Source organism: Strix uralensis, chromosome 5 (assembly GCF_047716275.1).
Source record: "Strix uralensis isolate ZFMK-TIS-50842 chromosome 5, bStrUra1, whole genome shotgun sequence".
Classification (NCBI taxonomy): Eukaryota; Metazoa; Chordata; class Aves; order Strigiformes; family Strigidae; genus Strix; species Strix uralensis.
Genome location: NC_133976.1, coordinates 58,169,749 through 58,230,696, shown reverse-complemented (window position 1 = coordinate 58,230,696; position 60,948 = coordinate 58,169,749). Strand labels below are relative to the sequence as shown.

Sequence of the window (60,948 nt, the reverse complement as noted above, 5' to 3'; positions counted from 1 at the left end):
GCACCTGGCTCCACATCTGTGTTCAGAGAGGGAAGCTGGGGCAGGTTTTCTGTCTCGCACAGTAGCAGCATCTGGTTGCTCCTTCCTGGCCATGAGCTTTGAAAACATGTACAAAACCTGAGTAAATAAATAAGTACAATAGGTCACAGTGTACCCAGTGGGACTAGCCATGGAAAAGGGAAAATACATATCATGGGGAAAAACGGCAAATCCTGTTCAGCTGCTCCTTTCTGTTTCATTTAATGCATTTGAACACGGCTGTGCTGGGAAAATGCTTCATTCAGTTACTGGACTGTTCACACCTGCCTCAGTGGAGCCAGGAGAGTCCCGTCCCAGCCAAACCTGAATTGCAAAGAGCACCCATTTCAGTCCTTTTACAACCAGCTGACAAAGCTGGTGTGATGCTTTGATGAGTAGAGCATCCCCCATCCCTCTCCAGGGACAAACCTGCACCACTGGCCATCTGCCTCGCTGCAGCAGGAGCCAGTCCTGCCCTTTGCAGACAGAGTGCCTCATGTGGATTTGTGCAGCCTTCTGGGAGGGAGCTGCCCCTCGCCCAGCCTGGGATGCTCCAAAGTGGGGTCTCCTGCCAGTGAGAGTTGTCCTCCCTCTTTGCTCAGCTGGCCAGTGTTGCCTCAAATTTTCCAGGGCAAGGCTATGCTGCGATTGTGGTGTTTTGTCCATGGCCACCAGGTTTATGGGACACCAGGGAGACCCCCCTTTTCCTCCCCTCCCCCTCCCAGTGTGTTTTGTTTTTCTTCTTGATTAGCGGAAAAAATTCCTGAACATGTCAGAGGGAAGGAAGGTCTTTTCTCTCTCTCTTTCTCTCTCCTCCGTCAGTTAGTGAAATACGAACAATTTCCATCATCATGGTGAAACACTTTTTCCACCTAAATAACACCTCTGCAGGCTTTAAAGGCACAGGCTTCTTTGCACAGCACCCCCCCGCCACAAGAGATGGTCTCCTCGTGGCTGTTCCCCATCCTGCTTTACCTGGACACCTGCAGCCAGTCCAGAGCTTGGGCAATTACAGGCACCTCGCAGAAACACAGGCACCTCCCGGGGCTTTTCCTTGCAGACTTCAAGCCAGCATGTGCAGGGTCATGGCAAACCTCCCTGCCCTCTAACACCCTGGCATGCTCTAATGTCAGCTCTCCTGAGTGTTCCGCCAACCCGCTGACAACCATGGAGTCTGCTGACATCCCCAGCCACGGCCTGGGGAGTGGTGAAATCCCCTCCACGGAGGTGGCCATCTTCAGCACCTCCTCCGCACCCAGCTGTGCATGCCTGGCTAAGCTCCGCTCCCCCTGTGCAGCCCAGCCTGCGATGGGAGGCCTGGCCCCTGCCCGCTGGAGCGGAGAGCGAGCATCCCTCCTGCCACATGCGCCTCAGCTTGCCTCCTTCCAGCCACCTGCCTATTTTGGGCAGCCAAAGCACTCGGGGCAGGGTGCGTGGTATGGTTCACATGTGACCCCATGCATGCACACCGGGCTGTCCCTTTGCTGGACCCTCATGGGGCGACATCTGACATCACTGGGGAAGAAGATCATCTATGGGGCCTCCAGAGCCCTCTGGCCAGCCGCCTGCTGGGTGCGCTGGGCTGCCACTGGGCATGCATGTCTGAATAAGGGCTTCTTTCTGGGATCACACCTTGATTCATTAATCACCACTTTTCCTGTGATGACCTCATTTACTTTTGTCTCTGATGTCATCGTTCACAGCCAGCTCTGTGCTGCAGGGACCAGCAGTAGCTATCACTGTCTCCTCTGCTCTTCCCTGAGTCTGTGCTGAGATCCGTACTGAAAAATAGTTTCTCTTCATGCAGAAGACACCCGAGCAGGACCTGGGTTTGGGGAGCAGAACTTACCTTCACTGACTGCATTGGCCAGTGGTGGCCAGGGCTAAAGGTCAGGGCATTTGGGAACTTGGGAGTTTCCAAAGCTGCTGGGGCAAGACCTGCAGCAGAGATGCTTGCCCAGCATCTCTGCATGGTCGATCCTTTGTTTTTGCAGTGCATGCAAAAATAAAATCACAGCAAACATTTCAAAACACACATTGACTGTCAAGCCACAAACCTCCCTGCTGCTTGGGTCCCTGCCGTGTTTGGGTTGCTGTTTAATCGCCTGCAAACAGCTCCTTTATTGAGTTATTAATTACAAGGGAGTTATTTCCCTTGAGGCTGCTTTCCTCCCAGCATTGCTATGGCCTTTGCTGTGAAACCAAGGCATCGAACCAGAGAGTCACATTTGGTATCTGCCTGGCTGGGGGAGGAAAAATGATAGGTGAGCCCTGTCATAATTTTATATTTTGGTCTCTTCAGCATTCTGGCTCCTCTGCTGATAGCCCCACGGACCCGCTGCTGTGACTGTGGCTCTTGTGTTAACCCAGTGCCTGCACTAACTGCAGGGAGGCCCTGGCATTTGGGGTTCCCTCTAGTTCCGACCCTCTTCCTACCAATTTTTTGTGAGGTCTGCTGTTACTTTAACTCTGAGATGAAAGCCGAAAACAGCCGAGACTGCCTGGCTTCCTCATAACATCTTTTAAGATGGGAAATTCCCAAGCCTGCAACAAGTTGACTTGGTCACGGGCAGATCACGGCCTGGGGAGGGGCCGGCACCATTTGGTCATGGGCTGCATGAAGGCGAGTGGGGAACAGCTGCATGCTCAGGCAAGGAGTTTTTGTTGGATTTTTTTTTCCTAAATAGCTTTTAATTCTTCATATTTTCCTTCATCTTTGTACCCTGCTTTTCCCTTGGCACAGCCGGCTTCTCCACCCCCAGGACCCACCAGACGCTGTTGCATGGACAGTGAGGGGGGACCACCCTCCAACACATCCCCGTGCCACCCCAGGATCCGGTGGGACAGCAATGACTCCCACCAAGCCCTCTCCAGCCGCGTCCAGAGCGTGGGCAGGTGAGGCAGCAGGACAGGGTGGCCGTCATGGGGGGCATGGCTCATGCCAGGGAGGCGCGAGCTGAGTGCAGGGAGCAGAATGCCTGTGTGGGCTTCATGCCACATGGCTGGGCTGAAGAAGGCTTCTTCCTTCAAGCCATGGCCAGGCGTGGGGGTGAGCTTAAGCTGTTTGTATTCCTGAGTGCCAATAAAATAAGCAGAGAAGGGTTTTCCTGGGCCAAGTGAGGAAATTCTTGCAAACTGATTTTTCACTTCATTTAGCCATGCAACATCTTTAGCATTGCAAACCCTCAATGCTAAAAAGCCCAAAGCCTGGCTGTAAACCATGGGGGTTTGTTTTTTGCACCTGGATAGCCCATGAGCTCGCTCTCCCTTCTGCCTGCCACTTTCAGGAGCCATGTTCTTGCAGGGGAACCCATCACCAAAGCCTCTCTCCGCTGCCTGGAAGGCTGGATGCATTTCCTCCATCAAAAGATGAACCTCCTGTTGAATGACATATCCTGAGACTGGGCCTTTAGGTAAAGCAGCAGCTGAGCAATTAAACCAGGGAGAGTTGCCAAGGCTCCCCGGCTCCTCTGAGATCACCTGTAGCACCGGGCGAGCCAAGCTGGCATCCCTGCACAGAGGAGATGCTTTCCGGCGGCTTGCTGCAGCCCTCCCGGGGCTTATTTCAGGATTTAATTCCCAAGCTCGGCTTTGTGGGGTGGATGTAAACCACCTGCTCCAGCCTTGAGAAGCGACGTGGGCGCCCGCCTTCCTGCGCCCCACGCTGACCTGTGCTGAACGCGCGCCAAGGCGCTGCGAGCAAACGGCGTTCGAGCGAGCACCCGAGCAGCTGCTGCAAGCGGACGCCAGGCGCTGCGGAGGTGTCAGCTCCAGGCGCCCGGGCCCGCGGCTTCTTTCAGCACCTATTCATTTCGAGCTGTTAAAAGCAGACGCATGCTTGTGGATGGGGCTGCGTGCCTCCCCCGGGACCGCCGTGGCCAGGCAGTGTGCTGGTCCCCTGGGGTGCCAAGCCATTCCTCCCACCCCTGGTCCGGGCTGATGCACCCATGCTTCCTGAGCCTTGTACCCATCTTTGCACCTGTTGCTCCCCAAATTCCCTGCTGACAGGCCTTCTAGCCTACAGAAGTTTCACGTCAAAAATCTTTCTTCTCACCAGATTATCCTAAGGAAATCAGAGCAGGGATGTGATTATTATCCTTGCTGTGATTTTGCCCGTGCTTTCCATTCTCAGGAGTGGGTAGAGCTCATCCCTGCTCCAACTCCCTTTGGAGGATTGGGAAAAATGTGTCTTCACCCCAAAATGAACAATGCCAGCACGAGGCACACACCCGGGAGTGCCAGCCTTGTCCTTCGAGGACAGCCTGGAGCACACCAAGCTCCCCGGGTTCACCATTGCAGCACAAGTCCCCACTTGGGTCTATGCTGCTCAGAGCTGAGCCATAGACTGGGGGTGCTCTGCATGTGCCGGGGGGACCCTAAAATTGAGGCACAAGGCAGCAGCTGCCGTCGCTCCCCGTGGCCTCGTGCCCAAGTGCCAGATGTGTGATACCTCCCTTGCTGGGAGGAAAGGGAAGTGAAATGGCCCTTCCGACCAGGGAAGGACCACTGTTGTCTAGACGATGTGACTAAGGAGGGAAGGGGCCGACTGTTTGTACAGCTTTGGGGAATGTAAACAGTGCCGACTGTCCCGAGCCCTTCAAAGCAGAGGAATCTCGAGATCGGATGAGAGCGCAGGGAAATTCTGGCCAGGTGTCCAAACAGAGGGGACCTCTTCGAGACAAAATCCCCAGCACCTGAGTCATTTCAAACCAGCCTGAGCGCTGGGTGACAAGCGGGAAGGAGGAGTGCAGAACTGCCGACCGTGGGCAGGGCTGTGAGTGGGCTCCCAGGACTTTCCCAGCTTTGGTCGCTTCTCTCTGCAATCTCAGAATAAGTGTCCTGAAAACGAAACTGGAGCCCCTTGGGAATCCCACTCTGCCCCATGGTGAGCTAGTTTGGCCTCTGAATTTCATTCAGCTTACAAAAGAAAGAGAAAATGTTGTTTGAGAGGAAGTTTCCTTTTTTCTTTTTTTTTTTTACAACTTTAAATACAGTACTGAGTATAAATTAATCTTACATTTAAAAAAAAAAAGAAAAAAAATTAAAATAAAATAAAACCTCACCATCTTTACAAACCAAAGGAAACAGATTTTGGAACAGGAAAACAAAGTGTCTTAAGACTTGAGGGCTTGGGGATGGAGGGAGGGAGCAACATGCCGCCTTGGCAGTGGTATGAGAAGTGCTCTGGGCTTCCAGGAGGTGAGGGCTGGGTCCCTCCACAACTTGTAACAGCTCCCAGGTTGAGGCTTCGCCTCCTTCCCCCGGTCTCCCTCTGGGGCTTTGTCCCGCAATAGGGGTGCATGTGTGTGAGAGGGGAGAAGCGAGGGTGCGGCCGCGTCAGCTCTGGGCAGGCATTTTCTTCATGTGTAACTGCAGCGCCAGCATGGCACAATCCAAGACTGGGACTCAAAGGTGGCAGTGGAAATTCCCATCATGCGTAACATTTCTGCTAATGGTGACCGAGTGTTAGGTCTGCAGAAATAGCCCTTACCCGCAGAGTCCTCCTCCCTCCTCTGGAGCTGGCAGTGGCCTGGGCTGGATTCTACGACTGACCCCCCAGTTTTGCTCCAAGTCCTCCTCACTTAGAAGAGCTCGTTTGTGTCTCAGACGGCTGCTGCCAACTGCAAAGACCATTCTCATTTCTTTCTCTATACCTACACAGACCTGCCCACATCTTGGACCAACTTCCAAGCTAGGTGGGCTGGGAACACCCATGGGCAAAAATCCAGAAGGAATTTGAGAGGGAAAATGTGAGGAAAATGATGGGAGATGCAGGGACATTAGCTGGAAGAAAGCAGTGGAGGCAAGGTGTGCAGGACACCTGCGAAGGGGTTAAAAACCTCAGACGAATGACATGATTCTGCTTTCAGGACTACGGAGCAGGCAAGGACAGCTCGCTGAGATTAAGTCATGCTTCTAAGTTTGGCTGTTGTTGGTCTTGTTGTGGTGCCACTTCGCCTCCTGCAAGGAAGTTGTGCTGGGGGGTTGATGGAGAGTGAGAGAAAAGGGCAGCAAGAAAGAGAGAGATCAGATGATGTCTCTGCCTGTCCCACCACGGACCGCGCGGGCACGTTGCAGTAACAGTGTGCTTTCCTGCCAGCCCAGCGAAGCCAATGCATGCGCGTGCCTCTGAGCTTCCTGCCACTGGGGAACAAAATCCACTGAAGAACATATATATATATATTTATATATGTATGTATAAATACACATACACACACACACGCACGCACACGTATATATATATATACACACACACATATACACGCGCACACATACAGAGCGAATTTAAAAAATAATTTGAGTCCGAGCCTGGAAAGTTGAATTCTCCACCAGCATGTGCAAAGATGGCTCCCCTTGGCAGGGGCCGGGGGTGTGGAGACGATTCTGCCGCCGTCTGCTCCTTCTGCTCCTTCCCCATGATCCAAACACCTTCCAGTCAGCACCAGGAGCAGGAGAGGAAAGGGAGGGGGGAATTCATTTGGTTTCTTTGTTTTGTTTTGTTGTTTTGTTCTGTTCCCCGAGATGTTGTATATCTTAGTGGTTTTGGTTTTTCTTTTTTAAAATAAAATATACACACGCACGTTAAAAATATAAATCTGTCCAGGTAGGGCGATAAAAGTCCTTAGTGCATTTTCCATCATTGGTCGCCGCTCGCAATCTGAGATACGCCTGTTTTCACAACGTAGGTCCAGTGCAAGTGTTGATCTCAGCTGGGCTCCCCAGCCTTACCAGAAACATGAGGGAAAGGGAGGATATTCCCCTTCTGCCCTCTGTCCATTTGTTTTTCTCCTTCCCTCAGAAGAAATTGGACCCACTTTCCTTTTCACATTTTCCATCCTGTTCTCTGGAGCAGGGAAGGCATTGTCCTGTTCTTGTCGCATGTTTGCGGCTGTCAGGGTTCATGGTTTTATTTGTTCTTTGTTCTTTTCTCATATATATATATATATATATAGGTCATGTTTGTCCTTTTTTTTTGTGTGTGTGTAAAACTTTAAAAGTATGCTAATAAATGAAAGAAGGGAGAGGCTTTGGTGGGAGAAGGTCCACTGATGGAAAGGGAAGCACCAATTGCCGTCTGAATCAGACGTCGAGGCAGACGGACAAAGAGGAAAAATTATCACTCCAAGGACCCCATGGGGGCAATACAGCAAATATATTAAATAAACCTGGAAGTGAAACAAAACCAGACATGGCATTAGAATATGTAACCCTCTCCCCCTGCAACTCCCCTCCTCTCTCATTTTATACTCTGGAAATGTTTGTGTCGAAGTGCCAGATTAGAAGCCCAGGAGGGATTTTGACCTTCTCTATTTTTTCCCCTGGACAGCTTGAGCCAGAGCTGAGATTTGCATGAGTTTGCATCATTTCTACCCTGGGAACTTTGGGCTGGCCAGGAGGATCCTGGGATAATCAGAGCCCTCACAGTGCTAAGCGTGGGAATACCAATCCCAAGACACCGCCTGGCGCCCCTCATCCCCAGCTCCTGAAATGCCACACGTGGAAGCCTGTCATCCCCTCTCCTGAGGCGAGGGGAAGTGAATGTGAAGCAAGTGGCCTGGACTCATTCAAGGGGCCACGGCAGAGCTGGAACTGCTGAGTCCACGGGCCAGGACTTTGCCTGCTAGGCTGTGCCGCCTCTCTAAATTCTCCCCCTCCAGGTCTGCACCCTGGTTACTCTTTCTCTCTTTTCTGCACCTTTCCCTCTCTCATGGGGAACCAGGGCTTATTCTCCTTTCCCTTGTACCAGTGAAATTCTTCTGATGACGAGGGAGTTACTCCTGTTTACACAAGTCAGGGAGAGAAGAATCAGACCCTGGACTGACAAAGTCCAGATCTCCTGCCAGAGATTCCAGTTCTCCTTTCCCCTGGTATGACCTTTCTTATGCACACAGGCTTCCCGCTAGGAGAGAGATGAACCAAAAGTGTTGCTGCTTTTCAGTCTTTCTGCCAACTCAACTAATGAAACAAAAGCAGAAGGGATCCCCAGAGCAACATTAATTCTCTGCTTTCAACAGAATCAATAGAGAAAGGAGAACAGGAGTTGCTCCACAGAAGAGATGAATTACACAGACCCCAAGGGGATTTAGGTGTAGAGAGAAGTCAGTCTTGCTCTCTGCCTGTAAGGGAGGCAGAGAAAGGTGAGGGCAGGGCCCGAGAGCAAGTATGGTTGTAGCATGATCCTTCCACCTTTGCGAAGAGCCATAAAGCCATAAATAGGATGCACATTTTGGGTTCCAGCCTAGTACTTCCCCCTCCTTCAATCTGCGTTTTATTATGCCCAGGCCCTGCAGTAGCCCCGCACTGAATGAGTGGCCAGTGCTGTGGGAAGGGTCCGAGAGGCCTGGGCAGAACCGTGTCCTGGGAGAACATCTCTCCTGACTGGAAAAGCAGCTTTCTCTTACCTGCCTTGTGCTCTCTCTCTCCTGCCAGCACTTCTATGCTATGAGGATTTCTTTCAGCACTTTCTTATCGTTGACATGCTTGTACTTCTTATGTTTCCTCTTCTGTGCCGGCGGCCGGCGTACTCGCTGCCTCTGTGAGACAGCGGCTGTGGTGAACGACGGTGACAAGCCTGCCAAAACAGAGGGGAGAGTGTCTGTACAGCGAGGGGCAGCCGGCTCATGTTGAAATATCTTTCTCCACATACTATCATCAAAGAGCTCTGCGACAGGAGGGCCACAAGGCCTCCTTCTGTTCTTCTGTCCCTTGTCCTCTGTTCTCCAGTCTCTGCCCTCTCCCTTTTCCCACGATGCCCTTCCCCTCACCTCTCACCTTCCCCTCCTTCATTTCCCTGGGTTTCAGCCCCTTGATGGCAGGCAGACATCCTGGGAAAGGTCTCTCGTCTGGTATAAACCAGTGAAGGCCCATGGGATTCACTGGAGCTAAGCAGACTGAAACCAGTGGAGGGCTCTTTCCTCTCTCCCCAGCCTTTCTTCTCACGCCTCCCTCCACTCGACTAATGCCAAGATCCTTACGTCTCTGTTCACGTGGCCCTGGCCGGCTATTCCTGGGGGGCTGACGGGACACCGCTTCACACCGACACTGCACATGGTCCTCCAAGGGTACAACAACTTTTTTGAATTTTGGCTTCCTCTGGACAAATTCTATCTTGTTCACCTATTTGGAAGAGAAAGACAAGGAAAAGATTAATACAGCTGCAGCTCCCTCTCTGTAAAAATATTGTGTCAGTACGCTTCTGTACTGGCTTTCTTCCTAAAGGGTCAGAAGGCAGTTTATAAAGCACGGTTCAAATTCAGGGGTGGTGTGTATGGGAGCTAATTCTGTACACACCAGCAGAGCAGACCTAGACCAGGCAATCTAGGATGTGAGTGGTTGTTTCCCCCATTCCTAACTATTGCCCCTGCTTAAGCAGGATAACTGGCTGATCACAGACAGAAACATGGGACGTGCAGAACACCCCAGCCTGTTTCTGACAGATGTGGTGGCAGAGACCTGGGGGCAACCAGAATTCATTCCCACAGGATCCTACAGGAAGGGCAAAAGGAGAAAGACTCAGGCTCGATGCAAGCAAATGCAGCTTCACCAGCTCTGCTGAGGCCTGTCTGAATTTGTCTCAAGCTCTTTAATAACTTGCAGGGCTGAAGCCCTCAGCTCTGTGTTTCGCGGGAAAGGCGGTGCTCTGGAAATTCCCTCAGACTCTCCACCAGTGCTGACTCAGAGGGAAGACTCACTGCTCCACATCCCACCACAGGGCACAAGTTTTCTAAGGGGTCCTCCCACTCCAGCAGCAGCCGGGCCTGACCCCACTCAGCTTATCTAACAAGACCGCGGTCCCTGAAGTGCTCCGCAAGCTATAAATACTTGCTCTGCCGCGCGTCTGGGATTGAATTCCTCTAAACCCACTGCCCCCAGCAGCATCCCTCAGGCAGCGCCGAAGCAGCCAGGCTGTTTATCTTTCCTTGAAAGCCCACTCCACACGCTTCAGACCACACGCTGCTCATTAGACAAACACTTCCAGCCAAACAATAGAGAGACCTCTGTCCTCAAAGAAACCATTTCCAGGTCACTTTTTCAGGCTGGCTTTTGACCTCTCACTTGTTTTTTCCACAAAAACAACTCCTGCTCCCCCCATTTTTCCCTCATTCAGCCTGGCTTTTCTGAGAAAGGAATTTCCTGATGAAAAGGGCTGTGTGAATACAACCTCTCCCGGCCAACCTCTGCCGCCTGCCTGGGGGAGTCTCTTACGGCTCAGGCAGAGGATTAGTACGGGATGAGTATTATTTTTAAACAAGCTGTCTGGAAGGAAGCTGTGAGGAGATCACTGGTAGCTGTGAGGAGAGCAGGACCAGAGCAAGAGGTTAGCCATTAGGTGTCTGCTTGCTGCTGGAGTGGGTCAGGAGGTAACTGTGAGGCTGAGAAAGAGGAGAAGCTGCTCCAGTATGTGTCTTGGGAAGAAACTGCATCAGCAGCAGGGGGATGGAACACCAACACTGCAAGCCCTCCTCTTTTTGCATCAAAATCAGTTCCCACAATGAAAGTGTCCTATTTCTTCTGCTCTAATACAGAAGACAAGGCCACCTCCAGCCACAGAAATAGCCGTGGCGTGGAACTGCAGCTGGGGATGGGGCCCTGTAGCTCTGATATGGTGACAGTCCCCAGCCGCTGGACAGCACCAGCCCTACGAGTAGCTGGCAGGGACGTCACCCCACGCCAGAGGCTGCAGCGCTGTGTGGCTAATGCAAAAGATGTGACTGCAGAGGGGGTGGGAGGGAACAAACAGCTGTGTGAGCCTTGCACCTGAAACCTGCTGTGGTTTTGGTTTTGGCAGGGTAGGGATGGAGGTGGGCTGTGGGACGAGGGTGCAGTGGGAGGCGTCTCCCTTACCTGGACGTGCCGGACACGAATCTGTGTGGGGCGACACTGCACATTGCGGTTGTTGCAACACCCGGAGCAGCGCTGCACCTCCACACAGGGCGGCCACACCACAAAGTTGGCATTGGTGCTGTCTACCATGTTGCGGGAGATTTCAAAGACCACCGCCCGTGTCTTGCACTCTGCGAGGACAGCTGGCTCTGCTGCTGCCAGAGCATCTATGGAGGGCCAAGAGAGGAAAGGGGGATGAAAGGGGCTTTGCAGCTGTTACCAACCCGCTGCAGCCACCTCTATGGGAAGAGAAAGACCCCACATGGCTCTCACACACACACACACATTCTTTCTCCTTCTCCCACCCCTCCAACTCCCTCCCTGGACAGAGCTGCACCCTGTGGAGGAGGTCCCAGTAAAAAGATGCTTCTCACTGCAGCACCAGTCCTAGGCAGGAGGTGACACCTTCTTTAGACCAAATCAGCACCGGTGGGGATTTAGAGCAGAGCAGCTTGCAGAGCTTCAGACTCCCTCTCTTGCCTTCCCCAGATCCTACATGAGGCCCAGACCCTCTTTCTCATCTGTCTATGCATCCAGGCACACCCCCCGAATGTACCCCCAGACGTGGATTTCAGACATGCATTTACACCCAGCCACAGCCGCTCACATGAGTGCCCCAACAATCACAAGGTGCAACACCCCCGACTCACCTAGGCTTCGTCGCTTTCGAGACAGGGCCACCGGGTTTTGACCAGGCTGAGTTGCATTCAGGTCCAGGCTTGAGCTATCCTCCTCTGCAAAGGGAAAGACATGACCTAATAGCACTGGGTAGAGGCAGGAGAAGATGGCAGGCACTTGTGCTATGCTCACCAGGCAAAGTTCAAAGACATGGGATAAGCCATGGCCCCAGTATGTGTAAATCCTCCAGCCAGGTCACAGCTGTGCTGGGCATGGAGACACCAGGTTTTGCTCTTTGCTCAGACTAGGCAATTCAAAGCAACAAGCCTATTGTGAAAAGGTCTGGGAGAGGAAAATGCCAGCTCAAGAATGACAAATCCTACAGTAGGGTTGTCTGATGTCAGAGAGGAGTAGCAGAGGGATTCAGAGGCCAGGATATGGCAAGGAGGATCAAAGACCAGATGGACAAGCAGAAAGTTTGGTATATAACACTGAGGTGCCTTGCTGGGATGGCTTAGGACTGGGAGAATTGGGGTGCAAGAGGGCAGGTGAAGGGGAACAATGGGTGGAAGGTGGGCTGCTTGCCTTCTCTCTCCCAAACCATGGCAGCTGCTCTAGGTTAGAGTCAGTTTTATGACAGAAGAACAGAAAAACAAAGTTGAAATGGCTTTGTCCCTATCCTACTCTAAGGTAAGCTGCAGAATCTGGAGGTATTTCAGTCAGCGATGGGAGAGGAAGGCAGACAGCATTCAGGCCAGCCCTGAGCAGTTCCCTCCCACCCCACTGCTTTTTCCCATAGGAAGTGCTGAATAGAGAAATGCCCATAATCCCCATGGAGCACTCCAACACGCAGCCCCTCCTGAGCTCTGGACAATGGCCGTGCTCGGAGATAACTCCCACCCAGCCACAGCTCTTTCCTTCTCTGACCTGCTTTAGCAGCTGAAGGAAGCTGAATGGACGTCAGCATCAAGGGAGCAATTTTCTTACAGGGAATTTGGGGCCAGTAGAAGATCTCTGTTTATCAGATGTGCGGTAGAGCAGACTTCCCATACCTATCATGTCCCATCCCTCTTCCTCTGTCCTGCCCTAGTGCAGGTCTCTTATAACGGGGAGCAGGGACTTTGCTTCCGCTCAGCTCTGAAGCCACTGCTGAAGGATCTGGGATGCGTGCACAGAGGCTATATTCACAGGGCAGGAATCATGTGCCTGTGCAGTCAACATCTACGTGTGAGGTGGGCAGGCAGACATCCTTTAAAGCAGCTGGAGCGGTGTGATCAATTCTAGGATACCATTCATCTCACCCTGCGGCAGGCACCCAAAATGAGATCTGGTGGATCATGCTCTGGAAGGGAATAGCTCTGCAAGGGCTACAGAGGGTGTCTGGATGACTGGCTTAGATGGTCATGCCTGCTTTGCAGGCAGCCACAGTTAAAGGAGATGACCCCCACTCTCCACACACCTCTGTTGTTAGGAATACAGTATCTCAAGAGGGCAGTATCTCAGCTCATCTGCCTCCTGGAGCTGCCTAATCCTGGCTCCCTGTGCAGTCAGTGGAGGGCAGCAGCTGTGGCACATACGTGGCACATGGACACAACAGGGAATAGCCCCAGACGCTTTGGGATTATTTTGCTAATACACTTATTCACTAATAAACTAATTCCACATAGGGCAAGCAAATGGTGATGCCTCTCGGTCACTACCTGGGAGTGGAAGAGTGTAACAAAGAGACAGCTTCACAGCACCATTTTCTGTTTCCCTGACCAGTCTTTCCTATCTGGGACCTGAAGTGAAGCCAGTGACTCAAAGCTCTGCAGCCTTCTCCCATACCCCTGGGCTTTTCAAGCCAACAAGAGAAGTCCATTTTATTTCTTAATCGTGAGGGTGGTTAGTAACCGCGATAGAGATGTATCTGTTCCTTAGACACTGGGACATGACAGACTGCATGCATCTTCTCAGCCTCTCCTTCTCCACCCCTCCATCCTGCGCCACCTGGCATTTTATCAAACAAGGGTTGGGGCTGCCTTTTGTGCAGAGGTTGAGATGATGAGAGGAGAGAGAAATAGCAACAACTGTTGACTCAAAACAAATCTCCTATTGAAAACCGGGTCCCTCCCTCTCCCAGGTTGTCCTTCTACACCCCGGGTCAGCACTGAAGACGGTTGGGGTGGGGGGACCAGCCTGGGACAATCCAGTACAGCTAATTTTGGAAGTTGCCCCATTGTGTGGCTTGTGGACAAGGAGGAGGGAACTGGTGAGGGCAGGGAGCGGCCTTGGCGGTGGTGGGAAGCCTCGTCGCCTCTTTCTAAGGCAAACAATAGCTGAACGCAGCTGGTGCCCTCCCCCTCGCTTTCCCCCCCCTGCCCCTCCAGGGCCGTTTTGAAAGGCAGTGGGAATGCTTTTGAGACTGCGCCAGTGGTTGGACTGGCATAGGAAACAAAAGCAGGAAATTCTGTTCCCCCGTAGATAGTGTCTCGGCAAGGATTACAAAGCTCCAAACAGACAAAACACGAGAAAGAAGGCGAGCTGGGGGGGGCAGGGGACGACGGGCGGGAGCAGGGTTAGAATAGAAAGGAATTTGCTCTGAAGAGACCGTTTATAAATAAATTCCTGGGCCAGCCCAGCCGCCGTGGCGCGTGCTTCGATTCCCACACGTGCCGACCCCTCCATGCTTCACTGCTCCTGTCGCTTGCTGTGCTCAGCCCTGGCCAAGTGACCCTGAGGCACGGCAGCCCCCGGAGCTCTTATCTACGGGCAGGAGGTGAAGTGACGCTACCCTGACTTAGCCCCTGTTCCGTATCTCAACCACGGACACGTGCTCTGCTGCTCCCGTCCTAAGAGCCTCTGGGAGCCTGGGGCCTTTGGGGGTGCTGAACCTGAGAACTCACTCAGCCTTTTCCTCCTCTATCACCCTATTTCTACCTCCCTTTTCTCCACCTGCTAAACTGATCCTTGGCCAATTCAAGCCCTGCTGCCTGTGCATCTGCCAAGGTGAAAAGTGCTGACCCCAGTTCCTTGCACTCACCTTGCCCATCTTCTATCATTTTTGGACACCAGTGTTCCTTCATAAACCAGGCAGTTAGGAGGATATCTAAAAAGGCATCTAGTTGCCTATCATCCACAGGTTTCAGGGTGGCTAGGTGTGTAAATAGTCAGGTCATGGCTCCCAAAAGGTTCCTATATTTATAGTGAGGTCTGTTGATATTGTGCCTGCTAGAAAACAGAATATTCCCTCCCTCCCCTGCAAAGAGTTAATAAAAAAATAGAGGAGTGTTTGGTGAAGAGGAGATTTACCTACGGAGTCTATCTGCAGGGCACGCTGGAGGTCACTGATGGAGCGCACTGAGCTGCCACCCAAAATCTCATAAATGTCTTCAGGTATGGGGTCCCCCTGCCAGATGACAAAAAGAAAAGAAGGGGAGAAACAAGTGTTAGAGAGGTGATCTGCAAATACTGACTGCATCGTGGAGTGGGAGTGGGGGGAATCAAAGGAGCATGGAGGAGGCACAACAGAACCAGCGAAACGCAGACATGCCCTCATGAAGGCATCAGCCTGAAACCTGAGCAAAAGCGAGAAAGACCCTCTTGCTGCCTCCAACATTGCCTGGTTGGAAGACTGAAAAAGCCAAAAAATGCCCAGCCTGCACTGCAGAGCCCCAAACACTATGCATGCAGCCAGCAACGCTTCCTTCTCCGGTGCTGTATGACTTCTCCAGGTGGCCTCTCATTCCTGCTGCCTGCAGTAAAGGCGTTTTAACAGACTTCCCTTACACTATCAGATAAAACCTTCCCAATATTTCCCTCTGTTATGAAACTCCCTCACAGGCTTTGTCAGATATCGTGTGTATGTGCGTGTGCATGCGCGTGTGTTTTCAAACCACAGCGGCCCAATAATATACATCATTTGCATACTCTCTTTAAAAAAAAAAAAAAAGGTGGGGGTTGGAGAGGAAGATTGACCTTCGCAGCTGTGGCTGCTCTAGCATGAGCCCACAGTGAAACCACAAACGCTGCAGAGAGGACATGAAAGGCTGTTTAAGGCGGTGGGCTGAGGAGCCGACTTGGATGAAGAAACACATGGGAGTTTGGATGTCATTGCATGCCAGTGCCAAAAAACCTTAAGTAAGCAGGTTTATAGACATCAGACGATGGGCCAAATTCAGGGTTTATGCGGGCAGGTGCAACGCCATCAATCTCTTGGGAATTTTACTCTGGCACCAGGCTTGAATGGGCCCTAGTGACAGCACTTAACAAGACTACAAAGGAGCAGTGTGGGAAAGCAAGCACTGATTAAAATATACTTCCGAAAGACTAGAAAAAGAGATGGAGGAAAGTACTGGCCAAAGTGTTTGCTTAGCTCCTAGCTCTCTTCATTCAGGTGTACTCATGCAGAAAAGCTGCTCTTTCAGCCGGGTGCTGGATGCCGTCTGAGCCACAGCCCTACACATGCCCCTGTAACTGAGAGGAGAACTTGGCTTGTGTGCTTGTGAAACGCAGGGATTTTCGTGGGGGTTTTTATGGGTAGTGGGTGGCATGTGTGTGGTCCTTCTAGTGTACAGCTATTTCCTCTCTGCCTGTGTTCTGTGCAGAACATTTCCTTTCCACTTGGAGTCGAGGAAAACCACCAGGCAGGTGGTTAAACGTTGGCTTTTAAACCTTGAGGGCTTTAGCCCAAACCTGCAGCCACTTTTGCATGGCTGCTTGAGCCTGGCACCCTCCCACACGTGCCTGTCCCTTGGCCACCCACATTTTGCCTCTGTTTACAGGGCAATAGGAGTGCTCCCTCCTCAGCTCTGCTAGTCCACCCTCTAATAGTATAATTTAAACTAGGACATGGTGGCTTTGAAGGCTGCTGCAGCCCAAGTCACAGGGCAGAAACCTCCTGGGATAGCTGCAGAGCAGACAACACTAGCGTTTTAACCCTCCACAGCCAGATCCACCAGAGAGCTCAAGTCAGATTGAGCATCTCTGCTCTGCTCCGTCCCTGTCACTGTCACATCTCACCACAGATCTGGCTGTCCGCCTGCAGTGAAAAGCAGATTTTACATCCCCAGGCATTACTTCCTCAGTCTCCAAGGGAGAGGGAAGCAGCATCAGTGATGAATGCACAGCGAGAGAGAGACTTGTATAATTCAGGGATCACTGAATAGCTGCGAAATGAAGATGCCTTCTGACAACTCCTGCTGCGTGAGGAAGAAGGGAACCAACAGCCCAGTGCCAGAGAGGCTCTGCAGCACTTCCCTGCCTTGCGCCACACACGTTTACTGGAAAAGGGATCATTTGCAGTTCCCAGTACTTGCAGCCAGAGCTCAGAGCTGTGCGGTGAAATTGCAGGCTTCTGAATGTTTGCACCTGTCAGCCAAATGCATTTGTGTACGAACGCTGCTGTGCACGAATGCCCCTGGTCCTTCCTGACACTTAATACGGGTAGGAAATGGAACTTTATTTTAAACTCTGGCACTCACTGGGGGAGAGCGTGGGCAGGTGTTACGAGACTCGGTGACTTTGGAGGCGAGCTGGGAGGTGTCACCTTGCTAACTGAGCAGGGGGAACAGATACGAATCAGGGATTGCAAATGCAGGCCCTCAGGAGCTGGATTGCTGAGGACTGCCTGTAGGAATAAGCTCCACTCCCTGCTCACAGCAGCAGTTTTAGGTGCCAATTTTTTCTTGTTGCAGATACTATCAGCATGGCTACAGCGTATCACCAGCCCACATGGCTCATAATCCTGTCCTCCTCCCCGGGTTTGTGAGGCAGCTCTGTCAGTGACAACTGCAAGCCTGTGAAGCTCCTTACTTTCCTCTAGTGCTGCAGAACCATGTCCAAGGCTGGCCTAAGAGCAGCTACACAGACCTGAGCTGCACGGCTCATCCTTGCTCCCTTTGGGGTCCGATTTGGAACAGCCATGCCTCTGGGCCCCCATCCCAGCCCTGTGCCTGGGAGGCTCTGAGATTGGGGCACTGCACACACCCAGGCTCGGGGCACTTGGTGGGAATGGGGCACAAGGTCCACCAGCCACCTCCACCTGATCCCATGGGGTCAGAAGGTGGAGGAGCATTGCAGGAGGTGGGATCCTCAACAGACCAGCCCAAGCTGCTGGTGCTTTTCCTGCTTAGCAGCTTCTCTGGAGTTATTTGTCTAACACAGGTTAACAGTCTCCCTTTTTAACTGCACGGCAGATCAAAGAAGACTTTTGTCTCAATGGACTCCTGGCTGGCTGTCAAGTGCCCCAAGGTCTGGCCTCGTATTCCTGCGAGGCCCTGAATTCCTAGAAGAAAGTTTGTTCTTCCCTCCCTCCCTCCCTCCCTCTGCCCCCAGTGCCTGGTTCTCCCTCGAATCGTAGGGGCACCCCCCACTCTGCCAGTCCCCTGGCAGGGGTGTCGCCTCCCCTTCTCCCGGCTGCTGGTGCTCAGGGGGACGAGAGCCAGGGCACAGCTGACACATGGCAGCAGAGCACCTGGGCAGGGGCCCTGCCTGCCCGGCAGCCGCTCTGTGCTGCGGCTGTGACGCCGGGACCTCTCGGCGCGTCAGCTTTGCCTCCCTCCTCCCAGATGTCAGCAGCGCTGTTTGGCCGCTGCAAAGCGGTGCACGTGCAGCAATGCCCTGCAAACGGGACATTCCCCTGTCCCCGCTCCCCACAAACATGCTCTCCCAAAATCAGCCTCTTCCTTAATGCCGCCACCCTTTGTCTCCAGAGCTTTCTGCCAAGGTATGCTTTTGAGTGCCAGGGATGCTGAAAGGTCCCCTTGCGACCAGCCACTGCCCAGGTGGCGCAGGGAATATGCAAGGCTGTGCTCCAGTCCTCCCTCTGGCTATTCACAGGCAAGGGTTTCAGAGTCTCGCCCCAAGGTGTGTCTCCTCACAGTAGCTCAGCAGACACAGAGGAGGAAAGAGCAAAGATTGTGCAACTAGCAGGGAAGGCAGACCCTCAGGGCTCAAAGAAACCAGCCAAGAATACTCCCAAGGTGAGGACTCCTCCAGTCCTCTTTTTTGAGGTGGTGTGTCTACACACCTACATGTGACGAAGGACAGAAGCGTAGCAGCAGTACCAGCCCAGGGCAGGGAAGCACCCAGCTATCCACTCCTCTGCCCAGGAGAGGAAGACTTTCCCGAGTGACTCCACACTGACCGCAGCAGGGGATCTTGGCAGCAAGGTCTCCAGTGATCAGTCAAGCAAAAAAACCCAAACAAAACCAGCATTTTTAATTCCCTCTGAAGCTGACGTGAGGACCCTGAGGGGAGACTCCACCACATTCCCTGGCAGAGAGCATGACCAGCAGCACCTGACACCAGCCCACTGAACCCCAGGAGTTCTTGCTCCCCTGGCACAGGGCTTCCACTCCTCCAGCATCACTCCTGGCTACAGGGGGACCCTGACTTCTGCCTGCCAGAGGACCATGCGTGCCTCTCCAAACAGCAGGCACAACCCTCCTCACATGAGCCCCTTCCACATGGGATGGCAGCTTATGTTTTCCTCCCTTAAAAGAATCAAACTTAATGTTTGATCTACCCCACGTTCCTAAAATACAGCCAGACCTACCCACCCTTTTCCCATTTCAAGGGGGACTCCGCTGCTCCACCCTGCTCCTCTGCGCTCCCCCACCTCCCCTGCAAGGGCTGGAGGCATTTCCACCCCCAGGGCTGGTTGTGTACCAGCAGCACTGGAAACAGTGCAGGAACCACTGTCATTCTCTCCTGCTGCTGTGCATCAGCTGACAGTGAGAGGGAGGCAGGGACAACTTGCCTGGCTCCTTCCACCAGCTCACCCCAGACATGTCATCCATCCCAGCTTCCACTGCTTTGTCCTTATCACAGCCTCATGCTAGGAAGACTCGGGAAGAGCCCCGGAGCCTTGCATCAGAAAGACGTGATGGGGAGCTGGGCTGAGGTTATAAGCAAGCACCCAGCCGCACCCCATTCCTTGGGAATTCCAGAAAGCCCTGCCAGTGGGGCTTCACCCCAGCACAACCACGCCAGGCTCAACCCATCTCTGTAAATGTTGCAAGGCAACTATTACAGCCCGCAGGGCAAATGCAAATCGGTTTAGCATCCTTGCTTCCCAACTGGCAAATACCTTCCCACTGAGGCTCGTATTCCCTCCGGCTGGAAGAGCTCCAGGGCCCCTCCAGCTCCAGATGGGTGTGATCGAAGAGGGAGAGGGACTCAGGAGGCTCCATCTCCTGGCTCAGGCCTCTGCTGATCAGGAGGAGCTACTGTTCCCCATGCACTTTCTCTGGCAGGGCTGGGGAGGAGGTGCAAGCCCCATTCAGAGGATGACTATGGTTCAGCAGCCTGGTTGGAGTTGTGTTGCATGTGCCTGGTGCAGAGGCTGCAACACACTTCCCTCAAAGTAGATGTAGGAACAGGCTGCAGGCAGAAGCATCTACCCAAGCAGAAACCTTCATGGTTCTCTGGTCATAAAATGACAAATATCACAATTCCTCCCAAGAAACCTAGACCCAGGATTCCCAAACTCTAACCCTACTAGGCTGTCATAGAGCTGTGCAGTCTCTTAGCGTGATTACAGTGCAGAATAACAGCCCCCTGAGATCAGACACTTCCATCTTCACCCTTCCGCAGCACCAACCGTAGCTGATGTTTCACACTGCATGGGAGAAAGAGATCTGAGCCACCCACAGAGGAAATACCATCCTCTGCCCAAAACAAACATAACCACTGGGCAGCCCACAGCTCTAACTGCTTCCCTTTGCGGCTTGGGCAAGGGCAAGATGGGCCCATAAGGAGGCGATGTGATGCTTTGCACCCAACCCCTACCCTGTCACCCACAAGAGGGGCTGCCTGAAAATGAGGAAGGAAGAGAAAGAAATGATGCAAAGGGAGGAAAGTATTGGTGGAAGGATATTTCCTGCCCCTGACAACTCCCAAGCTGCAGATCCAACCCATGGTTTTGCCACCTTGGGTAGAGCTGAAATGGGAACCAAGCGCTGTGCATAAATGTTAGGGGCTTTCTGATCCACCCAATCTGCACGCGATCAGACGACAAAACGTGGCAGCGGAAATCGAAGGAATTGGGGTCTTGGGGCTCCTTTTCCTTGACCATGGTTCAGGGTGAGGCTTTGATTTCCACACAGGCAAACCGAAGAGGGTTGGGGTGTACGTTCATCAGCCAGATCTACCATCTGGCCCCCACCCTGTGCCCGGCTTCCTCCTGGGCAGAGCGTGCAGGAGGGCTGCGGGACAAGACGCTTGCGTGACTGTGCGAGCACAGCAGAGACACTCATCTCCTGCCTCTTCCCATGGCCCCAGCTAGGCACACACCTTACTGAATAACGGTCACCCCGGTGTCGGTGTCTCTAGCCACACTGGCCCCTTCCTTGCCCCTTTCAAAGCCTCCTGCCCTTTCTCCATCGGCCCCTTGGCGATGCCAGGTTGGGTTTCACACCCTGCGTTATTCCGGAGGTGGCAACTGGGCCTCAGTCCCTGCCTCACCCATGCTGCCGCGATGCCAAAATAACCGGAGGAGGTGAGAGGCTCGGCGGGGCGGCCGGCGGGCACGGGGTGACAGCCTCTGGGTGAAGCTGCTGGCGGGGCAGGAGGCTGCAGGCTCCCCGGGGCTCCCCAGCAGCACCCCTGCTCCCGCATTCATCAGGGACCGCTTCAGCCCGGTCTCACCTTCCCCACCTGCCTGGCACTGACTCCAGCCCGGGACATACACGGGGGTGGGTTTATTTCCACGCGAAGCCTTCCTGGCGGGGCCCGTCCTGAGGGGAGAGGGGGGAGCCCCCGCCGCTCGGCGGGAAACCGGCCCAACGGTCGCTCCCCCTCAGGGCCGGGGGCGGCCGGCTCTGCCCGCCATTAGCGCGCCCGCGCCCGTGCGCAGCCCTTCCCTCAGACAGGGGCAGGAAAGCCGCCGCCCGCCCGGGCTCTTCGCCCTCACCGTGCAATTCCCTTCCCCCCGCCGCCTCCGCCACCCCCGGGCTTTCACCCCGCCGCACCTGCGGGGCGGGAGGCGCCGCCGCCGCCGGTCTCTCCCCCCCCCCTCCCGCCCCTCTCCCGGGCTCTCGGCTCTGCAGCACCGCCCGCTGCTGGCGACGGAAACTCACCTCCAGGCGCGCCAGGGGCAGGGAGAGGATGACCGCGAAGACCACGCCGAAATTCATCCCGACTTCAGGCCCCGCCGGCTGCGGGCACATGGACGGCGAGCCCCGGGAGGGAAGCGCTTCCCGCAGACAGCCCCGCGGCCGCCCCACCTCAGGCATCGAGGGCGCCCCGCGTTCCCATTTCCCCTCCGGGCCGGGCTGCGGGTGGGAGAGTTGCAGGAGCCCTTGGAAGAGGAGGAGGAGGTGGTGGTGGTGGTGAGGGGAGACAGAAGTAATTCTCGGTGACTCGCCTGCCTCTGCGCTATCTCATAAGGCTGGTGGAAAATAAATGCAGTCCCTTGAAATTATACACATCCAGAGTCTGCGTCCCCCTCACCACAAGGGATGCTTCAGTACTGCCTTTTGCTAGGTGGTCCACATGCTATTTTTCCTCTTGATTGTCTTCCTTTTTAAAATACATCTATGCAAAAGATTTTACACGCAGGTAACAACTCAGTGTTCTTAGAAAAAGATACACAAAATAATCATTAAAAAAAAAAAAACTTTTCCAAAGTTTGGTATGAAATCCAGAAAATAAAATCTTCTTCCTTAATGTGTCCTTTTCTTAAAATGCTCCTTTTCTTCCTAACGCCCACTTGCTTTTTAGCAAAAAGTTGCTAGTGTGCATTGAATTTCTTCCCCTTACATTAGATTCTGGCTTGGGTGCCTTCTCGTTCGAAGCATTGGCGTGAGGTTTGCTTTGGGTTTGGAGACAGGTGAGAGCAAATGTTTTCGTTCTGGGTTGCGTGTGTGTGTGCGCACGCTGAGCCTTGACAAGCCTCAGAGTGGAGCCGATGCTGCCTTCCGCGCTCTGTTGCAACAAGAAAGAAAAAAAAAAAAAAAGCAGAAAAGGTAAAATTGAAGGGGAGGCGAGCAAGCCGATGGGTCTTTATTTTAGTCTGCGAGCTGCAAGAGAGACTAAACTGGCACTCGGGGCTGCTCCTTTTATAAAGGAGAGGAGATGGGTGGAGCATAACTTGCCATCCTCCTCTTGGCTGGGTATCAAGGCGAAAAATCTAGTGAGGGAGTAGCAGTCCATTGCTGACAAAATAAAAAGTGTGTTAATTTTAATGATAAATTAATTAAAAATTACTAATGCTGTAACAACCCGTATAATGTGGCTTTACTATCACGTGAAGAATGGGGACAGAAATTCCTTCCTCCTCGGCAAGAGATAAGAAGAGAGGAGTTCTCAGCATGGTAGTTTGTAATTTTTTTAGCCCAGGGTCTTGCTGTTGCAGTCTGGAGCCCATTTCTCTGAGCTCCACTCACCTTCTTCCCTGCCCTGCCACACCACTAGCTCCAGGGAGAGAGATGGCTTTAATATCTTACATCTCTTTGTGTGCAGGAAAAAAAAAAAAAAGCCAGAGAAATTTAAACGTTGCTACAAGACAATCTGGTGTTGCTCGTGGCACAGGGAGGTATTTTCCTGCATGATTATCTCCACGATGTAATAAACATCTGAAGGGAAATTAAGCAACCAGAATGGGGGGGGGGGGGGGGGGGGGGGGGGGGGCGGGCGGGGAGGGATGGTGAAGGGAAGATTGCTAACAGGTGAGTTCAAGAAAGAGTCGTATCCTATTGATAAAACACCCGTACGCATGCCCTCTCATGTACATACGAGTGATCTCCCAGTGGGGAGTTGCACACTTGCAAAGCACGCTCCAGGCACGACCAGAAGGGGTTTCTGCACCATCTTTGTGCAGGCTCATATCCACCAATACATTCCTGCACCGTCATGCACCGCAGGCACTCAGCAGGCGTTCACTCTGAATCCCAAGCATCTTCCCTGCTTTTTCTATGCTACGCACACGCTTCTATTTGAGCCACTCGCATGCACAGCTACGTGCAAATTTTGTCTCATTCACACATCCCTGGGCATCCATGTGTTCTCCTTCACTCTCCCCCTCTCTCTTCCTTTCGCACATACATACACCCACTGGCATACTGGTGGCCTCATCTCACAGCATCACACATGCTCCCTTAGACTATCTAGGTGCCTGCCAGTCTCATGCAGCCAACCCTCTCCAAAAAACACGGTCTCGCACCAGCACTCATATATGCACCATCCAAAGTGTCCGGGTACGAGCAGCAGCTACCAGAGCTGAGCAGCAGGCAGCCCACCAAATGCTCTTCTGTAGCAGGCGTCTGACAACAGCTCCCAGCTTGGCTAGCTACACCCCCAAACCTGACTTTGGTCTCACAGATGTGGATGTTGGTCAGGGACACAAAGGAGGACTGGGGGTCCTCCATATCTTTCTTAAAATAGCATAACTCCTCTGCCTCTACCACCACAGAGACAGGTAACTCAAACACAAAATGAAAGGTCCTACGGTAGGGCAGTGTGTCAAGATGCAGTTGGATTGTAAGGGATCACCACACTTCACCCTGACCCAGAAGAAGAGGGAGCAGATTTCCTCACTGATGGGGAGTTTGTCAGAGCCATGCCAGCTCCAAAGCCCAGGTCATCTGAGGTGCATGACTGCAGCGATAAAGAGTGTCCCGGGAGTCCCTCAAACTTAGTCTGAAGTGGCTCGGTCCCAATTTTGAAGCTCAAGTGGGAGGAAGTGGAAATGCAACACATACCTTTGCTCATTTCCACTGCCAGAGACCTTAACAGGACTTTGCTTTAGATGCTCCAGCCATGCTAGCCCTGTCCCACCCCAAATTCCTCAGGACGCTCTTAGAATTCCCTTCATTCTCCATCCTGGCCTGCCTGCGGTGTATCAGCCATTTCACGTGATGACAATTTGGCTCCAACGCCTGGCAGGGTGGAGCTACTACCCTAAAGTCTACCTGGGCACTGAAACTCCTTCTGAAATCTGCAGGAGGCTCCAAAAGAAGGTTTTAAAAGGACCTGGATCCATCTCACCAAGGATTTGAGATGGCCAAACCAGCTTCTGGAAGTCCTTCTGACTGTGTAGAGAGAGCTGAGGGCAGCTAGTTCCCAAATGTCCATGACCTCATTATGTGTTTAAAGTTCATAAGGTGTAAATGGAGGCTCAGGTGCCCTTTGAGGATCTCTGCCCTCGAATAACCTGGTGTGGCTCCACCATCGTCATGCCACCTTGTTCAAGCTGTGTAGGGGGTCCCCCACGCTGTAGTGGCTGCCTGGTCAGCACAGAACAGGCTGCATGTGGGAGGGTTGATTAAACTCATCAGCAGGGAGAAATATCACTGCCGGAGAGGAGAAGGACTCTGCAGTAAGCTAGCAGGGACTGCTGCAAATTTCTTGCTCAGTAGCAACAAGAGCTGCTGCAGGGCCTGTTTTTGGGGGGACTATGTGCGGTGTGGGTTTTTTTTTTTTTTAAATATCCGGCTACATTACATGTGAGCTGGGATAGAAATAGAGTTATTTATTTTCACGTGGATGATGCTGGGCAGTTTTTAGAAGCTCGACATCAGAAACAAAAAGCTAATCCCTGTTGAACCTCCAGACGGCAAGGAAGAGGATGTTTGGAATTTGACTAATCATCTACCTATGACCCTGCCTGGAAATAGAGCAAAATGATATTCAAGCTGGTCAGCCTTCAGTCGCTTTTCCTTACTCTTTCTGCTTTTAAGACGGGGACAGATTTTTCTCTAGTGAGATCTTTAGACTCACTAAAGGCTGGGTCAGTCTCATTGGCGTTGAGTTTAATAGGGGCACGTGCACTTAAAACTGCTGTGCCTTGTGCCTTGAGCCGGGCAGGTGCTCCTTTGATTCTCTTGCTTTTGTGAAATTAGCTTGTCATTTATCCCATGAACCCCTAAATCCAATGGGGATGACTCTATCTTCCCCTCACCTGTGGGGTGAGTGTGGGGGCCTGTGGGGCTATTGGTGTCCCAGATGTCACAAGGCAAGAGTTTGAAACCCCTGTTGCATATGGTGGGAAGATATTTCGAGGCTACATGAAGCAGCTGGACCATAAAAATGTCCCATTAGGGTATTGCAACTTGACAAGATCCGGTCACAACCGTGATAGCTGGCAACAGCCCTTCAGAAAAACCGCAACAAAAACAGAGATTTCATAAGAGCCTGTAGCAGGGTTTCTTATTAAAACACTTTCACCACCACTACAGGTTTCTAACCTGTGAACAGCTGAACTCATCTCCTTGGTTATTTTCTTATGACTAGGGAGGAGGGCAGCACGTGTCTGAGGACAATAGGCAGTTCCTTGCTGCAAGGCTGCTATCCCCTCATCTCATGTCGGTGGAAAAAATGATCTACTAGCCACCATCCACAGAGGCATGATGTGAGGGGTGATTTTTTTTTTTTTTACTTTTTTTTTAAGGGGGGGAGAGAATTGTGAAACAGCAGGAAGAAAAACAGGGCTTACAATGGAAAGCAAGACTCAGTCTGAACAGCTGAGGTGTCTCAGCCTCTCCATGATGAGTCCTATTTTGAAAAACAATCAATGGAAAGTAATTAGGAGGTGTTGACAGCCAATGTGTAGTCAGTCCGCCCACTCAAGGTATCTAACTTAGGTGTTGCTCCTGCTCCGGTCTCTAAGTTCAGGAGAACAGTGAGCAATCGTTACACCTACTCCACGGGGCTGCTGCAGCCATCAATGGAAGGGAGCAGCCGTGACACTGAAATTAAGCACCTAGAGTAAGTTTTATGCCTGGTTTACACCAGGAGGCCCATTCTGTGGGCGCATTGGTTTTATGCCACATTGCCATGTTTTACGAGGTTTATCCCAACCCAAGAGATCAGAACAGAGTGATCGTATGTAGCTTACACTGCTGTTTACGCCATTTGCCCCAGAGACTGCTGCCACAGGAGCTGCCCTGACTTCCTAACGACTGAGTTCAATCTAGCAGAGGAAGAAATGAGGAAGGGAGAAGAGAGACCAAAGGAAGGAGACAGAGACAGGAGGGAGCCTGGTGTTTATATTTGGTGCTGGAGAAAGGCAGAGCCTCGGGGTGCCCAGGGCTTGCATAATTCGCCTTGTCCCCTCTGGCGCTGGCAGGGAAAATGCTTTCCAAGGATGACTAAAGCCCTCACAGAGCAACTGGCTCCAGGGGAAAGGGAAGGTGTCACCTGGCGAACAGGCATTTGATGGGACCTGCCAGGCTTCCCCAGGAACAACCCCCTTGCCTGTCTCTCCCTGGCAGAGGGATTCCCCCAGCCCCTCACCACCTCCTTCATCTCACCCATTCCTGGCAGAAACCTGGCAGAGAGGAGAGGGTGGGGAAGGGGGATGAGCACATAGATGCATGCAGAAGGCAGAGCATGGCCCCTGACAACAGCAGAGAGGGAGAGGGCTTGTGCCAGCCACAGCTTGCTACCCCATACTTTGGGGTGAAGGAGAAGGCAAAGACATTTCACATCCCTGCAGATGTGCAGCTCAAGCAGAATTCAAAGAGAGAAGGCAAAGCTGGGGGCACTGATTTCCCAGTGCTTTCCCGTGTGCATACACGTTCCTACAGCAGGTGGGGAGGAGGGGATGCAGCCTTCCCTGCTCACACTACCATATATTTCTCCCCCCTCCCCAACTCCCAAGTTTAGGGTAGAAGGGAACAATTTCCTTACTCTGGCAACCATCCATTATGTCTATGGATCTGCTCCCCACCCCATTCCCCCTCTCTTTCCTGTTTTGATGAAAGGAAAAAATGTTCTGCTTTCCTTCTTTATTTTTCCAGACTGGTGAATAGCACTCGAAAGGAATTTCTCTCCCTCCCCCTTCCCCTCTCCCAGTATAATAAATATATACGTATGTGTGTGTGTGAATACACCACACATCGCAGGTCATCTGTTGTTTTTCAAGAGGCATATACTAATTTTTTTCTGAATTGATTAGGTGGGCAGCAGTCCCCCTTTCCACTGACACCACCCCAGACACCGCTTCCCCTGCCCTCAGCCTCTGCCACTCACCGTCTCCCCATCCTTTGCCCCTGGGTCCACAGCAAGCGGCGGTGGCTGTGGCAGCAGCGAGAAGGAAGCTTGCAGAGCTGAGTAAAAATAGCCCCAGCAGTTACTCAGCTCAGAACGTAACATGACTCATGATGTGAAATGAAGATGAGGGTCGAAAACCAAACGCAAGTGGCTCTCCCTCCCCCCCCCCCCCCCCCCACCTGCTATGGCTGCTCACGTCACAGAGCAAAACCCACTCCAAATACTGCTCTCCAGGAGTCAGGGCATCAGCTGAGGCAGAAAGCCCCATGTGCACTGCCCACGAGAGCTTGTCCTCCCGCCTGTGCTGATCCAGTTGTGCCGACACCAGTGACGGCATATTTGGTGACACTGCGCCCAACCCTCAGCTCATTTACCTCCCATAAGCCGCGGGCCCAAACAAAACTTGCACCCCATTGATACAGTGGGATGAAGCACCCTGCAGCACCCTTGTGCCAGTGTAGCCAGCAGCTGATTCACAACAGCACAGATGCAGCTGGGCACCCTGATTTGCCTGTACCTGCTGTGGCCTGAGCCTGTGATGGGGGAGATGAGTGTGTTCATGCCCATAGCCCACCCTGCACCTCGACCCCAGGCAGGGTGCATTCCGCGCGGTGTGGAGGACACCCTGCTCCCCGGGGCGCGTGGGAGAGCAGCACCCCTGGCATGGCGGGAGGCAGGCCATCGCTATCTGCTGACCTGTGTAATAAAGGAGGGAGTTTAAAAATAGACTTTGAGCTGTGATGCCGGAAAGGCAGCGAGACATATAGAATGGGTGTGTATTTATCCTACACGCCCTGTGTCTGACGCCCCACTGGCATAGGGACCTGCCCCAAAGCAAAGGTGCCGCTCACCAGTCACAGGTGCTCGCTGAGGGGCCCTCATGCCAGTCCTTACTGCTGCCTTCACTGCGGATGGTGGTGGGTGTACAGGGTGGAGGGGACCCCCGACCTCTGTCTCGCAGGTACCAGGGCTACTCAGAGACGCTCAGCCACCACCCCATCCCAAGGCCATTTGGAGCAGCGGGACATGCACCTCTCGCCCATGCCAGATCAACCCGACCTGCGACTCCTCCACCCCCCGTATACCCAGACAAAGTGGCATCTCTCAGGACAAAGCCTTTCAATAGATTCCCTGCCCTCTGCCCTCTCCTGAACAATGAGAAATCAAGGAATATTGTCCGAGCTGAATAAAAAGATCTAAATTTAGAGTGTCTGATGTGTTCTTGGTTTCCTGCCATGACTCCCCTCCTCCTCCGCAGCCTCCCTCTTGTTAGCCTTGTGCACTGAAAGGTTTCTGATGGGGTGAGATCACCACCAAGACCCTGTCTCCCCAGTGATGAGACAAAGGGGAATTCCAAGTTTGACTCTAGTCTCTAATTCTGTAGGGCAGGGGGAGGAGAGCACACTGTTTTTTCCCTCACTAGCTTAGATGTGCAGAAAGGAGAGGGAAACCTAAGGTCAAGAGAGAAGGAACTTTCTCTCCCACTTCAGTGTCCTTGTGTCCTGGCCCTGATGTGCCCCAAACACTCTGTCCATACGTTTACACCTGCTCACGGCATCCTCACCTCCAGCTCTGTCAGGGCAAGTCCTTGGAGCAGCACTGCACCTCTGCTGTTCTAGCCCAGAAGCCCTGGCTTGTAGAACCCTCACTGTCCTCCCACTTTCCTCAAGCAGGTCTGGCAAGAAGCAAGCAGCTCAGAAAGAGCAAATAGAGGTAGAAAAAAGACCGACCCAACCGAAAAAATGCCAAGAGGGGAGGGAGAGGAGGGGTGTTATCCAGCAATGTACTCCTGATGTTTAAACAAGGGACTCCCTTGGGTTCGTGCCTGATAAGGCTGGGTGTCAGGGGAATCTATTCATTTGTTTTCCTCTTTAAACAAAAAGGCCTTCCCATAACCACAGTGAGGAGGGAGCCAACACCTCTTGACGAACAGACTTGTCTTAAGTGCACACACGGGAAGCCTTTCTGTCTTGCTCCTGGAGAGGAAAAAAAGCCTGGACTGTGAGTATTGACCACACCACTCAGTCTCAGTGGAAAGGGGAGTGTGGGCCAGTAGTATTTTCTGCATGAGAATGGACACCAGGAGCTAACTCAAGCTTGCCAGCACATCTGTGGAATGTCTGGAAGTGCAGGGGTCCTTTCTGATAGCAGGATCCAGGCAGATGGGCTGAGGGACTGCCTCAAAAGCAAGAAAACCTCCTCCTGCCCTCCTTCGGCTTTGAACAGAGTCTCCCAAGAGCCTCCTCCGACCTTTCCCAGCTTGGTGGCCGAGCCGAATGAGCAGGTGGAGCAGGGCTCGGAGGTCAGCCAGGCTCTCCCACGCTTCACTCTCTTTCCCTGGCTGTGTAATCTGGCAGAGTGGGGGTATTATGAGTCTTTTTAATAATAATAATAATAATAATAATAATAACAACAACAATAACAATAATAATAATTTCCCTTTTGCCAGGAGTTTGGGGGCAGGCTCTTTGGAATGACACTTGCATGTGCCAAGGACAGCATGCCAAGCGTGCCAGAGCTGTTAGTGGGACAGGAGGGGGGAAGGAGCAGCACTAGGTGCTCACAGGGAGGGGGAGAGCAACTGCAGCCCCAGCCGACATCTTGTGAGCAGGCAGAGAAACTGAGCGGGGCTGGACCCACTGGGGCAGAGGGTAATTCCCTCCTTCCTTCCCTCTCAGCCAGCGTGAATGGCACATGGGGCTCAAGAACCGAAAGGAAGAGCCAGGAGCCATTTGTTGATAGAGAGTGAGTTTAATGCCCGTTCCCAGCTCAGAGGGATTGGCAGCGTCGGAGGCTGGGGAATGGAAAAGTTCAGGTCTCCTGTTCCATGTGCAGCTGCTGCCAGAAAGCATCAGGCTAATGGATGCAGCAGAGTGGGAAGGGAAAAACCAGCATCAAGGCCACTGGAGATGAGGCCTCCTACCATGTTCTGGCTTGTCACCAGCGTGAGGTAGCAGCAAGAACAGGGCTGCTCCACAAGAGAGAACAAGCCAGGAGCCAGGAGTGACCCAGCACAGGTTCTGACCCCGCTGATCCATGTACAGTCCCTCAGTACCTGAGCTGAGACAGAGATGGGACTGGAAATGAAGCAACCTACAAAGTAGGTCTAGAGTCCATCTAGGAAAAACAGTCAGGAAGCCAGGACAGCAGGAGGCAGGACCATGCACGGGTACACCCACAGCATAGCTGGGGTTAAATGGAGCTCCTAGGCCATGAGCACATCTGGGTACAAGTCCCAGGTGAGGTTGGCCAGGAGAGATAAGGTCCTCAGATAAGGTCCTCAGGGTCCTGACAACCATCAAGGTATGTTCCCACACCTTGTGGAGGTCTGAGCTCGATGGATGGCTGTTGTTGGTTGGGTTACACACAGCCAGGGCAGGGACATGGAGCCGGGTCAGAATGGTGGCACAGAACCAAGGCAGGGTCAGTGTGGGGACAAGAGACTTTGAGCCAGGTTGGAATCATAACTTGGAAACAGGTCAGGGACATGAATCTGCTTCAGACACACAGAGATGAAAACGGGGTCCCAGAGGTAGGCAGACATGGGGAAGTGTACCAGGTCCCCACTGCAGAGAGGCCAGGTAGTTGTAGGTGGCATGGGAGAGCCATCACCGAGGAGCCGCAGGGATAGGAAAAGGAATGCAGTGGTGCCCTAGGGTCTTGGGGGAAGCAGTGGGGTGCAAGGTCTGTGGGCTTCACCTGAGGAGGAGGCATGGGGTCAGGTCCTGCACAGTCCAAGGACCAAGCTCTATTGTGCACAGCTCAGGAATGGAGAGACTTCAGCTCACCGCCAGCAAGGAGCAGGAGCAGGGCTGCCCCACACAGTGGACCAGCCCAGGGCCAAGCACAAGCCCAATGCGGTCCCACAGGTGATCAGCACCACCAAGGTGACAACGGGGACAGATTCCAGTCACAGCCCTAGACAAAGCAAGGTCTGGTCAGGAGCAGCAGGAAACAGAGCTGGAGACAAGGCCGCAGCGTAGGTCCAAGGTGCATCCTGGAGACAAAGCTACCACCAGCTAAAGTTTGGAGTCCATCTGAGACAACCAGTCAGGAAACCAGGACAGCTGGGGACAAGATCAGGCACAGATACACCTACAGCACAGCTCAGGCCAGAAGCAGGTACCTGGGCCTGAGCTTAAATGGAGCCCCTGGGCAGAGGGGTGGTGGTCCCAGGTGAGCCTGGTTGGGGCCATTAAGGCCCATCAGTGCTCTCAGGGTACTGCCAAGCATTATCCATCCCCATGGCAGGACATTCCCAGCTCTTCAGGGCGTGGGGCCATAAATCTGTCCCTGGTGAGGCTCACCATCCGGGCAGGATGTCGATTACCTAAACCAGCCAGAGGGAAAAGAGGCTTGAAAGCCAAGACACACCTGAGCAACACGTAGTCAAGCTGAACTATCCTTGCCTGGCATCATCCTTCTTTCACTTGCTCCCCCTTTCCCTCTGGAATGACAATGCAAGATACTGCCTCCATCTCTGAAATCCATGCCAAGAAACTTTTATTTTTAAATTTGCAAACAATGACCTAGCAGCTGCTCCAAGGCTTTTTTTTTTCCCTTGCTAACAGAGTGGAAATTATATATATATTTTATTAGCTCATCAGTGCTAAATTTCCCTTCCCACCATTCTTCATTAAAGGCAGATGTAAAATGACCCCCGACTCCAATCTCTATTGAAGGAGGTGTGACCCCTTTCCATCTAATAGAAGTTTCCAGAAAACCAGTTTCTCCCATCCTGCCTCTTTGCTTTGTCCAATTGTTGGTAGAGGGAGCCAAGAGTTTAAAATGCCATTTTGGCTGCCTCTCCATTATCTTGGGCAGAGGGAGGGTTGAGATACCTCAGAGAATGGAAAAATCCCTATAAAGGAGGCAGCATGGTACAGATGTACCCTCATGTCTCACAGGCCCTTGGACCCAGCTGGGATCCAAGTATGCTTTCTTGTTAAAAAAAAACAACTTTTTTTTTTTATAATATCATCTATCTCAAGTTCTTGCTGGACTTGAAGTCAAGCCCAGCCTGCAGGTCTTTACCTTCTGTACCCAAAGACTAGCCCTTCACCACGCATTGGCCATGTGCCACCCCAGGGCAGCTCTCCTGAGCTCACGCAGGGCGAATGGGACCTGGGAGCTCCCCGCAGCCTTGCACTGCCCGTCGGGGCTGCCTGCACCACTCACGCACACCACGCTGTGGGTAGTGCTGCCAACACTGGCAGAGGACCATTGTCACTGTATTAGGATTATCTAACAGCGCATGCATTCATCAGCCTGAGGCATGGCATGGGGATACAATCTCCTGTTCATGCCTCTGATGAAAATTTGATTAAAACATGCAAAACCTTTTGTTTTCTCCATGTTCCCCCTGAAGGGATTCCCTGAAGGCATTACTTTTCTTTTCCTGTTCCCTTTTTTGAGGAAAGGTTTTGGGCTGACTGCCTTGGTCCCTAAGGTCCACAAGTGATAAAGGAGCATGCATCCCCTTTTTTCACCACCTGCCAACCTGCCAAGATATTTGTGTGGGTAACAAGAGACAGAGTTCATCACACAGATGTCGTGTACAACCACCACTCCCCTGAGAAGGGGCATGTACTCCAGCGTGCAACAAGACCTCGTCCTTTCCATTGATGCAGCTAGCCAGGGATACTTGAAACATGGATTTTGGTACCTTTGCCACATCTCAATCTTTCTGCCATGCTTCTTCTCATTCTCATCCCCCCCCAAGTTATTTATGGCCTGGATCTGGACTTGTCTTAACTAAGCAGAAAATAATAGCATGCTGGATGCTTCTGGCATGCTCGGCTGCCACGACAACTTGGACTTGACTCCAAGCCATCAATCTAGGTGGTTGGCTCTTGTTTTGAGAGGTGTCCTACAGGATTTTGGGATCAATGGTCACTGGATGCATATGCTGTGAGTTAGACCCCTCTGGACACCCCAGTCTCCCAACTCAATCTGCTTGGCATAGGACCAAGGCAGGACATGCCAGACTGGCTGTTTTGGACCTGGCAGTTGTTGGTAGGTCTGGGCTTCTCTGCATTGCCCCAGCCCCATGCTGGGTATGCCTCAAAGTTTGGGAGTTGTTTGATTACTGTCTTAATCTCTTTCAGTGTCTGAGCCACAATAGAAGGTCAAGTCAGACGTAAAGGCCGGCTCCTGCCACTGCTCCGGAGTGACTGCGAATAGGTCAGACTTATCTCGGGAAAACACAGCTCCAGGAATGGCACAGCCCCTCTTGTCAACCTGTCTGGCCTCTCTTTCTCCTTCCCCCCCTGCTCACTCCTGGCGGGAGCCTCTGCAGGGCTGCCTGGGCCACGGGAATCTCAGCAATGCCAGTCGCACAAAGCCCTCTCTGGTGACAACAGCTCATTCCTTCCTTCCGCTGTTCCTCCTTCCACCCCTGCAGCTCTCACATGTTCCCAGAGCTGCTCCCAGGGCCTTCCAGAAGGTCCTGAGCAAAAACCCCCTCCTGCTCTCATCCCTCAGCCTGGCTGGCCCCTGCCGTGCAGGGCAGCCAAGTGGGTGCTTTTGGGGAGGAGGGGTGTCCCTGCAATGCAGTTCTGCTTGGGAACAGACGCATTTATCTCTGTCTGTGACTGAGGGTGTGGTTTCAAAATTGGCGCGAGTAGCTTGGAGAAAAGCTTCTGGAGAAAGCAGCTCTCCTGCCCTCTCCCCTCTCCCTCAAGCTGTGTATTCCCTCTTTTTTTTCCTGGTTTGTTCATTTTGCTGGGATCATTTTCAGCCAGATCAGCTCCAACTTGCCTCCCTGACACCTGCTTGCTCGTGATGATGTAGGAAGCTGGAGAAAGCACAGCCAGGATGGAGGCACCAGCCCTTTTGTTGGCAGCAGAAGCTTAGACTGGTGGAAACCAATCCTGAAACCACCTAATCCCTCTCTCTTCAAGCTGGGGAGTATCCCTACGGCTATGTGGGATGTATGTATCTACGGTTCTACCTCCACACAGGGGATGCTCCACACACCTCCAGAAGGCCACATAAGTGTGTGCAGGAAGGTTATTGCTGTATAATATCTTGCATGGGAATGGATGTTGTGCAAATGGCCTGGAGGTTCTCTATGGACTCACGTGTGTCCCCATATCCGTTCCTGTGGGATCATCTGTGTTTCTTACATGAGGCGGCCGTGCACCATGGCACAGCTTTGTCTTTTCCTTGTCCACATGGAGTTTGAGGAGCCTAGAGCTGGGAGCCAAACCCACATGAACCACTCTGTTCTATCTGGGCCTCAGCTGAGGCAAGTGAGGCTGGAAGAACCATCAGGGTTGCTGTAACCCACTGCCTTCTCCCCCTCCTCCTCAGCCTATTTCCTGACACAATTCCTATATAGGACAAGTTTCTGTTGCAATCAACTGTTAAGTTAATGAAACCTTGAATTAACCCCCCTTTTCTCTCCCCTCTCCAGGGAAACCGTCCCAGTGGGCAAAGCAAATCCTAGGTATCTGTTCTCTGCTCTGAGGGAGGCACATTCCCAAGGACACGCGTGGGAACTTGGGCTGGAGTGGCCTGCGGGGAGAGGGCTGGTTGATACGGACCTTTAAACATCCCTGCACGTGTGTACGCAGGGACACTCACCACCCTCACTGAGGGTGGTAAGAAGAGGCGGGGGGAGAGGTGGGATTGTGTAATTGGGATTTCTTACCCAACAGACAGCAACCCCCAGGGCACCAGCAGATAACAGGGCAGTGGCTGGTAAAAGGTGTGAGAGCTTTTAGGCATTGCCTGGCAAGGTGTTTGCTGGCTCTAGACAAGCTAGTTCACTGGTGGTCTGGAGGGTGACCTGGCCATGTGGCTTGAATGAAATCAGTGGATTTGGAGAAAGGCTGCTCTCTTCCTTCAGGAGCTTTTCTAACCAGGAACAGAGCTGCTGCAGGGCCACTCCAACTGCTGGCTTAGCCAGGGGTGGTGAGCACCTTTTAATACCTGCTGATGCTCGACTAATCGGTGTATTTTTCTAATGTGGTGCCTTTCCTCATTTGAGGTTTGCCCTGGGGTTCCTATCTGACTCTACATGTTTCCAGAGACATTTTTTGCCTTTAGCACTGATGGAAATTACCAATCTAAAGACTTCAGTGTATTAATACTGTGTATTTGTTTTCCTGCCTCTTCTTCTGGATTGAGGGGTTGCAGCCTAGCTCATCATGGGGCTAGAAGAGTCTTTCCCTCTGCCTTTTATGTTCAAGCTGGCACACTAAAGGAGCAGGCTTCACCCTCATTTGCACCTTTACTGCATCCCAGATCTGGAGTGATGCTGGCCTCCTTCTGCTGAGGCTCATCAGGAGGTGGTGGCAGTGGTGTATTCTCTGGTCCTGCTCTAGCTCCAGGCAGGGATGCAACAATGGGCTATGAATCATAAAGACCTGTGTTTTTTGCTGAGAGGTGGTGCTGGGTAGAAATGCTAAACTCAGACTGATGTTTCTGTAAAAATGCAGGCAAGCTGGAAGGGGCTGGGGGGAGGGAGCATGAGTCGTACAGAACAGATCCTTTAGTCCTGTCTGGCACTAGCAATAATAGCAACAATAGTAATATTCATCATCATCACAGCATTCAGATATCAATTTCCATCTTGCAATTTCTGTGTGTGCACTGACTCATTTATTTTCCCTGGTGAGACAGGGAGGAATTGTTAGCCCATGGCAGATGTGGGGAAACAGACATCCCAAGTCCTGCAGAGAGGGCCACTAGTGGGGTTTATTCGATAAATCAGTCCCTGCCTTCTAGTTCCACATCCACAAGACTCTGTGTGATAAGTGTCTACTAAAAGAGGACTACTCTGTCATGGTATCCCAGGCACAAAGGACTCTGGGAATCAAAGTAACCATATCGCTGAAACTACTGAGACTATTTTTTTCCTAGCAAAGCTGTTATGCTGTGTGGGAACATGGGAAGGTATTTACCACCACTGTAAGCTCCTGAAGTCATGTTATGGGCTTTAATTTTCAGTGCTGGGGCACTGGCACATTGCAGTGGGACTAAATCGGCTAAGAAGCGTGTCTAACCACGGAGCCATCCGTGTGACGCATGAGCCACTGAGTGCAATGAAAGGCAGGCTCATGGCTGAAGCCTTTTTCCCAGGCCAGCCTCCCCCGCTTCCAGCTGTGCTGGGCAGGACCCTCTTTGCAGCGATGGGACCGTTGCGTCTGCAGCTCCGTGTTATCGCTGGCTATGCCTGCCCAGATTCAATAGCAGCCATTGTCCCAGGGAAAGGTCACCCAAGCCAGGCACACAGACAGCAGTGAGTGTGGAGGCTGCTGCTGGAACGACTGAGCACGAGGAAGGGAAGCGAGGGCAGAGGGCAGAGGGGACCAAGGGGATGCAAGGGGCAAGGATATCGGAGGAGGTCTGCGTTGCCTCCTGCTTGGGGAAGCTTTGGGGTCCATATGTAGTGAGGAATAGGATGATTTCCTCGGGGTTAAGCTTGCGTTTGTGTGGGCAGCACATGGACCCTTGTTGGGAAATGTCTAACACCAGAAAGCTCAAGGCTTTCCTAGGCAATCTGCTTTTCCCATAACTGGCTGCGCTTCTCTTTTCTTCCCTTCTTGAAAGCAGTGCTTGCAGTGCTTTAATGGCTTTAGCACCACACCTACAATCGACGTCACCTAGTCTCCTCTTATATGTCTCAGTCCCCAGACAAGTGCTGTGATTTAGTATGTCTGACCTTGTGCTCTGTGACATAATGAAGGAATGTCCTCTGCACAGGATCCCATCGCTTTTATCATCCCGACGAGGTGCTGCGTTCACAGTGGCAGTGATTTTTATGCCTGTTCAGCAAGACTTTTTCTCCCCAGCCTGTTAGCATTGGGTCATTTTGTGCTTCGTACCAAAGCTTCACAAAGAAGCAGGGCTGGAGCCGTTTTGGCAGTCATCCTTTCCCCTCATCCCCTCTCTCTGGAAAACACACTGGAATTTCAGTAACAAATATTCCTCCAATTTCATGATCAGATGTCTGGGTCATGAGTCCCACCCTGGTTTCTGCAGCATGGCTTCTACCAGCCCAGGGTGGGCGTCTACCTCCTCCAATTCCTGACTGTGAGGATATCCATGAAACCACTCACAAAGTCAAAGCAATTGCCAGCATTTTTTCCTAATCTATTCATAGTCCTGTAGGGCTTTAGTCAATGCTCTGGAAGCATATACCATTGGGTGATCATCTTGCATTTGAACAGCTGCTAATCTCTGCAAATTTGCATTCACCGGGGTTTTTCACCTCCTTGTTAATCTCAGGGCATTTGGTTTTGGGGCTTCTGTAACAAGCGTTTTTTAATTTTCGAAAGAAGTTCTCATTATCAGAGGGATCACCCTGGGACAATCATTCTCCAGGGAGAATAGAATGGAGATAAATTAGAGATGCGTTTAATTTTAATTCAATTAACATGCCCAGGATGAGCTGGAGGGTGGGCAGGGCAGCAGGGGAGAAAGAAAAGTGAGAGCAGTTTGCCCCTGGGTACCTGTGGAGAGAGGCCTGGCTCGTTACTTTATGAGACATCCTCATTTAGGAAAGATCACAGACCTGGGTTTTGCCCCAGACCCTGTGGAACCTCGCTGTGCCCCTGGATATGTCTGCAAATCTCCAGGAGGCTCCTCCGTTTTGGGATCCTTCTCCCCAAGCTATTGCTTCCCAACCTTCTCCCTGTCCTTCCTCTGCAAGCCAGGGAACTAAGGGGGGGAAGGTACAGCTACTGTTCCAAACTCTGCCTGCAGAAGGAGGTCCACCAAAGCATGCTGCTAGCAGGAGACCCCGGGAGAGCAGACTGCAGTGCTGCTTGCACCGAGCTGGTAAAACCTCCAGAGCCTGACTTCCCCTGGCAGAACCTGCTTGAACCTGCCCTTGCGTTCTGCCAGGCTTCTTTACATTGGCACCAGCTCCTCTTCAACGAAAAAATAAGGGGACTTTCCCAGGCATCCTACTTTAGTGGTACCAAAAGAGAGAATGGACTGTTCTCAGCTATGAATATCCCTCTGCCTTCACCAGGCTTGACTCTGCAAGGAGCTTTGGTGGCTGCTGTTATTTGGGTCAGAGTTCCTCTCTTTGGCTGATTCTTCAGTAACTCCAGTTACGATTTCTGGTCAATTTTATTCCAAATCAGCACATCAGTTGCAGGCATTTCTAAGTTCTCAACACCTTCAGAGATGTGCTGCTGTAAGAGACCTCAGTTACCAAGAGTAAGGCTCCTTGCAACCTCCAACATGAGAAAAGAGAGTGGAAATATTTACACTTTCCTTGACTTTAACTCTACAAAGATTTTGTCCCCCATCCCCATGCTGAACAGACTCTTTGATTGTCTTATGACCATTTCTTCAGAGGTTTGTCTGTGCTACCTAGAAAACCCAAAACACTATCAGAAAAGGACTGAACAGCAAAAATAAGTATTTTCTTCAATACATCCATAATGCTGTTGCCAAAACAGAGTTGTTTAGAGCCATTTGAGATGTCTTAGGGTACCTGAGACACAGGAGAGGGCTGGCAGATCTGCCATGGGACTTACTGGAGACAAACACCCATCTGGAGTAGCAGCTGGAGGCCAGGCAGGATACACTACTACATCTAAAATGAAACTGGATACCAGTATTTGGGGAACTGCATCAAACCACAGCTAAGAGAGTTGCAAGTGCGTCCCCAACTTGAGTGGAATATCCTCAGGATGTATAAAAATCCAAGAACTGAATAAATATGGCACTACCAAGCCTCACAAGCACCCTGTCTTCCCTGCCAAATCAAATCCGGTTCTTGCACTAACACTGAATTGAGCTGCTTGTCAGTTCTGCAACAAAATAATTTCATCTCCGCTCAGGCTGGCCATCTGTTCACTCTTTGGATTCACATGATTTTATGCCGTAGCTCTGTAACCTGATGATCAATAGCTTTGCCATTTCTGGCAGCTGGCATGCTGCATAAAATCTTTCCCAAGTGCTCTTCTTACATGGATGGGTGAAAGGAGCCTTGAGATTTCACCATGGTGTTGACCAGCAGTTTTTTCCTGCTGTTGCCAAAATGGAGCATGGGTCTCCACCATCTCTGCCTCTCCCGCATGTAGTGGCACAGACTATTTCAGCTCTTCTGCCTGCTCTTGAGGATCTCACTGCTTTAGGGGCATCTAACCACCAGTGGCTACCTCCTCCCATCCTCAGTCAGCAAGTTCAACCTGCTCTGCTTCTGTCAGAGATTTAATTGACTTTGGTCACTGTGTAAACGTGCTGCAAATCACTGCAGGGTTGATAAGAGCCCAAGTTTTATTTCTGGGCCTCAATTACATGATGCTGATCAAGGTTGCAGTGAGTTATATCACCGTCACGTGGCTGGGGCCACCACACACTGTCTGTGCTGGCTACCCAGCTGAGTGTGTCCAGGGACTGGCATGAAACCATGGTACCCTCAAAGCAAAGCAAACAGCTCTTTAGTCCCTGGGGGATCTCCAGTGTGTTTGATGAGGGGTGCAAAACCCAAAGGCGCTGCGGCGGGTGCTCAGGTGAGGACAGAGATACAAGCTTGGCGGAGCTGCGGGGCAGGGAGTGCTGTGGCTGGGAGCCCCCATCACATCCCCATGTGGCCGGGGGTAGGGGAGGAGAGGGCCCCTGAGGAACAACAGAGCATTGAGCTGCCGTATCTCTCAGGGGTGAGGGAAGCGGAAAGGCGATAAGAGCCCTCTCGGATGAGGAATTCCTTCTCACTTTCCCCTTTCTGTTTGCCTTTCATCAGAGATAACATGAGTCTTGGTCAGCTTACCGGGACGCCAAGTTGCCAGCACGAGGAGGGACAGCTGCAGCCCCCGCTGCATCCACTCCCCCAGGCACGCACCCACACCTGCCACCCTCTCCAGTGGGCTCCCACGGGAGCAGCCTGACCATGGCCTCCTCTCCTTTCCCCCCCCATCTGACCTGCATCCTCAGGTCCCCTTGAGTGACACCCCATCAATTACTATCAGGAGCTGTAACCTGAGGAGCAATTCGGAAAAGAGGAGTGAGATTATAAGCACTAAAGCCAAGGCTGATAAAGATGGCAGAATATTTGGGTAGCATTTCACTGCGGCACTACCAGCTGGGAGGGAGCAGGGAGCATCTGAATGCCTGCCCACACTGTCTCCAGCCTGGGCTGTGCACACCACTGGGAGAATCAGTCCCTCCTGACTCTCAATGTCCTTGAGCTCTCCAGCTGCATCACATGGTGGTGGTCTTTCCAGCTACCACCCAACAGAGGCCTCTGTGAGCTTTGCGCAAGCTTTTTTTTGTGAGGCCAGGTTCTTAATTCTCAGAGGCCCTAAGTCCATCTCCTGCCTCCACAGATGTGGTGGGTTTGAAATGAGCAGAGCTCTAGGAAGAAAGGCCCAGAGGAGCAGTCCTACCAAACCACAAGTTCCTTCTGTAACTACTTGAACCATCTCCAGAAGAAGAGGATGATTTCTAGCTGCCTCTTCTAAATCCAAAGAAGACCACTCTGACTGCTTAGGCTGATCCCCTTTTCCCCTGCCCTGCATGACACAGTACAGAAAATCTTGCTTGCCGAGCCTTTTCCCCAGCCCATGTTACTGTGCCTGTGATGTGTCCAGTGACCGATCCTAGTGATGTGGCACAGTGAGGTACAAGCACGTTATGGGCTCAGTGGGAGCTCTCTGGGAGTCAGGAGGAAGACAGAAAAGTTGTATGCGGTCGGATCCAGTGAGGCTCAGCCTATTGCCAATTTTCTCAAGAGAGGCTCAGCTGCACAGCACTTGGGATTCCCAGAGCATGACTGGGCTTGCTGGTTGCCTCCTCAGCAGATGTGACTGATGAACAGTTTGGCTGGAGATTTGGGCTATGGTGGTGCCTCAGCTCCACACCTTCCTGCCTACACCCTCTTGCCAACAGTGGGGCGATTGGCCATTTGCTCTGGCAGTTCAAGAGGAACTCTTCAAGATGGGCACAGACATAGAGGCCAGGGTCTACTTGTTGCCGTGAAGAAGTGAATGAGAGAAAACACAAGGAGAAAAGATGATGATGGAGCAAGAAGACCAAAGCATGGAGCCCTGGGCACAAACCCTTGGAGTTGGAGTGGGATCCTTGCTCTCTCCACAGCAGGATCTGGGAATGTTCCCTTCATGCTGGAAAAGACCACAGTGGGAATTCAGTCCTTTTAGGCAGGGACTTTTGAGCACAGCTTCCAGTGAGATGACTTGGACATTTCTCTGTCCCCTGGAGTCACCAGCCTGTGCCATTCAGCAATGGGCAGTGCCCAGACCTCTGTGGTGCTGCAGCTGGAACACACAGACCGGGATGCCCAGAGGCAGGCTGCTGGTCCCTCAGCCATCCCAGTCTCTGATTCATTCCTGCTGTTTGTTGCCGGTTCTTGCCAAAGGGAAGGCTGAGGAGAGCAAGAAAAGAAGGGGTGACTCATCCTCAAAACCAGGTGGCTGTCCTAGCCAAGGGACACCTGAGGGCTTCCAGCATGGCAGGAAAGCAGTAAGAAGGGCAAATGTTCCCAGAGGAGCCGTTCGGAATAACCGCAGGAGAACAAGGGTTCCCCTGCTGCATTGTGTGCCTCCGCATCTGGGAATCTCATCAAGCCCACGCGTCAGAATGAGCTCATAGCTAGGGTGGGAAGGAAAACCTAGGGCTTTGTCCACTCTGAAGTCCCCTTCAACCATTGCTTTGGCTCCCTGTTGTGCTGCCAACACTGATAGCTGAGTTACTACCTCCTCATCCCACCACAAGTGCCACAGCATCACCCCGACCTACTTGTGGTGGGATGAGGGGGTAGGAGAGTCCTCAGCAAGCATGCTCTCGAAGGTAGAAGCATACCTTCAGTAACATCAGTCACCTTCCTGCCACAGCACACCTCTGTGCCAACACCTCCAGAGACAAAGTGCTCAGGGGAAAGCCAGGGAAGAGAGCACTCAGGAGAGCAGAAAGAAGAGAGCGGGGAGGAGAAGGTATGGATGAGAGCAGAGGAGATGGTGATTCAGCCAAGTGAAGCTGGAGCCAGCCAGGGAAAGCCGGGGGTTGGGTTTTGAAGAAATAGGTGAGATGGAGGTGGAACTGCCGTTAATGAATAGTGTATGAGACCTGGCAATTGAGATAGATCGTACAGCAAGATTAGAGGTCATGGAAAGTGTATTAAAAGCCCTGCATTGCTTTTATTCACTGGAGACTGTTGGAAAAACAAGCAGGAAAGCAGCACAATGGGTCCCCCAGCTACAGACATCTCAGCACACATTTGAAGGACAATGGAGAAAACTATTAACTCCAAGAGTCCTCTATCCTGTCTCCAGTAAGATGCATGCCTTGTTTTGCCTAGCTAGGAACTAGGGATCAAACAGACAATGCCAATTATATATATAAAAAAAATATCTCTTAGAAATTTCTTCAGGGGAAAAAGGGATGGGGAGAGGGGAAGAATGGTGCAGCCACCAGGATTAAGCACAGTCTGAGTAAACTGGGCCTTCAGCAGATGTTGACTTGCAAGGGAAAACAGGTTTGCACATAGACTGGCCTGTTGCCTTGGGACCCCTCCATCCTACATGAGGGGTGCTTTACTTTGACAACATGATCTGGCTACTGGTTCCCGCAGTTCCCAGGTGCTGATGACCAGCTGGGCCTGCAGAGATGTCCCACCTAGCCACTGAGAGCTGCAATCCACAACTTGGCCTGCAAACACCACGTCTCCACCCCAGGAGAGGGGACAACTAGAATTCCAAGCACTGCAGAGGAGAATGCACTTAGAGGGAGTGAGGGCTGCAGGATCTCAGAAGTGCCGAGCTCCCGCAGAGCCGCAGCCAGCTGGCTGTGCTGGGGGAATGTGTCTCATCTGCCCTCTCCCAGACGGGAGGGTGGCTGGTGGGGTCAGACACCGAGGAACAGCAAGGAGGATGCTGAGGACCTGCAGCCCCTCTTCCTGCTCTGGCATTTAGCCTTGGCTGAAAGGACAAGGTCAGGAGCATCCTTGCTTGAGGTGTCTCCAAGTGTCTCTCCAGGAGGGAAATTTGCAGCCTGTCACCTGTATTAATTAGATAAATTATCTAATTAAATTGCTCTTCCATTGGTATTCTTTCTGGTAACAGATGGTGGCTTCCTTTCCCAGGAACCAGAAAAGCTGTGCATCTCTCCTCATGTTCTGCCATGTCCCTGCTCATGACCACATCTTCTGTGGATAACCATCGCCAGTTCACAGGGCTCTACTGAGGATTTTAAACTTCAGTCATATTTGGCTGACAGATGAGTGGAAGGACCCTGGGGAACTGTACTACTTTCCCTGCACGAGAGGACCTGAGTCCTTCAGCAGTGACTTGTCTACAAGTCAGAGGCAAGCCAAGAAGCGTGGGCACAGCCCCTCAGGACTTCTGATTCCCACGCTGGCAGGGTTTCCCTGCACCTCCTTGGGAAAGCACCACTGGGATTCACAGCTGACTTGAGCAATGGCAAACTCCTGCTCAGATGGGCAGTGGAATTGGACAGGCTAACGTGCTTGTAAGGTTCCTCAAAGACGAGAAAGTACTGGCATGATGTTCAGGCTGGCCTCTTGCTTCTTCTGCTGCCACAACAGCCTGTTTGCCCTTCCAAACCTCCCAAATCCCATCACATCTTCCCCGTGGCCTCTTCTGGTTCAGCAATCTTGCCCTTCTGCCACTATGCTGCTCCCTGAGTCAGTCCTGACCCATGTGTATCCTGTTTGCCTGGGCTTGGAAGGTTTCAATCATTGGTTCTCATGTCAAAATGAAAAACAGTGTAGGTGGGAAGGTGTGGGGCAACTCCTCCTGGGAACACCTGCTGCAAGCAACCCTGTCACCACCGCTCTTCATGAAGCTCTGGGAAGGTACTGTCACCTCTTGGCTCTTGAGGAGAGGGGATATCCTTAACATCACTTCTTAAGGTATTTTGGCTGAGCATCCGGTCCCCTCTTCCTCTCCCTGAGTTCCTGTCCTCTGCAATGAGCGGTGACCTCAGCTTGCTGAATGGGTTGTTGAATTCAGAGGTATGAGGCCTCCCCATGATCCTTTCTGGGCCAGTAGGCTATTTGGTTCATTTCCTAAGTCTAGAAATAACCTGTTATTTCAGAAGATCCTTCCCAATCTTGAAATTAGCCTCCTCGAGGGTGCTGTTTGCTGCTTTGACTCATATACCCCCTTCCTCCCCCTGCCCCAGCCTGGAAGTGTCTCAGCCCCCAATTTAACCATGGGTTGATGGGGTTGCAAAGAACTGGAGAGTCTCCAGTTGAACAAACAGGTCCTCCCTGAAGGAAAACAAAGCTTTGTTAGGGTGGGGAGCTTTTGACACCCTACCTTGTCTCTCTCTCGTGTACCTCAACAATCCATTTCTATTGCCCTCTATCCCTCTAGACTGCTTTTGGGGACATCTCTGTCCCTGGAGTACTCTGAGCATCTACTCCCTTCCCAGCACAGTCCCTGGAAGAGAAGTCTTCCCTGATCCAAAAACATCCCTGCTCTAACCTCCATTCAGCACACGTCATTGCAGATCTCCCCTGCCTCTGCATGCCCTTCCTTGTTTCCCTTCCCAGCCCTGCTCCTGGACACGTGTGACAGCCCCAGGTCTGCTCTGCAGCAGAATGTGCCTCCATCGCTGGCTCCAAAATACACCAGCCCCTGGCTGTATCCTACTCCCCAGGAGTATCTTAGCTTTGTGATTCCCAGCCCTTCTGTCCTTGGCAGCCTCACCCGGCTCCACCACCTCCCCCAGGAAACGCTGTTCAGTATGAAGAGCAGCGGTGCTGGATCCTGCTTCCAGATCAGCATTTATCTCATGCCGGGCTCCATCCTTCAGTATCCAACACACATCCTTAAACCTTTTGTATTCTGCATAAACATCTTTGCCTAGATCTTCTAAAGGGCCAGGCAAGAGAGGAAGCAATAGTCTACAAAGAACATGAAACTTCTGCATTGTGGTCTTACCCACTGATCCTTCACAGATGCTGACAAGTCCAGCTACATGACATGGCATGAGGCAGGGGCTGCACAGGAAGCAAATCGAGATATGTAGGAACTGAATGTGCTGCAAAAGGCCAATGTGTGTCAGTGATAGATGCAGAGCCCTGATTTCCTTGTTCCTGAGCCTCCAATTCCAAGCTGGGTTCCACAGAGCATCCCACAAGCCACCCCATACCTACGGCATCCTCTCTGTAACTGGAAGTCCACAAACCACCCAACCCACCATGGCTTTCCTTGCCAGGCAGAGCCAGGCTTCTGGATCCATGTATGGGGAGTGAACATGGTCCATCCAGGAGGAAGAGCAGATGCAGATAAATTTGGAGCATAAGGAGGTGGAAGAGGACTCACAGCCTGGCAGAAACCAGCTGCTGATGCTGGGGTAGCTCAGAGGAGAGGCAGCAGCAGCAGCACAGTGAAGGGAAGGGTCACAGGAGTTGGGGGAAGGCTCGAACCGGGAAAGAGGGGTGAAGCTGGTGAAGAGCATCTGGAGATGTAAGTGAGGTCAGGTAATTCCTCATATAGCAGTTCCTGTGCTGCTCTGGGAACAGACAAACAAGGCCTTCCTTCCTCCCGGCTTCCTCCTCCTTGGCAGCTCTCCTTTTTGGGAGAGGCAGCTGGCCGAACCGCTCCTCCCTCACTGCTGGCTGCATCCCTCAGGTGACTTGCCTGGCCCTCATTGTGCTCCACAGATTCACACCTCCCTGCCCAGCCACAGGCCGTGAGGGCAGTGTGGGCACAGGGGTCCTGCCTGGGACCCGCCAAAAGGCTGGTGGTGCCCTGGGGTGGCACAGAGCGGTTGGGCAGCAGCTGGCATTGCTTTGGGCAAAGGTTGCAAAGCACCTGCTTGCCTCTCAGCACGGTGAGGTCGTGGTTGCTATTTTAGGCTGGGAAAGCACAGGAGAATAGACCTAAAATCTCCCTGCAAAGCTGCGATGGGCACTTGACCAGGTGTCAGCTCCCACTGCTGGCGAGCCCGAGTGGCGGTGCTATTTTAGGGACATATTCTTTCCCTCTGCTGAGGCTATTTTTGGAGGCTGAGTGGGTACCAAAAGGACCCGGATATGTTGCAGATAAGGGACCGATGACATTTTGGTGCTCATATTCCAGCCACAAACACTGCTTACGAAGGCAGACCCTGGGAATAGCAGAACTCCTGGCAGCATTCTGGCTGTGCTGCCCTTGTCACAGGCAGCAGGATAGGGGTGCTTTGAGCTTCCCCCCAGCAGTACCGCCCCGCATGGGTCCACGGTCCCAAGGGCTCTCCCAGGCATCAGCGCTGCCCCACAGCATCACTGAGCCTCATGGCATCACTGATGGGAGATCCTCCTCCTTGGCTCTGGAGCAGGCAGTGCACATGCCATGGGGACAGAGTTATGGACCGAGGGGGTCTATATCTGTCTGGGACAGGCTCTTGCTCCTCAGACACAGAAGAGTCTGAGATGTAAGTGCTGCCCCTTTTAACACAAAAGAGGAGGGTCTTTATCACATGCAGCTGTGGTACACATCTTTTTCTTAGAATTAGGGATACAGAGATCGGATAGGGGGAATTTCCGTGGCATATGTGTGTTAAGCAGAAGGCTACATCCACTGTCATTGCTCTCCACTGCTACGTGCAAGGACAGGGCTTATTGAGCTCCCCAGCCCAGCCTGGCTGGGACACCTGCATCTCATAGGGCCAGGAGTTGGGAGACCCAAGGGCTTTGCCCCATCCCAGGAGAATGGGTTTCTTGCCCCAGAGCCACTTGGAAGAGCCCTTGGCACGTGAGTTGTGGCACTGCTGACCTGCACCTTCAGGAGAGGAAGTGCCTGGGGGCTTCCTCGGGACCTGAAAGGTGACATGGATAGGGATGTGGTCAGGGGTGGCTCATGTCTACAAGGCAGAGGCTTGCACGCTTCTCCCAGCCCTGGATGAGACTGGTGGCCAGGCCCTCTGGCCTTTTTACTCAAATTTTCCATTTGTGCCCATGGGACAGAGGGCCCGTTGTGTGCGTGGGACACGGGGACAGCCCCCCTGGCATTTTGGGGTGGTGGAGGGGAGAGCTTTGAGACAGCAGCGAAGCTGGCGCCCACGCCACCACCATGCACTGCTCTGTTCCCACAGCTGCCCTCACTTTGCCATTCCAGCTGAAGCTGTCTCAGCAGCTGGGGCTAGGATCGAGGACATCCCCCCGGGTCATCTCCCCAGGGCTTCTCTACACCAAAGTCATCTGTGTTGGCTTACAGCTGCCTCATCTCCTCACCCTGGGCCCCCCCAAGGCCTCCTTGCACCCCAGAGCTCAACGCGGGGGGCTCAGGCTGGGGGAGACAGAGGCACAGCATGCCGGAGGGGTGGGAGGTGTGTCGTAAACTGGGACTGAGATGACTTGTCTGTGCCGTCTCCAGCACAAGCCCATGTATAAGCCCTTCTGAATCTCCGTCTTTGTTCCCCTCGGTGGCGTCAGCAGCTCTTCGCTCCCTCCAGGAGATGATTCTGCTTCCGTCACTGCCATTTCCTGTGTTTCTCTCTCCCCCCTCACCCCCGTAGAGCCAGGCAACACCGGCACAAAAACAGGATTCAAGCTGCTGGAGAATTACCCTGATAACAATGACCAAGGAGACAATCCGCTGGACGGGACCGTCCCCAGAGCCAGACTGAGCGGGGCCCCTGGCCAGCTCACGCCAATCTTTGGCACCCCCTCTTCACTGTCCCCTAGGACTGCTGGAGCCCAGGGGGAATTTGAGCAGCCAGAAAGGGGAAATCCTGGGTGACCTGCTGTGTGCCAGCAGATCCTTCCATCCCCATGCCTTGGCCACAGTGGCTGGGCAATGCAGCTCTGACAGCATCCCCACAACAGCTCCCATCCCCACCAGCAGTCACCAGAGCATCAGGGATCACATTGTGCTCTTCCTTGCCAACCCAGCTCCATTTCTCAGAGGGCAGACTGTTTTTGGGGAGCAGCCAAGGGCAATTGTGATCTGGCTTCATCTGTGAGCAGAGCTGAAGGCAGCTCTGGCTTGCAGGCAGGACGAAGGGTTAAAATGCCTGCAGACTTGCTCCCATGCAGCAGTAGTCCTGGATCTGTGTGTCCATCCCTCCATCCTGGGCATGCCCGAGGGAGAGCTGGGATTGCTTAGCATCCCAGATGGAGATCTGAAATTTGGGGAACCTTCACCCATGGCCCCAAATCCTTGCCTGGATCTTATGAAGGAGGTTCCATCCCTGGCTGCTGGCCACCACTCCCTGCTGAGAAACTGCTGCCCTCCCAGCATGCTGGCGGAGCCATGGGGGGAAGCATCACTCGCTTCGCTTCATGCAAAGCTGGCTGATGCAGCTGAGGCAAGGGAAGAAGGGGCCTGAGCGAGCCCAGCCGACGGTGCCTGAAGCAAGCCAGGAAGCACATGCACAGACGGATCTGCTGGCAGGTCTGGAGGCAGCGACAAGTGCTGGGAAGGAGCTGCAGAGCAGGAGCACAGCTGGAGCCTGAAGAAGATGCATCTATAGCCTCGCTCCAGCTTGTTGAACAAGCTGGGTCTGTGCACGTGTGGGTGTCTGCACCACCCTCCCCCTCACAGGTGCTCGTTCACCCCTAACCGAGTGCTCCCTTTGCCTTGCAAGGCAGGGACCTGCAGCTTGGGGGGTAGCAAAAACTGACTCTGTGTGACAAAAAACACCTGAGTGACATCCCCCCTGGCTTTATGACATGGAAACCACACCGCTGTGCCCCACTTTAACGGGGCATCTGTTTCCCGCTGGGGCTGTGGGTGTCTTGGAAATGGTGCAATGCAAGAGATGTCCTAGAGATGGAGGAGCTCAAAGAAGTCCTGCTTGCTGCAACACCCAGCAAATGCCAGCCTTGCAGAGCAAAGCTGGAGCAGGACATTGTCTCCAGCCTTACTGATCCCTCCAGCCTTAGCCCTGACCTTGTTGCCTCTAGGGGAGATGACCACCTGCAGATGCCCAGCAGATGCCCAGGACCTTGGAGCAACTGGTGGGACCAAGCTTAACAGTAGGCATGAGTCTGTCTTGCCAGGGCCAGGGGGTTGTAATCCTCCCGTTACCAGCAGTGCTGCTGATCCATAAATTCCCAATGAGGGAGGAAAAAGCTGACTTTTGGCCAACACAGGAGGTCTCTGACCAACAGAGGCAGGAAATAGCTACGGTGAGCGAATAAATAAATGGTGCAACTGTAGCTCTGCCTTACATGGTCTTCGTGGGGAGTTTTCCTTTGTTTTTCAGGTTGGCTATTTATACCATGGAGTGTCGAAATGATGTCAGCGAAGCCTTTGCTCTTCTCTGCAAAGAAAACCAGCCCCGAGAATTTTTGCAGAGCTGAGAAACGTCTTTGAGCAGCAAGACTCAGAGGCTGTTCACAAGGCTGGTGGAGCTGGCAGGAAACTCCAACTTCCATGCAATTCCCTAGGCGTCCCCTCCGCTTCCAGCTCGGGGGGCCAGTTGTCCCAAACCTGTCTATGATATGGTTCTGTCCCTGTAAAAGTCCATCTTGTCTCCCATAACCCCCTCCTAGAACATCTCTAACTCCCTCCCAGCCTCCCCTTTCTCACTGTCTTTCTTTCTTGCCCCCTTTTTCTCTCTCCTGTTCTCCATCTCAGCCCTTAACGGTTTCAGCTCCAGCCTGCTCAGCCTGGTGGTGTTGCCCCAGGTCTGCCTTGGGGGACAGGGAAGAGGGGACAGGGTGTCCCTCTCCTCGTGGGACTCTGCTGCTCCCCTCGGAAATCTCAGAAGATATTTTAGAGACCCGAGCTCCCAGCCAAGCCCCACCCCCACACTCACATGGGGTGGGAAAGCACAAGTTCAGCCCAAAAGAGGAAGATTCCGCAGGTTCAAGCTGAGCCTGCCCAGCAGTGGAGGAGCGCATCAATGACCCCGCTTTGGGAGAGGGAAGGAGGAATACACCCTCCTTTCCCACTGCGCTTGTCCCCTGCAATTAGGAAGGACGATGACCAGGCCACTCAAGGCAGTGAAACCTCAACTGCCATCCCCAGTGCCTGCAGGCAGGGGCGGCCTGCAGGGGAGTGGGAAGGGAAAAGCCAAAACAAGTTCAAGAGCTGCCGGTATACTTGAGATGAGAAAAACTCTTGCTGGTGACACATGCATCAGGTGTTTCCAGATGATAACAAAACCTGCCTGAGGTCATCGATATTTAATTAGCAATGGGCTCAGTTAAACATTATCCCGGGGGCAGGAGGGAGGGGAAAAGCACTGAACTGAAGAGAGAGATTTAACTCTTTGCAGAGAAAGAGAAGGAAGAGGGAAAGTTGCCTATAAGGAGAAAGGGTCTCCATGGTTGGACCCCATCGGACTCTGACATTGGGCTGGCTGGAGGGGAAGAAAAGCTTTGGGGTACACACCTCTCTCAGGACTCCAAGAGAAAGAGCTGTTTTGCCCTGTGGAATCAAAATGAGCTAAAATTGGAAGTGCAGCACTCCTGCACCTCAACAGTCCCAGGGCATCTGAGCACAGCTGCTGGAGCAAAATGCTGGTGAGCAGCAAGGCCACTGGCTTGTCTGGTTTCCCCGACAGAGCCCTCCTGGCTGGGGTCATGTCGGTGGCTGGGGCACCGTGGCACTTTCTCTCGGACAGCTGAGTCATGCCACTACTACCTGCGCAGGTTCACACCTGGGTTCCTGCCTCGCCGCCGCCATCTCCCCCATTTCCTCCGACAGCTGAGCCCCTGGCACCCATCCCATGTCCTGGTCCCAGGGACACCTGGCTCAGCACCCCAGGGCAAGGAGGAGGAGGAGGGAGGCATGGGGGGGCCTTACCTAGGGTTTCTCCTTGAGAGGAAGGCTCAAGTTGAAGAAGAAGGGATGCTGAAGGCTTGGAGTACGGGGAATGTGTGCATTTTGGCCCTCCAAGCACAGACTGGCACCCCAGCATGCTCCAGGAGGAGATGCTGTGAAGGTCCAGCTCAATCTGGGGCACAAGAAGCAAAGCAGCACGCAATGGAGGGGGAAAAACATGTTTTCAAGGGAAGGGAACTGCTTTGGGGCTGCAGCTTTTGTAGCCTCACACTCTGTCCCTAGTCCTGGCCAGTATGTGTGCACAGCAAAGGAGGGGGCCAGACTGTGCACAAGGAGCCACGATTAATAGAGCTAGATCATCTCGGTCTCCACAGGTGCTGTGTATGGTTGTGAGGGGGAAGCTGTGGACCCAGAAACAGGGAGCCAGCACCCAACTGCATGGGGTGAAGGGCTGCTGTGACACCTCAACACAAAGGAGGGCAGAACCTAGGTGAAAGGGCACCAAAGTCCCACTAGCACCCACCCTGCTTCATCCTTCCCCAGCCCCTTGCTGTCCCCCTGCTGCTCACTGCCACCTCCCCCCCTCCAAAATCCCCTTTTGGCTGCCCCGAACCTGACACTCGTAATTACCCCCGAGATCACAGGGACCTGCTGAAAGAGTAAGCATGAACTAAGCCGGGGGGGGGGGGGGGGGAACATGAAAAGCAGCCGCAGTCCCTGCCCACAGCCAGGCCCCCCACCGCGCCTGCAGCCTCCCGGCACCAGGGACACCTGGGGAAGGTGCTTGCCGGGAAAGGGGAGAGGGAATGCACTTGGGAGATGGACAGGACAGCACTGTCTGGCTTGGGATGTGGTCAACTGCAGCTCCCACCAACTGGCTGGCACACCTGGGATCTGCTCCTGCCCCACAGGGAAGCCCCTCTTGCTTGCCAGTGGCTAGGTGCTGGGGGATGCTCCCGCTCCGCCCCAAGCAGAGCCTGGGGGACAGTCAGCCTTTGTTGGTGCTCAGTGTCACCCCTCCAGGGGTGCTGCATGCTGTCCCTCCTGCTTTCCCGGCAGCAGTGCTCTTCCATGGCTGAGCCCCCAGGAGGGATCCCCAGAGCAAAATGGTCTTTGGGGAAAGGGTCTGCAGAGACCCCCAGTGTGGCAGCACAGCAAAGGCCCACAGCTGGGATGGTGTCAGCAGCAGCAGGTGCCCATGGCAAGGATATCACCGGTGACACAGACAACCCACCCAGCACAGCCCTACCACACTCCTAGGACCTCACCCTCCCCTTATCCCTGCCTGTCACCAGGGCCAGGCACCAAGGAAGAGGAGGGAGGTATGGGACAGAGAAATAAAATCCTGCTGGGCACTTTCCTATCATCCCCTCACCAGGAGTGGGCGTACTGCTGCTTTCCCACCCCCAGCTGCAGTGACACCCATGGGCACGGCCTGCACGCCCTGCATGGGAGCCATCAGACTGGTGTGTGTCCTCACTGAGGTCCCTCGGAAGTGGGAGGAGGGATGAAGCTGAGGCGGGGAAGGTGCCACAGTCTTGGTCCCCCTGCACCCCTCACCCACAAGCCCTGAAAATGAAGTGGGGTAGGAAAAATGAGGAAAGTGTCCATTTCAGGGCAGAAGAAACAGCAGCAGCAACTCCCCAAGTCTTCGAGTGAAGGAAGAGGCTGCAGTCCCAGGCGGGGTGGAGCAGGGCAGCAGATGCAGGGACTTCATCTGCGAGGAGCGAGGAAATGTCCCGGAGCTGTTTGATCTTATTGTATGGAGGGAAACGGGAGTGGGCATCCAGCCTTGCTGGAACCAAACAAAGATTATAAATACCTCCCGCCATCAACAGCTCCTTGCTGACCCGGCCCACCAGGGCCCTGGTTGCTGGCTGATTCCCAAGGGGAAAATGAACTTTGGTTTCTATCCAGCTCTCAAACACGGTGGTGGAGAGGAGCAGAGCACACGGCAGACAGCTCTGGCCATAAAACCGGGTGAAGATTTGTCTCTGCAGAGGGATGCACGCTGGGAAAGCCTCTCCCACTGGCCTTACACACAGCTGCACACAGCAGGAACAGCCCTTGTTGGCTTAATTCAGTCTCTACCATCGCTGGTGTCAATAAAGAAGTTAAAAAATACATATTTTAAAAGCTCTGTGATGTGGTGGCTGAGCGTGAAGTGATGCCTGAGCTCAGTGACAGCCCCTGAGAGGTGTCCCCACATCCCTTAGGGCACAAGGCTGAATCCAGGTGTACACCTTTTCCAGCTTCAATCCTTGAGCTTGAATTTGATGCCGCACGTACTACCAAGAGTGCTGCCCAGCACTGGGGTGCTTTGGGGCTAGGGGGGGAGGCAAGCCCTGGCGCTGCCTGTTGAGCAGCACCTGGGGGCACTGGGGACCCCAGCACAGCAGCTGTCCTCTCCAGGAAGGGAGGACAACCCCGCGCCGCATTTTGGGGAAGTTGGAAGACAGTAGGAGATAAATTTAGTCTTCCTCACTGCGCTCGGTGGCTGCTGCAGAAACACGTGATTCCCCAGTGCCGATATGGGGGGGATGAGAAGACTTCCCAAAACTCACGTGGGCTTTCATGAGCCGTGTGTCCAGCTGGGGAGCAGCACTGTGCTGGGACCATTGATGCCCAACAGCAAGGAGGCCATGGCAGCTGTGGGGATGGGGGAGCTTCAGCTTTGGCTTTGCCTTGGCATGGGGAACTTGGGGTGCCTGCGGGGCTGCGGTCCCAGAGCAGGGCTGCCTGCCACCCCCTTGTTCCATGCAAGGAGGGCCTGACCTCCACGGGGACCCATCTTCCCACCGCATCCACCTCCCCAGGTCCCGCAGGCACTTCTAAGGGTTGATGAGAAGCCAGAGAGTTGTCAGGTACGAAAGTAGTCCTGGGGCCGAGGACGCTGCAAATCAAACACACACCGCTCTCAGAAAAGGCCAGTGGAGTTGCTCCAGCAGAAAAGCTGCTGCGCTGTGCGTGAACCCAGCTCCCCTGGGGCACCTTCATCAGCCCCTCTCCCCTGTCAAGCATACTTGAAGCTCCCCGCCTGTCACTGGGATCAAAGGCAGGGGCCGGGATGTCAGCTGGGCCACTTGTGAAGCTGACTGTGGGAGCCAAGACCTCTAACTTGAACCCGCTTTTTTTCCCCCCCAGGCTTCCTCACACGCTTCTAATGTCTCTGCTCCAGCATCACAGCTGCATCTCGTTTCATCTCCAGTGAGGGAAAGAGGCAGCACTGGAGCCAGATGCACCCCAGGAAGGATGGAAAAGTGCTCCCCGCCCCCCTGCCGGAAGTGCCGGGTCCCAGCCCCTGTGCTGGTGGCAGCTGGGGAGCAGCGGGTACTGTGGGTGAAACCCAGCCCCGCTTCCCAGCCGCGGCCCTCCCGGCACCAGCTGGGACAGGACATGTTCCCACGGTGCCCGGCGCTATTTCGGCAGGGTCAGGGCTGTGCCTGTCCTCCCGCGGCGCTGGGGTTGGCCTGAGCATCACCAGGGTGCAGGATCTTTTCTGAGCGGACAGGGAGATCATTGGCCATTTTGGAGCAGGGAAGATGCACTCAGAGTGCTACTGTGGCACTCGGGGAGCTGCGAGGGGAAGACAACCGTGCTGAAAAGAAAAAGCACAATGTTAAGAGAAGGTGGTTTTAAAAAGAAACATAAGCCACCCTAAAACCAGTTTCTGGGGAGCTGCTCGACCAATGTGTGACCTGCACTGATTGCTGCCTATTCCACTGCGGACTGTCCCTAAAACAGAGGATAGATGCTCTTCAGGAGCGGGAAGGCTGGGAGGACGAGGGCTGCCGGGCAGACCCCGGCTTTGGGAGTGGGAAGCTTTGCTGAAGCCAGCTCGGCATCCCCTGGCATTGCCCCCCACCGGCACAGCTTGACAGGGACTTCCCAAACCTGGATCCCAGGAGCTCCCCAGCAAAGTGCCCAGGCAGCATGGCAGGGCTTCGGGGAGCCCTCAGAGGGACCACATAGCCTGGGTGACCTGGCTGCAGCTAAGCAGGGCTTTTCTCCAGGCCAGCCCCACCAGCCAAGCCCTTGGGAACAAGTGTCCCATACACCATCTACAGAGGGAGGAGCGCCACCTCCTGACGTTGGGTGTCCTCTTGGCCCCGGGATTCCAGGATGGAAAAAGATCAAAAAACGCCTTTGGGGGTTTTTTGCCTCCACCCATTGCTTTATCAGGCAGCAACTATCACTTCAAGAATAAAAAAACCCAAATCTGGCACTGGGTCCCAAGCCAAAGCAGCTCCTCCTGATAGAGACACACCAAGCATCTTCAACAAGGACAGTGTTTTTTCAGGACTGCTTCCTTCTACTTAGGTGCTAATTTGACTAAAAATTCCCTCTGCTACCATTGCCACTTCCAAATACGTTCTCCAGCTCATCAGCCTCCAGTGGAGTGCCCACCACAAGATGCGATTTGGCAAAATTAGGTGCTTTTATAGATTTTCATCAAGGCAGTGCACAGCTTGTCATGTCCCCAACACATCCCAGTTTTATGTTGATAAACCCAATTCCCTTGGATGAAGCTGACTGGTTTGATTGAAGGGGCAGTAGCAGACAGGGCTGGCTTAGAGCCACACGCTTGCTAGCCAGCTAGTGCAGACATGCTTTAGAACAGCCAACTCACTGCCAAGTGAAAAGACCACCTAAGGCTGACTAACAGGCAGGAAACCCTTGCTCTTCAGAGCTGCTCATAGAACTGCAGCCTCAAGATGGACAGAGGTTGGAAATTCCACTTTCCTGCATTGGGGAAATACTAATTTAAGGCTCTTTATCTGCTGATTTGAGACTTGTGGGGAAAAAAAAAAAAGAAAATAAAATTAGTGGGTAAGACCTCTCTTGTTACTCTTGGCTGAGATCAGCCAGCAGGTTCATGTGTTAAATGAGGCTGACAGGGAGCCAGCCAGCTTGTACAGTCATCACGTCTGGTTTCTACGGAAACAAGGTAAATGTTTTTCCTCCTTCTTGCCACCTTTTAACTCTTAGAAGGTTCTTCCACATCACCACAGGAAATAATCTCTACAAGAACCTTTCCTCATTTCAGTTAGAGCAAGTAGCATCAAACTGGGTCTGTCTCAGAGCAGCACTACACGTTGGTGTGTAGATCTGAAGAGTTATTACCTCCATCACTGCCACGTCTCCAATTATGGTCAGCAAAGGATATCCCAGCACAGTTATCTAAATTTACACGGCCTTCAGTCAGGCTATGGCCCGAACCACAAGTGATCTCACTACTGCAGCTGGAGGCAGACAAGCACTTGGGGCCACAGCTGCCTTTCTTGGTATAACGCTTCAGCTCCCACTACTGCGGTGATTCGGTCAGGGCTGGTGCTCTACACAGAGCCAGTCCCAGTCTCAGCTGCCCCTCACCGTCGGTCTCAGCTGGGAACACCAGCCAAACTGTCTCCCCAGGAGCTGACAGTATTTTGAACCATGCAGTAACACACAAGCAGCACTCACAGCTCTCCCTCTTCCTCGGAGGGTGGGAGGCAGAAAAGTCACCCCTCATCCCCTCCCAGGGCAGCCTGTTTCCCAGCACCAGGCAGAGCCTTTTGGCAGGGTTGGGAAATGGATCCTGAGCTGCTGCAAAGTAGCAATTTGTCACATTACCTGCTCTCAGGAACAGCAATAAACTGCATTTGCTAACAGTAAGCAGGTTACATCCTCTGTCAGACAGAAACTGGAAGGTTTCCACAGCAACAGCCAGCATGAGCCACCTACCTAAAATTTAGTGACATTTCAACTATCTGAAGCAGTTTCATTATTTCAAGACCTGTTTGACTCAAAGGAGCTCCCTAGCCATCCAGCAGACAATTTAATATGTGGAATAATACCTCAGTATTGCAAACACATGCAGGGCTCCTGTCGCTTTACTATTTTACACAACCAACCAGAGGAGCCTTGCTATGCCCCAAAATCTCTGCTCTCCAAAACCAGCGACAGCTTCTTTCTCGTTACAGGAACACTGCTATGAGTTGGATGCTCATGAATTTGAGCTTTATTTGCTTCTTTGGTTTGGTTGGTCCCACACACAGGGCCTGCAGTGAGAGTACCAGACTTCAGGCAGCTATGTATAAACCAAGAGGCAAAGTTAATTTCTTTAAAATATTTATTTTTCCACCTGAGACCACACAGGACACAGGACAAGACCATTACACACATTAAGCTGTCTCCTCTTTTGCAATACGATCTTTCTTGAGTGGTCCCTGAAAAAAAGAACCAAAAAGAAACTATGAAAACAGCAGTCTGCAAAGATCACATCACATCCCTATTTCAATGCCGTAATTTCTTCTCCTCTCACTGCCAAGAAATTAAGCTAAAAAAAGCCCTCAATGTTGCAGCCCACTGGAAATCCCAAGCCCCACACCCACAGCTACAGGTTTTGGGCAAAAGCTGAACTTGGCACAGCCACACTGCACCAGATCGATGACTTTGTAAAAGAAACGCTGGTGCCACCTTGTGGGGAAGCTCCCATGCAGCCCCTGGGCAGCTGAACTGCTCTGACCCCCCAAGGGCCTCACACCCCAGACTCCCGACTTGCTTCCTCCAGCAAGTGACAAATTGAGGATGCCACCCCAGCCCGCTGTGAGCACCATCGTCTGGGTCCGGAGCTGCTCAGGAGAAACGCAGAGCAGAGCCACTCCCCATGGGTGTCAGATACAGCTCCGTGCTTTCCATGCTTGTTCCATGCCTCATCAGCAAATGACTTGTGCCCAAACATGGCAACACCGCTCAGGCACCAAACAACAAGACCCCAGCCCCCGCTGTGGTGATAACCAAGTTGGCAGGATGAACCCTCTGAACTGAAGCTAAACACTTTGTTTCGCAGAAATCTTGGCCCTAAAACAGCCCAAAGGTCAAGATTCCAACTGCCATTAGCTGAAAGACAATACAGATACACAACACGAAGCTGCCAGCTTCAGACTGTCCTTACCATGAAAGCCTTCTTCTCCTCAGCTGTCTGGAAGCGGCCATGACCAAATTTGGAGGTTGTGTCAATGAACTTCAAGTCAATCTTCTCCAGGGCCCGGCGCTTGGTCTGCACAAGCAGGGACTACACAAGAGATGCCAGGTGAGTATGCAGCAGCACCCTGCCAGCATGCTGGCTACTTCTTGCCACCTCCCAAGTCACTCTGATCTCACACTGCAGCTGCTATTATGAGCAAGGAGCACTTACTAATAAGCCAGTCCGCACCTTTGGCCTTCAAGGTTGAAGACTGGTCCACTCACACCAGCAGGCGAGCCCAAGTCTGCCTGCCAGTGTCCTTACGGTCCCAAAGAACTCTCAACCCTAAAGCATGCCCTTCACTACAAACAGCCCTGGACTGGACTGGGAAAAGGACCTCACGCTGCTCCCAAAGCCATTAATATGAGGCAGGTTTGTGTGCATGGGGCTTGTCTTTCTAGCTGGCTACATGAACCCCCACAGCAGCAAGCAACACCCATACCAGAGGCAGTGCAGCTAACTCAAGCTGTTCCAGCCCATTTGACAGCAGGTTGCAGTACTCACCTTGCGCAGGGTTAGGACCCTCTTCTTGGTCCCAACAACACAACCTTTCAGCATGATGAAGTCATTGGTCACCTCACCATAGTGGACAAAGCCTCCCTGCACAAGGAAAACAGTTAGCACTCTGTATAAGCAGGACCAGTGACCACAGCCTGATGGTCTCGCATCACTTCCAAGTCTCAGCCATTCCCACATTCACCAAAATCCTCTTTCCAATATTACCTTTCACTGAGCAAGTTTCTCAATACAGCTATTTACTTGTTGCTGTAAGGCTTTTGCAAAGAACAGCTGCCACAAGAAGAGGCCGACAAAACAGCAAAAGCTGCTCTCCCTAAGTTATTCCTTATTTACAAGTACCATTTCTAGGTTTGTAACATTTCTCTACACTGTTGCCACATATCAAATGCAATTAGCAAGTTACACAAGTCAATACTGAGAATGACTAAGCAACACCACCTCCCACAGCAGCAGTTTTATCTCAAGAGCTCATTCAACCATTTTGCAACTTACACCAGGCCCATTTGCCTCTTAAGACTGCAGTTCACAAGCACTCTCTATAGAGCTGCAACAACTCACCAGAGGGTTAATGCTCTTGTCAGACAAGTCATAATCAGTTGATGCATTGTTTTTGATCAGCTTTCCATCCTTGATTTGGTAACCCTGGCCAATCTTGTAGATCTAAAAACATCAAGAATTTCTACTTAGCAAAGGGTAGGAGAAAAGGCCTGTCATCAGCCAAAACGTAAAGAATTTCACATAGGGTTGGAGAAATATGTCTGTTGCACTTTGAAATCATGTGGCCATACAGGAATTTTATGGTTATCCAACATAATGGACTATGGTTACTGCCCCCAAGATGACATTCAAGCAAACAAAGCATACAAAGTAAAACTCTCCACTGTCATGCAGCAAGTGACCTCAGTCAGCTCTTGTTTCTTCCCAGCAGTTCAGAGACACAAACCTTCTTATTGATTTCAGTCCGATGGTGATACCCCTTCTGACCAGCCCTGGCCACAGAGAAAGCCACGCGAGCAGGGTGCCACGCACCAATGCAGGCCACTTTGCGCAGACCCCTGTGAGTCTTGCGGGGCAGCTTTTTGGTGTGCCAACGGCTGGTAACACCTGGAAGAAACCAAAGCAGTGTTGATAACTGCTGTCAAGCTGAGATGTCACCAAATTGTTCAACTAGAGTTTACGCCACCTTTCAAGCTGCTGTCCCCAAGCAACAAAAGGGAAGCCCAGACCCACCATCCCAGGAATTAAACACATTTCCTGGTGAAGCACCCTGCCCCTGAACCGCCCAGGCTCCCTCCCCAGCTGTCCCTGGGTTGTGTTCTCAGAAGGAAGGCAGCATGGAATGGCTCCTCACGGATGTCAGGCGCTGTGCCCAGCGCTCATTCCATGGTCTCATCATTGAACTGTGACAGCAGTATGGATTCACCTCCTCAGCTCTTAGCCCACACACTTGTGAAAACTCAAGGCTAGAATTTCATTAAAAACTGTATCCGATCACAAAGAGGAGAACTTCCATGAATTTACCTTTATATCCCTTGCCCTTGGTGACTCCAATGACATCTATCATCTCATCCTGGCCAAAGACAGTAGACACAGGCACCTGCTGTTCCAGCTTCTCCCGGGCCCAGTCCACTTTCTCAGCAACACTGCCACCGTTCACCTGGATCTCCATCAGGTGAGACTTCTTCTGTCTCAGGGGAAGCAAACGCATCTAGAAAACAGAAAGGATGAAATTTAGCTCCTGCTCTTCCAAGACAGACCTTCTATTAACTAGCCCAGTAACCTTCTAGTCCTGACCTAATCTGTTTCTCTAACTAAACATATCCTTTTTCAAGATACACAACTTCAACATACTGAAGTAAAAGGCCCTACACTAAAGGGGAAGGCTGCATTATGGCTTAAATGACAAGTCACAGTATCTGGAAGTTATATGCCACCCACAGGAATACAGAATTCTCTAACCCCACAGTCACCAGGCACACTCCATCCAGGAAGGACAGAAGATAACACAGGGCAATAGTTTTAAACTGAAAGAGAATAAATTTAGATTGGACATAAAGAAGAAATTTTTCATCATGAGGGTGGTGAGACACTGGCACAGGCTGCCCAGGGAAGAAGATGCTCTATTATTGGAAGCGTTCAAAGTCAGGGCTTCGAGCAACCTGATCTAGTGAACGATGTCCCTGCCCACGGCAAGGGGGTTGGACTACATGATCTTTAAAAGTCCCTTCCAACCCAAACCATTCTATGACTCTTTGATAA

At 52.6% G+C, this 60,948-nt stretch overlaps 2 protein-coding genes and 1 non-coding gene across 4 annotated transcripts in view; all 3 read right to left on the bottom strand.

Moving 5' to 3' along the window:
* Nucleotides 1-6,189: 6,189 nt before the first annotated feature.
* Nucleotides 6,190-27,533, bottom strand: PDGFB (platelet derived growth factor subunit B). Of its 2 annotated transcripts, XM_074871132.1 has the most exons (8): nucleotides 27,475-27,533; nucleotides 21,582-22,428; nucleotides 14,812-14,908; nucleotides 11,553-11,636; nucleotides 10,864-11,069; nucleotides 8,994-9,135; nucleotides 8,421-8,590; nucleotides 6,190-7,184 (listed from the first exon to the last, which is right to left on the bottom strand). In XM_074871132.1, the coding sequence occupies exons 2-7, from the start codon at nucleotides 21,735-21,737 to the stop codon at nucleotides 8,454-8,456; spliced, it is 822 nt and encodes a 273-aa protein (XP_074727233.1). In that variant the 5' UTR covers nucleotides 21,738-22,428; nucleotides 27,475-27,533; the 3' UTR covers nucleotides 6,190-7,184; nucleotides 8,421-8,453. The 2 variants fall into 2 exon arrangements, with proteins under 2 accessions (XP_074727233.1, XP_074727232.1); XM_074871131.1 differs by lacking the exon at nucleotides 27,475-27,533 and having other exon boundaries at nucleotides 21,582-22,509.
* Nucleotides 27,534-57,255: 29,722 nt separating this feature from the next.
* The window catches only part of RPL3 (ribosomal protein L3), a 7,776-nt gene continuing 4,083 nt past the window's right edge, over nucleotides 57,256-60,948 (bottom strand). The window contains exons 5-10 of the mRNA XM_074871130.1: nucleotides 60,211-60,397; nucleotides 59,633-59,793; nucleotides 59,248-59,349; nucleotides 58,675-58,770; nucleotides 58,099-58,218; nucleotides 57,256-57,370 (exon numbers count right to left, since the gene is read on the bottom strand). Of these exons, the coding sequence (XP_074727231.1) occupies nucleotides 57,326-57,370; nucleotides 58,099-58,218; nucleotides 58,675-58,770; nucleotides 59,248-59,349; nucleotides 59,633-59,793; nucleotides 60,211-60,397 (711 nt within the window). The 3' untranslated portion in view covers nucleotides 57,256-57,325. The remainder of the gene's footprint in view (nucleotides 57,371-58,098; nucleotides 58,219-58,674; nucleotides 58,771-59,247; nucleotides 59,350-59,632; nucleotides 59,794-60,210; nucleotides 60,398-60,948) is intronic.
* Nucleotides 60,001-60,093, bottom strand: LOC141944901 (small nucleolar RNA U83B). Its single transcript, XR_012629361.1, has one exon. It is a non-coding gene; the product is annotated as a small nucleolar RNA U83B (small nucleolar RNA).

What these genes read in the sequence shown, in the direction of transcription:
- PDGFB (XM_074871132.1), bottom strand. Translation starts at nt 21,737, where the DNA reads ATGCCTGAGGTGGGGCGGCCGCGGGGCTGTCTGCGGGAAGCGCTTCCC. An exon ending in CCTGCAGATAGACTCCGTAG is followed by an intron (nt 11,637 to 14,811) that starts GTAAATCTCCTC and finishes TTCCCTTTGCAG; the next exon opens with AGGAGGATAGCTCAAGCCTG. An exon ending in TTCGTGTCCGGCACGTCCAG is followed by an intron (nt 9,136 to 10,863) that starts GTAAGGGAGACG and finishes TCTTCCAAATAG; the next exon opens with GTGAACAAGATAGAATTTGT.